General features: G+C 43.8%; 2 protein-coding genes across 2 annotated transcripts in view; one reads left to right on the top strand and one right to left on the bottom strand.

Annotated features, from left to right (window-relative positions):
* The window catches only part of LOC8078272 (thioredoxin reductase NTRA), a 3,477-nt gene extending 2,871 nt beyond the window's left edge, over positions 1-606 (bottom strand). Inside the window, exon 1 of the mRNA XM_002438298.2 lies at positions 1-606. This exon is cut by the window's left edge and continues 590 nt beyond it. Coding sequence (XP_002438343.1) covers positions 1-455 — 455 coding nt within the window. The 5' untranslated portion in view covers positions 456-606.
* On the top strand, positions 30,153-31,007 carry LOC110431113. Its single transcript, XM_021449818.1, has one exon. The coding sequence runs from the start codon at positions 30,153-30,155 to the stop codon at positions 31,005-31,007; it is 855 nt and encodes a 284-aa protein (XP_021305493.1).

Consider the following 72,089-nt stretch of genomic DNA (forward strand, 5'->3'; position numbering starts at 1 on the left):
ACGGTGTCGTCGGATGCGACCCGGAACGGGCGGGCGGAGAAGTCGACGGAGGTGACGGTCTCGGTGAGGATCTTGGTCCCGAACCTGAGCGACTGAGCGCGGCAGCGGTCCATGAGTTCGGCGCCGAGGACGCCGTCGGGGAAGCCCGGGAAGTTCTCGACGTCGGTGGTGGTGGTGAGCTGTCCCCCCGCGGCGATGTCGTTGGCGAGCCAGCCCTCGAAGAGGACGGGCTTGAGCTCGGCGCGCGCGGCGTAGACGGCCGCCGTGTGCGCGGCCGGGCCGCTGCCGATGATGCAGACGCGCGTGCGCAGCGGGCCCGCCGCGGCGACAGCCTCCTCCATCCCGTTGGCCGACGCCGTCGCGGAGGCCGTCGCAGCGGCTGCGGCGGCGGTGCTGGTGGTGGTGAGGGCGCGGGACTTCCGGAGCAACGCGAGGAGCTTGGAGCACAGGCTCATCAAGCCCGACGGAGCGACGGCGGCGGCGGACGCCGAAGGCGGAGCCGCTCTCTTTGCTCTGCTCGGTGGCTGCAGGCCGGGCCGAAGAATGGGCTGGAGCGGGCCGGCGTGCGTGTGGTTGGTGTGGCTGGCCGGCTGGCCCTGACCGCCCCGGAGTCGGAGGATTTTATGCGCGGTGTGAATGAGTGTGGACACTCAACGCTACTAGCCGAGAGAGACACGGTTGTGCGGCCATTCTGAATGCAAGTTAAGGATTCAGACACATTAAAATATATCACATCAGTAAAATTAGAGCGGACTTGTTTTGGATGTTGTCGGATTCACTTCAATTCATATGTGTTGGTGTAGATTGGGATAGAATTTAGTTTAAATTTCACTCCAATCCATCTCAACACATGTGGATTAATGTGAATCCGACTACATTTAAATAAGGCCTTATGTGTATTAAAGAGGAGAAAGACTTCCATGAGTGTTGGAGTGAGCGTGAAATAGTCAAGTTTGTCGAAGACCGTCTTGGGCATAACGCGGACGCTTGCTCTCCAAGATCACATAAGGCGTTCTCAAACATCTGATTGCCTATAGAGCAATCTATAGTGGGACATCCTGGGTCATTCTTCTTATGGGGGGAGAATGTAGGATTGCTTCACTACATGCCTCTGTTAGCTTGATGACTTCGGTTGACGGAAGTGGTCCCTTGTTGTTGAGGATGGCCCGAAGGTATTTTGCGTATATAGGTACCTGTATAGCATCTAACAACGGAATGTTGACATATAATTTCCAAATAACATTTACCAACTTACTGAACCGCTCGTCAGTGGTGGTACTCCTTCACATTTGTGGGAAAGGTAGGAGGATAGTATCATAGAAGTCTTTCATTAATTCGGGCTCTTGTGTATCAACTCGTGGTGAAGGTACTTCACCTTCTTTTTCTCCAGCTTCTTTGTCTACCTGCACTGAATGTGAAGGTCTACGTGACCCTTCTGGGTAGGGTGGATCACGTGTAACCTTATTCTCCTCTAGTAGATATTCCTTTAATCTGTTCATGGTTAGTGGCAGACAAAATAGAGGATAGATGTGTAATCTGTGATTCTATCTTTTTATTCAACATCATTTGTTCTTTAACTGCTAAAGAGAAATTGTCTAATTTTGAATTAATTCCCTCTAACATTTCATCATTAAAAACAAGCTTCTTATAAATACTCTCATTAATTCTAGCTTGTTCTAATATTAATTCTCTCAAGGGTGGTTGTCTTTGATTTGAATTGTAATCACTTTGATGCTTGGCTTGTTGCCTGAGGTTGACTCCGTCCTTGCTTCTTAGTGATTGCACTGATATCTTCTTCTTGTTGATCTTGAGAATTGAATGCATCTTGAATGGCTTGACGATTTCTTTTATAATTATCCCTCCGCTCTAGCCAGCTCAATAATACATCCATCTTAGTTGATAGTGCACACAACTCCTCTAGAACTTCTTCACTTTTATGGCATGTCTGGGTGTTGAATGTCTAATTCTGATTTTCTTCCATCTTTGCCATAATAGCTTCAGCTCTTCCAGAGGTGAGTGACATAAATGATCCTTCAGCAGTGGCATCCAATTGCTCACATGACCTTTGAGTTAGTCCATAATAGAATGTCTGCATGAGCAACCACTTCTTCATTCCATGATGCGGGCAGTATGATTTGTATCCTTGAAAACGCTCCCATGCTTCTAGAATAGGTTCACCTTTCTGCTACTGGAATTCTAAAATCTTCCCTCATAAGATATTCGTTCAGCCTATTGGGTAAAATTCTCTAGGAAAGCCTTCGAACATTCTCTCCATATCTTGAATTGATCTTTACTATGATAAAACCACTGATTTGCTCTTCCTTCTAATGAGAAAGGAAACAAACAAAGTAGCACGACATCCTGAGAAATGCTTGGAGTGTCAATGATATTGTCAATCTCTAGGAAATTCTGCAAATGTGCAATGGCATCTTCATCCTTCTTTCCACTAAATACGATAAGTTGCACCATCTTGATGAGGCTTGGCTTGATCTTATAATCATATTCTCCAAGGTCAAACATTGGACCTACGCGAAAATTCTCAGTGCTTGGAACAGAGAATTCACGCAGAGTCTTCTCAGCCATCGCTTCTCAAAATGGTGTAAGACCCTTCTTCCTATGGTTGTTCCTGATAAGAGTTAAAATTCTACAACCAATCCTACACTTACCCTATAAAGTATTATTACATAAAACATGGGTAAGTCTGCTAAAGCAAAAGACTATGTCCTAAAGATATTTAAATGTTGATTTTCTATGGATGGTTCTACGAAAGATTTACTTGTATGAAATTCTAAAAAGTATATAAATTCTGGCTAATTAATAAATCCTTTTAAAATTATCCTAATAAATAAAATTGCGATCCCCAGCAACGGCGCCAGAAATGCTTGTAGGCATTTTTAGCATCACTTCATATTAAGTTGTCATCCCTAACATGATGCCAAAGCCAAGGATAAAAATAATCTACACGCAATAACTCTAAATAAATTCTCCCATTGCAGCATTTCACCCAAAAAGTATTTCGAGTATTGTTGATTTATTTTATGCCAAAAGGATAAAGCAACATTCTATTTATTAGGCTTAGGTGATCTTATATAAGCTAAGGAAATTATAATTATGTAAATCATAACCAATAGTACTAATGCTTTAGCGATAAATAATAAAATATGATAAATGATAAATGATAACCGAGTAACGAAGTAAATGGTATTCCAGAGATAGAAAATAAAGACTTACTAATGTAGGAAGACAATTTTGATATTCAAATAAAAGAAATCTATGTAATTACTAATATAAAGTCTACAGCCTACGCCATGCTACACATTTTCATCTATAGTGTGATAAACACAGAAAACATCATAAGAAGCATCAACTAATGAGGGTTTTAAGATGCAATCGTCACCTCCTTCGCAACCGCGCTCGGCTAATCCTATGTACGGAGGTGGACTACAGAGAAACCAACGCAACTGTCATCTACGCGGACTACCACACGACCCGACATGTCAGGGTGCCTCCGTAGGTACACTAAATATCTAGACACCACGTCTACATAATGTGCACCACCTGACTCACTCGAGTACTGAATCAGGCGCTTTACAATCATATAACAATAATCATCATAAACCACATCTATATCGAATGTGCAACTAGAATAAACTAAGAACTGAATAAATAGCAATATATTGAAGTAGAGCAAAGTCATAATGAAATATAAGATAATATTACCAATTTCTAGAAGATAGATCTGGAATCCCGAGCGGAGCGCCCGTTCTCTACTTTAACCTCGCTAGACGCCTATACTAAGAACTTGAAGAACTAGAGCTCTACTTCTAATCTTTGGAAACTTTAACTTTTGGCTACTCTTGACAAATGAAGCAGGAGGAATAAATTGAATCTGTAGTGTCTCCTGGGAGGGGGGGTCTGCCCCTCTATTTTATAGCCTGGTGGAGTGCACACATGCCGTTGGATCAAACCGACTTAACAAGCGGCCGAGATGACTCCTCAGAGGCGATGGAAGAAGCTTCCGGAAGGGGGGCGAACCCTAGCTGCAGGGGGGCGGCCGGCACCACCTGGCGGCTGCTCGCTCCCTGTTGTGCCAGGTGTCTTCTGGAGTCTTCCTGAATCCTCTGGTGTCGTCCTTCCGTCGCGGATAAGTTTCATGGCTGATTAGCACTTAAATCTCTCTTTTCACCAATTTCTGAAATAATCCCTTAAAATCACAGAATATGCAAAACTCGTGAAAATTGTCAATTTAAACCATAGACTAGTGTGTTTTCATATTTTCTTTTGAGTCTAAAGTTCTAATAAAAGTTGACGTTATCAACCGTCAACAAATGGTAACCGACTAGGATTACTTTCTAAATTTATAACCCTACCCTCTAGACTATATAAAGAGAGGCAAGGGACCCCCTCAGGACAATTGACCACATCTTATATCAATACAATCAGACGTATGACGTAGATATTACGCCATCACGACGGCCGAACTTAGATAAAACCATTGTCTGTGTCTTGCGTCACCATCTAGTTCGTGCCTTGTGCACCTGTGTGCCGATAATCTACTACCGTGAGTATACCCCAAGGTAGACTGTCGACTAGCTTTCGTCGACAAATACGGATAATGCAAACCATGTCGGATAAGATACGATTGGATGTCGATATTATAAATATATGATTTAAGTATTTGTATACGGATATGGTATCGGATGTTAAATATTCAAACTCGCGAATATGGACAGATCTAAACTTCTTTAAACGAATTTAATCTCGAATACGATAAGAAAATATCCATACTATTTTTATGCCAGCTCTCAACCTACGAACTCAATAGTGTGACTCACTGTTTAACACCATTTCCTTTATTATTGCAAAGTTCACATTCCCCTTTTACTGTTCACACAAAATACAACCGGAAATGGGAAGGGGGTGTAGTAGTATAATTACATTTCTTTTTTTAACCAAAAGTAGTAGTATAATTACATGCCAAAAACATCACGGTCCATATAGTACGTGTCTAAGTGTCTACTAAGGAATAAATAGACATCGTTTTGCAAAAAAAGAAAAAATAAAAGAATAAACATGCATCAACTGGTAGCGATATATAGGCTAGTTCGGCCCGGTGTTCATTCGCTACATGTCAACCGGAGAAATCTTCTGGTTTGAATGTTCGGATGGGAGACACCATTGGATGATTCCCGCCGCGCATGTATGACGGTTCCCATGTATGTTTCCTTTTATTTTCTTTTGTTTTTCTTTCCTTTTTTTTCTTCTTATTTTCTTTCTTTTCTATATTTCTTTTCTTTCCCCTCCCGCTCGGTGTTGTTTTTTCCTTTTTCGTTTATTTTTGCTTTTCTTACTATATTTTATTTTCTTTAATTTGTTTTGTTTCTTTTTTATTATTTTCTATACGTTAATTTTTCCTTTTTGTTTTGTATTCCTTTTTTATTTTCCTATCTTTCTTTTCTTACTCGGACTTTATTTTTCATTTTTATATTTTTAATTATTCTCTTATTTTGTAACTTTTATTTTTTTTCTTATTGTTTTCTTTGATGTTTGCATGTTGTACTTGTGATGTTTTATTTTTTCTCTTTTATTTATTTATTTTTATTTTTTCTAATTATGTTTTTTTATTCATGTTTTTATTTTTTAGTCTTTTTTGTTGTTTATCTTTTGCTTTTTTTCTTTTTTTTTCTTTTTGTGCGTTATTTCTTTTTCTTTTTTTAATGTTTTGTGTTTATTATTCACCATTCTAAATTCATAGTAAACATGTTATGTTCTAAAACATATTTAGTGTTGTTCACATAATATATATGTGATGTACTATAATATACTTAGTGTTGTTCTATGACATATCTAGGGATGTTCACTTAATATATATGTGATGTTGTAGGATGTATTTAGTGTTGTTCACTTACTATATATGCAATGTTCAAGGATGTATTTTGTGTTGTTCTATGGTGTATCTGGAGATGTTTACTGAGTATATATATTGTTTTATAGTTTGTCTAGGAATGTTCACTTAGTATACATGTGATGTTCTACTTGTTCACGTACTATATATGCGATGTTTTATAATTTATTTAGTGTTGTTCTATGGTGTATCTAGGGTTGTTCACTTATTATATATGTGATGTTCTAGGATATATTTAATGTTGTTCACGTACTATATAGGCGATTTTCAATAATATATGTGAATGTTCACTTAGTATACATGTAATGTTTTAAGATGTATTTAATGTTGTTCACGTGCTATATATGCAATGTTGTACAATATATTTAATGTTGTTCTATGGTGTATTATATTTATAAGATAAATATTTATTAATAAAATTTTATGTAAATATATTTATATGGGATCTTATTTTGAAAAAATTATTGCAACAAATCTGATAATGTAATCGAAATTTAATTTGAATCTTTAGTTTAGCAGTTATTACCTTTTTTTAGTTTATTAAAAATCATTTACATGTGGGATGGATGAGTGGAGTGTGGACCAGTCTGGCAACGTCTTTTCATGAGCAGTAGGCGGGAGCACGCACGCTAAAAGTAAAGCAGGAAACTGTGGACGGAAGCTACCATCCTTGAGCGGACGGTAGCACCCCTGTCAACGGGAAGTCGGTGGCCTCGCCGCTCGGCTCAACCCTGGCAGCAGAGCTGACTGGTAGTGCACGCGCACCCGCGGAGTGTTCGGCCGCGCCAGCCCTTGCCGCGCCCCGCGACCACGCATCGGCGTTCTTGCTTGCTGCAGAGCCGTGCGCGCGTTTGTTGATTTCTCCTGTACGTGTACGACCACCTGTACATGACAGTATTCCGGTACATGACAATTCATAAAATAAAACATGCGAGGCGGCTCCCGATCGAATGGGTTAATTAGCTAGTCAGCCAGGACAATCCAAATAGATTGATCATCTTGGCCTTTCGAAGTTTCGAGTATAAGGGCCCTCCGGACTCGCAGTGGCTAAACCACGCCAGAAGCGCTTCTTAGTCCTTGAACATTTCATGCTGTATACAGCTCAGTGGCAATCTCTACTTAATTGAACGTATTAAGTAGGTTGGTAGGCTAGCCTACACTCATTGCGGTATACGTACTGAAATGGATCACAAGTTGTCACGTAGTCGTTTATCAAGGTGATAGGATCGTATTGTCGTCATGAATTACTATTCACTAAATTCAACTCTAGTCCTCCACTGCGGTCACGATCTTATAATATAGAGAATTAATTAATAAAACTCTAAGGTCATCGAGCTTTGTTCAAAAGTGATTGTTAGAGCACTATAGTCAGTGTACAACTCTCGCTTAAGCTTATCAGCTAAAATCAGCTAACATGGAGTAATATTTTTCTCTTATAACAAATCAGCATCAATCAGTTAAACATGCACATAGGCACTAAACAACCAGCATTAGTTGTAGCCACTATACATCAATCACTACCAAACACACTAGTAGAAGATAGTGGTGGCCATAGGTTGGCCATGGCCACGAATCGAAAATATCGATTTAGAGGGTGTTTAGATGCTTTTGGAATGGTAAAACCTTTTTCCTTAATCTTTTGCTATGAAACTTTTGCCCATTCAAACTTTATATCTTGGTGTTTAGATGCATGGTAAAACTTTTACTATATAGACGCAGCACATGCCCCCATGACATTTTTGCCCGGTTGTGAGCCTCTTAGGTCCCAAATGATAAAAGTTTAGTAGCCTAAGTTTTGCTCTTTTTTGCCTATGTTGTTCAGATTTATTTTGTCAAAAGATAAGATAAAACAAAAGTTTTAGCAAAAGAGGTACTTTTGTTTTATTCTTGGTTTTCTTTTATTTTATTTCTCTCCTAGTCATGCTCTGGTAAAAGCATTAGTTGTAGCCACTATACATCAATCACTACCCAACACATTAGTACAAGATTTTTTTTTTGAAAGGCACTAGTACAAGATATTGGTGGCCTTAGGTCATAGATTTGCTAAGAAATCCAAATAAATGCGGATTCGCTATTAGAAGATAGTGGTTGCCATAGGTTGGCCGCGAAATCCGAATAAATACGGATTGGAACTACTTTTAGAATTTAATAGATATAGAAACTACATGTAGTTTCTAGTAGGTTGCCATAGGTTGGCCGCGAAATCCGAATAAATACGGATTAGAACTGTTCTTACTATACAGTTGATTCTATTATTTTAAAAACATAATTTTGAATCTTATATTGTATTTTTTATTTCTTTTTGTTGAGTACTATAACTCAAATGATGTTGATTTTATTTTCATTCGACATTAATTGTTAAACATATCAAATTGAAAATTTATCAACTATATATTAAATTTTAGATCTTTTTGAACTCTATAATTTTGATGTACTCATTATCTTGACCTGACCTCATTTGAAAGTATTATAATTTTTTTGTGCAACAGGCTATTAGTGACGGTTTTTGTGGTCACAAACGAACCGGTAGTGATAATCCGGCATTGTGAACGAAACAAGCCCTCTGGTGTCAAATTCAAGCATCAACCATGGACTACTTTTGGACACAAAAATATACTATGTGATTGCCGTGTCATGGATTCGTAGCTTGCTTCTTTGACGACGAACATTCTCTTTGCATAACCGCTAGGACTTGGATAGGATGGATGCCTTTATACCGGGGACGAACGTGGAGTCCTTCTGCCCTGGCCGAACGGTGAAGCGACGAATGGAATGGAACCTTCCATGGCGAAGAGTAGGTTTGGCACATGTCCCCGTCGCCATCAAAGTCGTTGCCGGGTTTATGCATTGTCGCCGGCCGGACTGCACGCGACAGGTGGCCATGTCATTGTTTAGGCCTTGTTTAGTGCGTCAAAAATTTTAGTTTTGACTACCGTAGCAATTTTATTTGTATTTGATAAATATTATCCAATCAAGGACTAACTAGCTCAAAAGATTCATCTCGCAAATTACAGCTAAACTGTATAATTAGTTTTTATTTTTTTCTACATTTAGTACTCCATGCATGTGCCACAAGATTCGATGTGATAGAAAATTTTGAAAAGTTTTGTGTTTTTGGCAAAACTAATGTAACACCCAAAATTTGGCTCCTCTAAAAATAGATGAATTTGGCTTTATTAAATAATTTTGTGAGCATTTTCAATATAGGAAAATAAATAAATTTGGAGAAAATAAAATTAAATATAAGTTAGGCTAATATTTTGTTGCATACATGCTGGTGCATTTCTTTTATGTGATGAGTGGTTTTGATGAAAAGAATTTGAATTCAAAAACTCATTTGGAAAAGAGTTTGGAAAATTTGTTTGGAAAATAAAAACAAAGCTTTTCTCTCTAGCGGCTGACGGGTGGGGCCCACCCGCCAGGACCACCTCCTTCCTCCAACCGCCCGGCCCCCGAGTCTCTCTCGGTTGGAAACTGCCCAGACCGAAGCTCCCGCGCCCACGATCCCCTCCTTCCCCCGCGCTTCGGTCACTTGAAGAACCCCCGCGTGCGAGCCGCCTCACTTCTCCCCATTTTCCCCTCTCTCCCCTCGGCTTGCTCCCAATCGCGAGTGCGCAGAAAACCGTCGCCGGAGTTCTTCGCCCGCCGCGTGAAGCTTCCTTCCAGAGCCGGTTTCGCTCCGATTTAGCGCCGTGGTGAGCTTCCTCTCCCTTCCCTCTTTCTCCCCATCCATTTCCGGAGCAAAACGGGGTCTTCTATCGCTCCGGCCGCGCTCGCCGGCCATGGCGCAGCAGCTCGGGTGCTTCCCAGAGCGTTCCAAGGCCGGGGACGCACTCCCCTCGCCCTCCTCTACCTCCCTGTGCAAACCGATTTGAAAACCGTGGACCGTAGCCCTCTCGCGCCCAACTCCGGCGAGCCTCGGGCCGGCCGGCAATGGCGCCCGCCGCCTCCTCTCCCCTCTCCGGCCGGCGCGCCACCCCCTTCCCCATCTCTGTTTTCTTTTGTTTAATCCCGCGCGTCCGTTTCTAATCGGACGGCTGAGAAGAGCCGATACCCCTTCGGGGGCGATTTTGATTAAGAGACCCCCGGAAATCTCAATTTTGCGCGCGCAGTCCTCGGCCTGAGGAATTTCCAGGATTTATTCCATTTATTTAAATTCGTTTGGACTCTGCTCTATTTACAGATTTGCCACCATATTGTTTTAGCTATAAAATCGTCGTTTGAACTCCGAATCAATCCGTTCAAGTTGCGTTAGTTTCGTAATTTCGTAAGCTTCGCGTTGGTACCACTGTTGTTTAGGTTTACCACTGTTAGATTTCTTAGTTAATTACAAGTCCGTAGATTGCTGTTCAAATCCCGTTAAGAGCGTAACTTTCGCGTCGTAAGTCCGTTTTTCGTGAATTTCGCGTTGACGTGATCGTAGCAGCACGTAGATGATTTTGGAAAACTTTTATTTAATTTATTTACTGCTGGTGTACTGTTCTAACTTTAGGAATTGTTCTCTTGCATGTTTGTCTTGGTATGCGTGATGATTGTGATGTATTGATCGAGCCCAGACGGTGAGGAGTATTCCGGGAGTCCGGAACTCTTTTGGGATCAGCAGGACCAGCAAGACCAGCAGGAGTACGTGAACCAAGGCAAGTATAGCATGGGCCTACCTTGTTGTCCTACTCATTTTTAAGCATTTCACCCTGCATGTGTATAATATTGCAAACTATAAGGACATCCTACCTGTTGATGACAAATACCTTGTTCCTAAGGGTTTTTATTGCATATGGGTAGAAGTGCTAGTGCTCTAACTCCAATTATATATGATCTGAAATCAGTGATGGAACCATGGTTAATTGATTAAACATGATTATGATAAATGGAACATAGGGCTATGGTACAAATGACTGATGGTCATGTTGTCCTAGACCCTCCGTAAGGACTTATCTGTCGGCAAAAGCTGGGACTTACAGTGCAACCGGGAGAGTCACATGGCCCTGACTTTAGCTCAGTAATAGGACATTTTCTAACTCGTTAGAGGTTACCCGAAAGGGCGCAAGAGGCGCTTGCCACTTTGGGTGTAGGGCTGCCCCTGTTTCTATGAGTATAGCCGCGATGGAAATGTGCCATAGAAAAGGGGGGTTTTCTACATCTGCCTGCCGAGGAAACCTCGCGGCCCTAACTGGTTAGAATAGGCCTATGGAAGGCTTCATAGTGTACCCTACCCGCTCACCTTGGTAGTGTTTGGGGGTCGACGGATCCCGGGCATATGGGCAACACGACTCACGGTGAAAGTGCACAACCTCTGCAGAGTGTATAACAGCCGTGCTCACGGTCACGAGCGGCCCGGAAAATCACAGAATAACTGGTTACTGATAGCTTTATGGTACATGATGATGTATAATTATGCTTTAATGTGACTTAATGACTTACTATGGTTCTTATAACTGATCATATGGGATATTTGGGAGCTTAAGCATAAACTATAATAATTAATGATAAAACACTGACCTACTAAAAGCTGATGCAGTGAACCTAGTTTAGCCTGTTTGAGCCTCATAAATCCTCATGCTATACTTGTGGAGTACGAGATGTACTCACGCTTGTATATTTCTTTTCTTTGGATAAAAATCCCGGATGGGTAACAGATGGTGGTGGCTATGAGGACTACCCTGAGGACTATTAGGCTTGTGATTCACCAGTCGACCTTCCCTGTGTGAGGGCCATGAGATAGTTATCTTAGATTATCATATTTATATTTCCGCTGTTATGCCAGACTTTGTGATGTAATAACTACGTTTGTTGTAAACACTGCGATGATGGTATTTAATTTGTGACTTATGTGTGTGATTGATCTCTGGGCGCACATAAGTTTATGCATTCAATTTCTTCCTTGAAATTGGGTGTGACAAATTGGTATCAAAGCCGTGTTGACTGTAGGACGCAAGCCTAGGTAGCAATAGTCGATATAGAGTTTTTGTTTTATTTATTTAATGCTCTCTACCTTACTTTTTGTTATTTTATAAAATTTATTATGCTTATATCACTTATTCTATTGCCAAAATGTTGATCTAATCTTAAAATAAAATTTATAGATGCCGCCTGTCACGAGGTCTCGCCGTGCCAGCACCAGGAGCTACATCTCTCAGTTCACGCCCCAGTCGTCCCAGCCAGTGGTGGACATCTCTGACAATGAGACCGTCCCCATGGAGGAAGAGGACCCAGCGATGGTGACAGAGGTGGATGATGATGATGAGAACTGGATGGACTCCCCTGTAGCAGCTGCACCTGTTCCACCTCCACCCACAGCACCTGTTCCACCTGCTGCACCTGCACCACCAGCTCCACCAGTTGCACCTGCTGCCCCTGCTATACCAGAGGTGGTGCCTCCAGCCGGTCCTGAGGAAGAAAACCCAGGATGGACTACCACCATCCACTACAAGTATCCTTCAATGACAGCCTACTACCACAACTTGCTTAGGGAGATGTTGGATACTTACTATGCCGATAAGGAGATTGGCATTAGGTACTGCTGTGCGGAGTACACACACCCCTATGAGGCCACCTACTGGAGGTCGGATCTTACCATCACTGTGGGGAATGAGGCACATGACAGCTATATGGTGGAGAGCATCCATGGACACGTTGCTAGGCGAGCTGAGGCACAGGACAGCATGGAGGATGCCGCCCAGATGGCTTACACTCACTACCATGGCCTTCGCTACGAGGCCATGAGAGCTGACCAGTATAAGTTTCTCCCTCGCCATGATTCTACTATTGGTACTTGGTCTATCGAGAACTCGCAGGAGGTTGACACGCCATTGGATGCAACTGTTAGGCATATGCATGTCCTGCAGATGGCCAATGATGACCTACAGGAGGAGCTACGTGATCAGCAGGATTCCATAGATCGCTTCCAGGAGATGGTGGACAGCCTTAGAGAGCAGCTTGAGTTGCCACCGCTCTACAAGAAGAAGACCGCACCTCCTAGCATCTCCGGCGACGCACCATAGGCCTAGGATGCCATAGTTGTTTTATTTCGTAGTCCCGTTATGTCAGTTGAGTTTGGAGTGCTTGTGAACAATTGATGTGTCCGTTGAATTTGTTTGTGTTTTTGCATGATTCGAATCTTTGTAATGACTGCTGGAAGGTTGTGGATTTATCTACAAACTTCCGTTACCTTAAGTTTAATTATCGAATGCTTAGTTGGGTTGGTATTTTCTGCTGTCGCTGTGCTGTTTTTCTGGAGCAGCCTGTGATGTTTAACTTTTATCTCTGAAGTGGTACGTCCAAAAATTCTGAAACTTTTGTGGAGGAAACTAGACTGCTGTACCTCTCATTTGCAACTGGAACCACGTTAAAACCTGCTCGGATCTGGGAGATATCCTTGTTACAATCTGGGACTATTGCGCAGACTAGAGCACAGAACAGATTCACTTTACCCCTGTTTTTGATCAAGATAATGTCAGAATCTGTAAAAGTGGTCTGAACAAAAGTTGTAAAAAATTTTATAAGCTTTCCAAACATATATGGCACGCCTCTGTTGGATCTCAGAAACTCGAGTTATGAGTTAAATACTGCACTGCTGATTTTGCATCCTGTCCAGAAAAATTTCAGCAAAGTCTATTTGATATTATAATCAGTTATTAATTATGGAAAGGTCTCTAAAAGCTTATTTCTTTGTTGGAAACAGACGGCTGATGAAGGAGGAAGAGGCCGTGGTCGAGGTCGAGGCCGTGGCCGAGGACGAGGCCGTGGCGCACCGATGGACCCACCGCCACCACCACAGCCTGTGACAATGGAGCAGCTCACGTTGATGCAAACTCCATTGATGCAAACTATGATGGATCGCCTGGATCACCAGCCCGCCGTCGTACCACCACCGGTCCAGGTTCGAGATAAGAGGGGAGAGTTCATGAAGGGACGTCCCCCTATTTTTACACATGCTAGTGACCCTTTAGAAGATGATGATTGGTTAAGAGCTGTGGAGAAGCAGCTGAACATTGCTCAGTGCAATGACATGGAGAAGGTGTTGTATGCCTCCGGACAACTGTAAGGGGCTGCACAGGAGTGGTGGGAGTCCTACCAATATGGACGCCCAGACAACGCACCGCCTGTCACTTGGAGGGAATTCACCGAGAGTTTCCGGTCTTACCACATTCCAGAGGGGCTCATCGAGCTCAAACAAGAGGAGTTCCGTGCTCTCAAGCAAGGCTCCATGACTGTCACTGAGTACCGTGACAAGTTCGCTCAATTGTCACGTTACGCTCCGAGTGAAGTAGCCAAGGATTCTGACAAGCAACGTCGGTTCCTGAAAGGACTGTATGATGGCCTGCAACTGCAGTTGATGTCCAATGTTTACCCCAGCTTCCAGGAACTTGTGAACCGTGCTATTGTGATTGACAATAAGCGCAAAGAGATGGATGCTAAGAAGAGGAAGATTCAGGGGCAGGCATCTAGCAGCAACACTCGTCCGCGCGTGTTTCCTCAGCAGGGCTTTCCTCCCAGGAACCAGAGGCCCCCTAGTCAGTGGAATCAGGGCCAGTACCCTCCGCGCAACCAAAACCAGAACCAGCAGCGTCCCCAGTACCAGCAGCAGTTTGGTAATCAACGCCCTCAGCAGCAAGCTAACCCCCAGGCACCACGTCCAGGTGTGCCCAACAATGCTCCAGTGAAGACAGCAGTGGCAAACAACCCCAATGCTTGCTACCGTTGTGGTGAAGTGGGTCACTATGCCTATCAGTGCCCGAAGAAGCAGAACCCCTCAGCTCCACAGAATCAGAGCAACAATCAGAGGCCCAATGCTCGACCACCCCACACTGGAAGTCTGAACCATGTGTCTACTGAATCAGCTCAGGAGGCACCCGAGGTCATGCTGGGTACGTTCAGTATCAACTCCATCCCTGCTACTGTACTTTTTGATTCCGGAGCTTCGCATTCTTTCATCTCGCAAGCTTTTGTTAGAGTACATATCATAGCTTTATGTGCCATGAAAAACTCAATGCTAGTGAATTCACCGGGGGGTACTATGCCAGCGAACTATTGGAGTCCCTCCACTAGTGTTTCTCTAAGGGGGGTAGAGTTCAAAGTAAACCCCATTGTGCAAAGAACTTCTGGTATTGACCTTATCCTTGGGATGGATTGGATGAAGCAACATCAGGCAGTGATTCAATGCCAGGAGAAGTCTGTGGTAGTAACATCACCTAAAGGGGATAGAATTTGTGTAGAAGTGGCAGTGCAAGCACCTCCAACTGCTACTGTGAACCAGTTGACTGATGAAGTCAATGAGGAGAACTGAGTGGTGGATGACTTCCCTGATGTGTTCCCTGATGAATTGCCAGGTATGCCACCTGACCGAGACATCGAATTCCTTATTGAACTTTTACCTGGAACTGCACCTATAGCTAAAAGACCTTATAGAATGGGAGTGAATGAACTAGAGGAACTTAAGAAGCAAATTAAGGAGTTGCTAGAGAAGGGTTTTATTCGTCCTAGTTCATCACCTTGGGGAGCACCCGTTATCTTTGTCGATAAGAAAGATGGTACCAGGAGAATGTGTGTGGATTACCGGTCACTAAATGAAGTAACCATCAAAAAACAAGTACCCTTTGCCTAGAATTGATGACCTATTTGATCAGTTAAAAGGTGCTTGTGTGTTCTCAAAAATAGACCTTTGATCCGGTTATCACCAACTGAAAATCCGTGCCTCGGATGTACCTAAGACAGCCTTCACTACTAGGTATGGCCTGTATGAGTACACAGTTATGTCTTTTGGGCTAACCAATGCACCCGCATATTTCATGTATCTCATGAACAAGGTGTTCATGGAGTTCTTGGATAAGTTTGTAGTGGTGTTCATTGATGACATACTCATCTTTTCCAAAACTAAAGAGGAACATGCAGAGCATCTGAGGCTAGTCTTGCAGAAGCTTAGAGAATATAAGCTATATGCCAAAAGAAGCAAGTGTGAGTTTTGGCTAAAGGAGGTCTCCTTTCTGGGACACGTGGTCTCCAATGGAGGGATAGCCGTGGACCCCAGCAAGGTGCAAGATGTGTTGAATTGGAAACCCCCGACCAATGTGAGTGAAATCCGTAGTTTTCTGGGATTGGCCGGATATTATAGGAGATTCATTGATGGATTCTCTAAACTTGCTAAGCCCATGACGGCCTTATTAGAGAAGAGTGCTAAGTTTGTTTGGTCAGACAAATGCCAGGCTAACTTTGAGGAGTTAAAGAAGAGGTTGACCACAGCTCCAGTGTTGACCTTACCTGACTTAAGCAAGAGCTTCTCCATCTATTGTGATGCTTCTCGCTTAGGTTTAGGTTGTGTGCTCATGCAAGAAGAAAGAGTAGTGGCCTATGCATCTAGGCAGCTGAGAAAACATGAGTTGAATTACCCTACTCATGATCTGGAACTAGCCGCAGTGGTCCATGCTTTAAAAATTTGGAGGCATTACTTGATTGGTCACAAGTGTGATATTTACACAGACCATAAGAGCCTAAAGTATATCTTCACCTAGTCAGACCTGAATCTAAGGCAACGTCGTTGGTTAGAGTTGATAAAGGATTATGACCTGGAAGTGCATTATCACCCTGGGAAAGCAAATGTAGTTGCAGATGCACTTAGTAGGAAAAGCTATGTCAACAGACTACAGCTGACATTTATTCCAGCTGAGTTGCGAGCCGAAATAGAGCACCTTAACATAGGCTTTGTGAATCATACCATGGGTCTAGAGGTAGAGCCAACATTGGAACAAGAGATACATAAGAGTCAGTTGGAGGATGAGAAATTAAAAGAGATAGCAGATAATGTAGTGCTTGGAAAGGCACCAGGCTTCAGGATAGATGAGAATGGTACCCTATGGTTTGGGAAAAGGATATGTGTGCCTGAAGTGAAGGCTATCCGAGATACAATTCTACGTGAGGCGCATGACTCTGCTTATTCAATACACCCTGGGAGTACCAAGATGTATTTGGACTTAAAGGAGAGATATTGGTGGTATGGATTAAAAAGGGATGTAGCAGAGTATGTTGCTTTGTGTGACACCTGTCAGAGGGTGAAAGCTGAGCACCAACGACCTGCAGGGTTGCTGCAACCAATGCAGATACCTGAATGGAAATGGGAAGAAGTCGGTATGGACTTTATTACCGGGTTGCCACGTACTCAACGTGGGTATGACTCGATTTGGGTAATAGTAGACCGACTCACTAAGGTTGCACATTTCTTACCAGTCAAAACCAACTACAAAGGGGCAAGGTTAGCCGAGCTGTACATGGAAAGGATTGTGTGCTTACATGGAGTTCCAAAGAAGATCGTGTCCGACCGAGGAACTCAGTTTACGTCGCACTTTTGGCACAAAGTACATAGATCCTTGGGAACTAAGCTGAACTTCAGTTCTGCTTATCATCCCCAGACTGATGGACAGACAGAGAGAATTAATCAAATCTTGGAGGACATGCTGAGAGCTTGTGCCCTGCAGTATGGCACTAGTTGGGACAAAAGTCTGCCGTATGCTGAGTTTTCCTATAACAACAGCTACCAGAAGAGTCTCAAGATGGCACCATTTGAAGCTTTGTATGGTCGCAAGTGTAGGACACCTTTATTCTGGAATCAAACTGGTGAAACACAGGTGTTTGGACCAGACATCCTAAGAAGTGCTGAAGAACAGGTGAGGATGATTAGGGACAATCTAAGAGTGGCACAGTCAAGGCAGAAAAGTTATGCCGACACCCGAAGAAGGGACTTGAGCTTCAAAGAGGGTGATTTTGTATATCTGAAGGTATCTCCTATGAGGAGTGTGAAGAGATTCAATGTGAAGGGTAAGCTAGCACCAAGATACGTCGGACCTTTCAGGATTCTTGCAAGACGTGGAGAAGTAGCCTATCAGTTAGAACTTCCTGAGAGTTTGTCAGGTGTACATGATGTATTCCATGTTTCTCAGTTGAAGAAGTGTTTGCGGGTACTCGAAGAGCAGATTCCTATAGAAGAGTTGACCGTTAAAGAAGATCTCACTTATGAAGAGTACCCGATAAAGATCTTGGAAACTGCAGACAGAGTCACAAGAAGCAGAACTATAAAGATGTGTAAAGTACAATGGAACCGTTATACCGAAGATGAAGCCACCTGGGAAAGAGAAGAGGATTTGAGGAAGTCGTATCCACAACTGTTTGAGTAAGCATCACCCAATCTCGAGGACGAGATTATTTTTTTAAGGGGGGTAGAATTGTAACACCCAAAATTTGGCTCCTCTAAAAATAGATGAATTTGGCTTTATTAAATAATTTTGTGAGCATTTTCAATATAGGAAAATAAATAAATTTGGAGAAAATAAAATTAAATATAAGTTAGGCTAATATTTTGTTGCATACATGCTGTGCATTTCTTTTATGTGATGAGTGGTTTTGATGAAAAGAATTTGAATTCAAAAACTCATTTGGAAAAGAGTTTGGAAAATTTGTTTGGAAAATAAAAAAAAAGCTTTTCTCTCTGGCGGCTGACGGGTGGGGCCCACCCGTTAGGACCACCTCCTTCCTCCAACCGCCCGGCCCCCGAGTCTCTCTCGGTTGGAAACTGCCCAGACCGAAGCTCCCGCGCCCACGATCCCCTCCTTCCCCCGCGCTTCGGTCACTTGAAGAACCCCCGCGTGCGAGCCGCCTCACTTCTCCCCATTTTCCCCTCTCTCCCCTCGGCTTGCTCCCAATCGCGAGTGCGCAGAAAACCGTCGCCGGAGTTCTTCGCCCGCCGCGTGAAGCTTCCTTCCAGAGCCGGTTTCGCTCCGATTTAGCGCCGTGGTGAGCTTCCTCTCCCTTCCCTCTTTCTCCCCATCCATTTCCGGAGCAAAACGGGGTCTTCTATCGCTCCGGCCGCGCTCGCCGGAGAAGTTTTCCGCCGCCGGCCATAGCGCAGCAGCTCGGGTGCTTCCCAGAGCGTTCCAAGGCCGGGGACGCACTCCCCTCGCCCTCCTCTACCTCCCTGTGCAAACCGATTTGAAAACCGTGGACCGTAGCCCCCTCGCGCCCAACTCCGGCGAGCCTCGGGCCGGCCGGCAATGGCGCCCGCCGCCTCCTCTCCCCTCTCCGGCCGGCGCGCCACCCCCTTCCCCATCTCTGTTTTCTTTTGTTTAATCCCGCGCGTCCGTTTCTAATCGGACGGCTGAGAAGAGCCGATACCCCTTCGGGGGCGATTTTGATTAAGAGACCCTCGGAAATCTCAATTTTGCGCGCGCAGTCCTCGGCCTGAGGAATTTCCAGGATTTATTCCATTTATTTAAATTTGTTTGGACTCTGCTCTATTTACAGATTTGCCACCATATTGTTTTAGCTATAAAATCGTCGTTTGAACTCCGAATCAATCCGTTCAAGTTGCGTTAGTTTCGTAATTTCGTAAGCTTCGCGTTGGTACCACTGTTGTTTAGGTTTACCACTATTAGATTTCTTAGTTAATTACAAGTTCGTAGATTGCTGTTGAAATCCCGTTAAGAGCGTAACTTTCGCGTCGTAAGTCCGTTTTTCGTGAATTTCGCGTTGACGTGATCGTAGCAGCACGTAGATGATTTTGGAAAACTTTTATTTAATTTATTTACTGCTGGTGTACTGTTCTAACTTTAGAAATTGTTCTCTTGCATGTTTGTCTTGGTATGCGTGATGATTGTGATGTATTGATCGAGCCCAGACGGTGAGGAGTATTTCGGGAGTCCGGAGCTCTTTGGGGATCAGCAGGACCAGCAAGACCAGCAGGAGTACGTGAACCAAGGCAAGTATAGCATGGCCCTACCTTGTTGTCCTACTCATTTTTAAGCATTTCACCCTGCATGTGTATAATATTGCAAACTATAAGGACATCCTACCTGTTGATGACAAATACCTTGTTCCCAAGGGTTTTTATTGCATATGGGTAGAAGTGCTAGTGCTCTAACTCCAATTATATATGATCTGAAATCAGTGATGGAACCATGGTTAATTGATTAAACATGATTATGATAAATGGAACATAGGGCTATGGTACAAATGACTGATGGTCATGTTGTCCTAGACCCTCCGTAAGGACTTATCTGTCGGCAAAAGCTGGGACTTACAGTGCAACCGGGAGAGTCACATGGCTCTGACTTTAGCTCAGTAATAGGACATTTTCTAACTCGTTAGAGGTTACCCGAAAGGGCGCAAGAGGCGCTTGCCACTTTGGGTGTAGGGCTGCCCCTGTTTCTATGAGTATAGCCGCGATGGAAATGTGCCATAGAAAAGGGGGGTTTTCTACATCTGCCTGCCGAGGAAACCTCGCGGCCCTAACTGGTTAGAATAGGCCTATGGAAGGCTTCATAGTGTACCCTACCCGCTCACCTTGGTAGTGTTTGGGGGTCGACGGATCCCGGGCATATGGGCAACACGACTCACGGTGAAAGTGCACAACCTCTGCAGAGTGTATAACAGCCGTGCTCACGGTCACGAGCGGCCCGGAAAACTCACAGAATAACTGGTTACTGATAGCTTTATGGTACATGATGATGTATGATTATGCTTTAATGTGACTTAATGATTTACTATGGTTCTAATAACTGATCATATGGGATATTTGGGAGCTTAAGCTTAATCTATAATAATTAATGATAAAACACTGACCTACTAAAAGCTGATGCAGTGAACCTAGTTTAGCCTGTTTGAGCCTCATAAATCCTCATGCTATGCTTGTGGAGTACGAGATGTACTCACGCTTGTATATTTCTTTTCTTTGGATAAAAATCCCGGATGGGTAACAGATGGTGGTGGCTATGAGGACTACCCTGAGGACTTTTAGGCTTGTGCTTCACCAGTCGACCTTTCCTGTGTGAGGGTCTTGAGATAGTTATCTTAGATTATCATATTTATATTTCCGCTGTTATGTCAGACTTTGTGATGTAATAACTACGTATGTTGTAAACGCTGCGATGATGGTATTTAATTTGTGACTTATATGTGTGATTGATCTCTGGGCGCACATAAGTTTATGCATTCAATTTCTTCCTTGAAATTGGGTGTGACAACTAAACAAGGCCTTATTGGGATATAGTGTCGTCGTCGTTGTATCATTGCTATCATTGCTCAGTGCTAGTACCGATTCGAATCCCATCCTCTTTTCCTCCTGCGATTTCTTTTGCATTCTTTGGAACCTGCTTCTACGTCGATCCATTCAGCGGTCAGTGTCTGGCAGCCACATCGCTATCTCCTGTTTATCTGTTCCTAGTTGAGCTAGCGGGAAACAGGGAGCCACCAATTAAAGCAGATCACAGCGGCCGGACCACTGAATTTCCTAGGCTTCTTTCTTGGTTTGTGCAAGCCCACTTTTGTTCAGGGATGTTGTTTTCTAGCGAGATTTGGGATCCTATAGCATCTTATTCAAATGTACCAAAGGTCTGTATGCAGATGTTTACCTTGGCCCAGTGTAGATTTGTGCCTGCAATGCAAGTCCATGGTACTACGGAAAGATATTGCAAAGCAGCATTTTTTTTCAATTGCTTTTGTGGGTTTGGATAAATTTATGACCCAATTCTGCGTGGAAGACGGTCAACTCCCATTGTCCATCACTATGAGAACACTTAAGGGCAGCTCGAGTGTACGATTCGATTTAAGGCCTTGATTAGTTTCAAAAAAAATTCGCAAAATTTTGCAGCTGGTCACATCGAATCTTGCCTCACATATATAGAGCACTAAATATAGATAAAAAGAATAACTAATTGCATAGTTTATCTATAACTTAGGAGATAAATGTTTTGAGCATAGTTAATTTATGATTGAATAATATTTATTAAATACAAACGAAATTGCTACAGTGTTCATTTTTTTTAAAAAAATTGGAACTAAACAATGCCTAAGTGTTGATGTGGATTTCAAAGTTCGCATGCTGGTTACGGCTCTAGTGTTGTAGTGTGGAATTAGCTAGTGGAGACTACAACGGAATAGAAAAAGAGAAGAGTATGTGCTATTCTCTCCTCGCACTCCTGCTGGAAGGACAGAAATAGTTCTTCTGTAGCTGCATTAGCTGACTTTTTAGTCGCTCGGTTTGAACCGTAGCGAAGCGTTAGCTAGAGTCGATTTGTTTGGTTCGGTTGCTCTAGTGTTGAAATCAAACATACTTCCCCTAAAAAAATAAATGAGTAAAATCCACCGCTAGTCCTTGAACTTAGCAAGCGGTATCATCCCTATCCAAACGTAGTCTAATCTAGTCTATAAGCTAACGTGAACCAAACATATATCAATTAATCAATCATTATTTATCTCATATTTATCATGAAAATAAAAATTATATAAAACAATTTACATCATCAAAAAAATTTAAAGTATTAAAATAATGTACAATAATAAATATATTAGGTTTAAACTAAACTATAAAAATAGTAAAATTAATTAAATATTTATGTATCATTGATAGTATTACAAAATAATATTAAAATTTCTATACTACTAATACTTTTCTCTATTAAAAGTTACTTCTAATTTTAGTATTATTTTAAAACTTTTAATAATGTTATTATAGAAGTAACCTTTAATAGTAGTATTATAATATTAAAACTTTAATAGTCGTATTACAATATTTAATAATAATGTGATAGTATTAATAACATAGAAAAGTTATTTCTATAATAATAGTATTAGAATTTTAAAAATAATACTAAAATTAGAAGTAACTTTTAATAGAGAAAACATTTAATGCTATATATAGGAATTTTAATATTATTTTATAATACTATCAATGATACATAAATATTTAATTAATTTTACTATCTTTATACTTTAGTTTAAACCTAATATATTTGTTGGTGTAAATTATTTTAACACTTTAATTTATTTTTTATTGTTGTAAATTATTTTATATAATTTATATTTTCATGATAAATAATACTTGATTAATTGACACACGTTGGATTATGACAACTTATAGAGTAGGTTAGACCATATTTGGGCAAGGATGATATCACTTGCCAAATTTAGGAACCTGTAGTAATCACCTTGAAAGTTTAGGGACTAGAATGACACTACTGACCAAGTTTAGGAACATGTGGTGATTATCTTGAAAATTCAGGATCTAGATGATACTGTCTGCCAAGTTTTACGAACTTACACGTATCACTTTAGAAATTTAGCCAAGTTCAAGGACCTACGGTGAATTTTGCATAAAAGAAATCAAACCATTTGATTTTCTCTTTCCTCACGGTTTGGTTTTAAAACACGCTGGAGCTGGTCTTATCGCTTCTGGCAGTATACTCCACAACTTCCACAATTTGCCTGCCAGCAGTGAACCCTGTTCGGCTGATCGAAAAATTTAGACCTTGTTTAGTTCACCTCGAAAACCAAAAAGTTTTCAAGATTCTCCGTCACATCGAATCTTGTGGCACATACATGAAGCGTTAAATATAGACGAAAACAAAAACTAATTACACAGTTTGCTTCTAAATCATGAGACGAATCTTTTGACTCTAGTTAGTCTATGATTGGACAATATTTGCCACAAACAAACAAAAGTGCTACAGTAGCGAAATCGAAAAAATTTTCGCATCTAAACAAGACCTTATTGTAAAGAAAAAAACTGCTGGCTAGCCGTAAAATTTTGACAGATCGTCTACCCTAAATTATGCAACTTGTGCACTACAGTCTCATGATTCTTGAGTCTTGACATAAACGAGATCATATCTATAGACCTCATTTAGGCATAAAACGTTTCCATCAGCACAAGGGGAATGATTATGTCAAGGGCCCGGTGATCTAGGGTAGGCGGCCCTCGACTACGGAGTTCGCAGTCTCCTGCCGTGGTTCTTCCGATCGCGGAGGTTATGCCCCTCACGACGACTCGGGCTTGAGAGTAGTAGGGAGAGAGAGAGAGAGTTAGGGTTTAATCATTGCTTGCCTGTTCTTGATCTCTGGTTACAGCATATAAGGCCGGCGGCCTTGGCTACGGGAGTAACAAATCTCCCTATTCTTAGGAATAGAAATAGCAACTAACTTGAAATAGAAACTAATCTTATCATGCCTAATTCTAGCCACTGCTATTGGGTGGGCCTAGTGGCTCCCCGGGCGCGCGCGCGGCGCACGTCCCTGGCGCGTCGAGTACGCGCGTATGTACTGCCGTACATGACATCTATCCCTCCCTCGAGAGTCAGCTCGTCCTCGAGCTGGAATTGAGGAAAGCGCGCGGTGAAGGAGTCCAAATCTTCCCATGTAGCTGAGGCTGCCGGTTCGTTCTTCTAGTGGACCAGCACCTGGCGCATGCCGCGGGCGAGACGGGCTTTGGTGACGCGCTCGGGCTCTGGCACCGTTTCCCCATGGTGGATGACGGGCAAAGTCGGTGGCGCAGCCGGAGGGGTGCCCACCCATGGCTTGAGGAGACCCACGTGGAACACGTCATGGAGACGGGCACGAGGGGGCAGCTCCAAGCGGACGACGACGTCGTTGATCACCTCGATGATGCGGTAGGGGCCGTAGAAACGCGGCTTGAGCTTCCCGGTCGCGGCGACGTCGAGCGAGGCGACTGGGCGGTGGCGAAGTCGGAGAAGCACCCAGTCGCCCAGCTTGTAGGAGACGGCGCGGTGCGTCTTGTCGTAGTGGCGTTTCTGGGTGGCTTGCGCTTGCTCGAGGCGGTAGCGCACGTCCTGCAGGAGCTCCTCCCGTTCCGCCATGGATTTGGCGACCGCCGCGACGCGCGTCTCGCCAGGGTCATAAGACCGGATGGTGGGGGGGTCGCGGCCATAGACGACGCGAAACGGCGTGTCGCGCAAGGACGACTGGTACGCCGTGTTGTAGATGAACTCCGCCCACGGTAGCCACCGGAGCCATTCACGGGGACGATCTCCTGTAAAACATCGCAAATACATGGTGATAACGCGGTTAGCGGCCTCCGTCTGACCGTCGGACTGGGGGTGGAAAGCCGTGCATCCTAGTCCCCATCAGTCGCATCAGTTCGGTCCAGAATTTGGAGGTGGACACCGGATCCCGATCCGAGACCATGGATTGAGGCATGCCATGGAGGCGAACAATCTCGGCGAAGAATGCTTGGGCCACCGATTCCGCGGAATATGGATGAGCAAGCGGAATGAAATGGGCATATTTGCTCAAACGGTCGACCACGGTGAGTATGATGGATTTGCCTTTCACCTTGGGGAGTGCCTCCACGAAGTCGAGGCCGATGTCACTCCACACTGCCCAGGGGACCGGAAGGTGAAGCAGCAACCCGACAGGGTGGAGGTGCTCTGCCTTGTTGCGCTGGCACGTGCCGCACGTGCGCACGAAGTCCTGGACCATGGTGCGCATGCCTGGAAAGTGCACATCCCGGCGGAGCCGATGCAAGGTGCGCTGAACTCCCTCGTGGCCGTCATTGTGCACCGCAGCGAGAAGCTCCTGGATCAGTGGTGAAGACGAGTCGAGGTAGACGCGCCCGCCGTATTTGAGGAGGCCGTCCCGCACAGCCCACGGCGCGCCGCGCGTGCCGCTGGTGACCTTGTCCCGGAGCGCCACGAGGGCGGGCGTGGTCTGCTGGGCATGCCGCAGCCTGTCGAAGAAGTCGAAGCGCGGGGCGGAAAGAGCGAGCACCACACTGGCTTCCACGTCGCAGTCCGTGTCCCGGCGGGATAGGGCGTCGGCGACGGTGTTCTGGGCGCCCGGCTTGTATTCCACCACGAAGTCAAACCCGAGAAGCTTGCCAACCCAGTGATGCTGCGGAATCGTCGCGAGGCGTTGGTCAAGCAGATACTTGAGGATAGTGGTCGGTCTTCACCGTGAAACGCCGGCCCCCGAGGTACGGCCGCCAGTGGCGGACGGCGTGCACCAGGCCTATCAGTTCCCGCTCATACGCGGCGAGGGACCGGTGTCGGGGCGCCATGGTCTTGCTGAAGTACGCCAAGGGGTGCTTGTCCTAGAGTAGCACAGCGCCGAAACCGAGGGTCGAGGCGTCGCACTCGACGATGAAGGGTTTGTTGAAGTCGGGCAGCGCGAGCACCGGCGCCGTTGTCACGGCGGTCTTGAGGGCGGCGAACGCCGCGGCGGCCTCCTCCGACCTGGAGAACCCGTCCTTCTTCAGGAGTGCCGTCAGTGGGGCGGCGATGGCGCCGTAGTGGAGGACGAAGCGGCGGTAGTAGCCCGCGAGGCCGAGGAAGCCACGGACCGCCCGCGCCGAGCGAGGGACCGACCAGTCCAGGACGGCCTGCACCTTGGCCGGGTCCATGGCCACGCCGTGCTCGGAGATGATGTGGCCGAGGTAGGTGACGGAGCCCACGCCGAAAGCACACTTGGAGCGCTTGATGAATAGGCGATGGCGGCGAAGCTCGGTCAAGACGGCGCGTAGATGTCGCAGGTGATCCGCCCAAGTGCTGCTGTAAATGAGTATGTCATCAAAGAAAACGAGCACGAACCGGCGGAGGAAGGGGCGCAGCACGTCGTTCATGAGCGATTGGAATGTCGCCGGCGCGTTGCATAAGCCGAATGGCATCACGTGGAATTCGTATAGGCCGTCATGCGTGCGGAACGCTGTCTTGTGGACGTCCTCTGGCTTCATGCGTATCTGATGGTAGCCGGATTGAAGGTCCAATTTGGTGAAGAAGCGAGCCCCTTTGAGCTCGTCAAGTAGCTCCTCGACCACCGGAATTGGGAACGCGTCTTTGACGGTGAGCGCATTCAACGCGCGGTAGTCGATGCAGAAGCGCCACGTCCCGTCTGCTTTCTTGACAAGGAGGGCCGGAGACGAAAACGCGGAGTCGCTGCGGCGGATGATGCCTTGCTCAATCATGGAAGCGCACTAGCGTTCGAGCTCGTCCTTGTGAGCCGCTGGAAAGCGGTAGGGGCGGACCGCCACCGGGGCCGCGCCGGGTTTGAGGACGATGGAGTGGTCGCGGCTGCGCGGAGGGGGCAATCTCGATGGCTCCGCGAAGACGTCGCCGAACGAATCCAGAAGGCCCGCCATGAGCGACGCGTCGCTGGTCACGGTGTGGGAGATTGGCGTCTCGGTGCACGCCACGCCGGGACAGCACACGGTCCGCCCGTCGTACTGGAAGGACAGGGTTGGAAGGACAGGGTGTGGGTGACGACATCCCAGGAGATGGTCCCCAGGGCTGCCATCCACTGGGTGCCCAACACCATGTCGTAGCCGGCGAGGGGCATGACGTATAAGTCGACGTCGAACGTCATGCCCTCGATGGAGATCGCTGCCTGGTTGAGGACGCCGGGGCAGGCCACCTTCTCTCCGTTGGCGACGGTGGCCGTGAGACGTGGTCGAGGGTGGATGGGCAGCCCCGTTCAGCGCGCCGCCTTGTCGCCAATGAAGTTATGGGTGGACCCCGTGTCGACCAAGGCGACGAGCGTGGTGTCGCCCAGGGCGACTTTCAACAGAATGGGAGCGCCCACAGCCACGCCCGCGACTGCATGAAGGGAGAACAGGGGAGCCTCTTGGTCAGCCGCGCCGTCCGCGACGGCGTCGTCGGGCTCGTCGATCTCGACGCCATTCACGAAGAAGATGCGCTTGCAAAAACGGTTGTGGCCTCGAGTGAACGGTTCATTGCAGTTGAAACAAAGACCGAGGCGACGGCGTTAGGCGACGCTGGGGACGGTTCTCGGCGCGAGCTTGCGGAGCCGCTGCGGCGGGCGTTGTCGGTAGTGCCAGCACTGGTGGGGGCGCCGGAAGTGCTGCCCGGGGTGCTGGTGGCGGTGGCCCGCGCGGCTGGACACGATGGGGCGGTGGTGCAGGCCGTTCAGCCTCCATCAACTCCACCAGGCGGGCGAGGCTCATGGCTTCCGCGAGAGTCGCCGGGTGATGGAGGCGAACGGCGTTGCTGAGCGGTGGCAGCAGACCCCTGGTGAAGAGTTAGACCCGCTGCGCCTCCTCGAGACGACCGGCGCGGGGTAGGAGCGCCTGGAACCTGTTGGCGTACTCCTCCACTGACCCGGTGCGTCGGCACTCGGCGAGCTCAAACATTGGAGCGGAGCGGAGGGGTGGCCCAAACCGGACATTGAGGAGCTCTTTGAAGTGGGCCCAGTTCGGAGTCCCGTCATCGTCCTGGAGCTGGGTGAACCACAGCTGCGCGACCTCATCAAGGTGATACGAGGCGATGCGCACCTTCTCATCTGGTGTGTTGCGATGCTGCCGGAAGTAGGCGTCGCACTTGTTGAGGAACAGCATGGGGTCGGTGGTGCCGTCGTAGTGGGGAAAGTCCCACTTCTTGTGCTTGGGGTGGAATTCCTGACCGCGCCCGCCATCTTGACGTCGCTCGTCGTTACCGCCCGCGGAGGACTCGGACTTGTCCTTCATGGCAGCCATGTCGGACTCCATGGAGTTCATCTTGGTGTCCATGGCCCTGAGTTGCTCCATGACTTCCGCGAGAGTGGGTTCGGCCCTGGTGGTCGGAGTGTGCGTGGTGGAGGTAGCGGGGGAAGGCGGCGCGACGGTCGATGAAGAAGAGGACCGAGTGGATCGCGATACCAGGTTGTCAAGGGCCTGGTGATCTAGGGTAGGCGGCCCTCGACTACAGAGTTCGTAGTCTTCTGCCGTGGTTCTTCCGACCGCGGAGGTTATGCCCCTCACGACGACTCGGGCTTGAGAGTAGTAGGGAGAGAGAGAGAGAGTTAGGGTTTAATCATTGCTTGCCTGTTCTTGATCTCTGGTTATAGCATATAAGGCCGGCGGCCTTGGCTACGGGAGTAACAAATCTCTCTATTCTTAGGAATAGAAATAGCAACTAACTTGAAATAGAAACTAATCTTATCATGCCTAATTCTAGCCACTGCTGTTGGGTGGGCCTAGTGGCTCCCCGGGCGCGCTCTGCGCGCGTGCCGCGGCGCGTTCGTCCGCGCGGCGCACGTCCCTGGCGCGTCGAGTACGCGCGTATGTACTGCCGTACATGACAGATTATCTTCTCAATGTGCAACAGGTAAGCTGTCTTGCTTCGGATGACACTTGACGTCAAGAAGATCGAGCATTGTTTTTCCACAGATCGAGTGGCTGCATTTAGTAATGTTTCAACTAACATCTACTTACTGCTAGATGACATTGTTTGGGATAGCATATACGCTCTGATAGCATCAAATGAACGACCGACGATAGGCGATATATAGCACAGCATGCACAAATCACAGGAACCAGGATGCAGGAGGCCCGAGGCCTGAGGCAGAAGCTTCGTCGATTGACCGAACATAGCTCTGGCTGACAATCGCTAGAGATAATCTCCAGGCCAACATTAACAACAATACATGCTCCCCCAAAATCACTCGAATTTAATTGGCCTTGTTACCCTTCACTTATTATTTATTGTGTTCCTATATATTTGAATAAATCTATTTAAGACTAACCCCAGCTGTGAAACCAGCTTGTAGTCGAACCATTTTTTATTTATTAATGAAATGATACATAGCTCCCTTGCGCTTTCAAGAAAAAACTCCTGTTAATGATCGATGTTAGAGCATCTCCAACAATTAACAAATTTTGTTTGCCAAATTTCGATTTATAGCAACTTGCTAAATAATTTGACAAGTAGGAAAAAATGCTTATCTCTAATTGTTTGCCATTTGGGCTTGCCAAATTAAAAAAAAGGCCCACATCCAACTAACCGCCGCCGCCTGGTCCCTTCGTCCCTCTCCTACCGTAACGCGAGTCTCTCCTCTCAACTGGTCTTGACCCGCCGCCGTTTCTTTCGTGGATTGCGGCAAGGGTGCAACCCCATCGCGTCCAGCATCATCCTGCAGGGTGATCAAGGTAAAATCTGCACTTCTTCCCCTCCTTGGTCTATCGAGTATGTAGCAACACCTTTCGTCCCTAGGTCAGCATGTCATTCGTGCATTTGTTCCTGACTATGGAGTTTTTTTATAAACCTTGTCCATTAGGAATCATGCCTAGAAAGAGATCTCGTGTGCAAAGACAGTTGGATGATTCATCATCCGATGATGATGCTAGTCTTATAGTATCGGCTGCTCAAATTCTCCTGACTGCTAGCAATGAAAAAGGACCACATGGTGGCTTTGTCAAAGGTCATCGAGTTGTTTTTCGTGACAAACAAGGCGGTCATGATAGGGCTGAGAATCCAATATACGGTCCCGAATTATTCCGTAGAAGGTTCTTGCACTTCAATTTCAGATTAAGTTGTTTTTTAATCAAATATTATTTGTGTTGCCAAACTTTTATTTTTTTGGTTCAGGTACAGGATGTCTAGGGATATTTTCTTACGCATAATGAACGCTGTTTGAGTATTTTGTCCAAAAACGGAATGCTGCAAATGTACTTGGCTTGAGTTGCTTCCAAAAAGTCACTGCCGCAATGCGTATGCTGAGTTATAGAATGGCTGCTAATATGACAGATGAGTATGTACGTATTGCTGAAAGTACAACACTCGATAGCGTGCGTCACTTTGTTCATGCAGTTGTTGAAGTGTTTGGAGATGAATACCTCCGACATCCCAATGAGGCGGACATAGCACGCTTGCTTGCAATGGGTGCGAAAAAAAGATTTCCAGGAATGCTAGGGTCCATTGATTGTATGCATTGGGCGTGGAAGAATTGTCCATATGACAAACAGGGTCAGTACAAGGGTCATGTGGATAAGCGCACTATCATTTTGGAAGCTGTAGCTTTAGATGACCTTTGGATATGGCATGCTTTCTTTAGAATGCCCAGCTCTCATAACGACATTAATGTTCTTCATAGATCTCCTTTGTTTGACAATCTCGCGGAAGGTAGAGCTCCAGCAGTGAACTTTTCTGTAAATAGCCACGACTACAACATGGGTTATTATATTTCAGATGGCATCTACCCCCCTTGGGCTACTTTAATCCAGTCTATCAGTCGGCCTGTGGGCAACAAGAGGCAATACTTTGCCAAAGCGCAAGAAGCAGCACGGAAGATGGTGGAGAGGGCTTTCAGCGTTCTACAATCTAGGTTCGCCATTGTTCGTGGTGGGGCACGGTTTTGGGACATTGATACATTAGCAGTAATTATGAGAGCTTGTGTTATCATGCATAATATGATCATCGAAGATGAAGGATTCGTGGTAGACCATAACGAGGAATTTGAAAATCAGGGTGACAATGTGGAGATAGGTCGTGGACTCGCACGCTTGATGAATATATTCAAGCACATCAACAGATCAGAAACAAAGACACACATATGCAGTTGAAAGAAGATCTCATCGAACACCTTTAGAACCATCACCCAAATTTATATTTGTACAATATTTGAATATTATTATGATTTTATTTGCTGTCAATTTATTTTGGAACCATAGCCTGAGAAACACATTTGATTTTATTGTATTAAACTGGGTTATATTTGCAGTCAACTAAATGAGTGTCATTTTATTCCCTGAAAATATTTTCCCATGAACGAAAACAAAGGATTCAGTGCACACGTCCATGCTGAGTTCTGAAATAAAATGACGACATTTAAGCAAAGGTTCTACTGAATGAATTTTTCAAAAACTAAATATTGAAGCTCAAATGACATGAAGTAGATTTAATTTCCACAGCGCCTAGCGACAATGTCCTTCTGCATAATGTCAAGCCATTCACGCTGAAGCATGTTGAGGGAGGTCATGTCTGCAAGCATAATTTCTTTCTCTTGTTTCATCAACTCGGCTTCAGCTCTTTTGTCCTCCGATTCAGCTCTTTTCTTCTCTAGCTACAGAGATTGCTCGTCTAGCTCATGTGATAGCATAAACCTCTCATTCTTTGCCTTCTCCTTCTCATTGTCGGCCACCTCTTTCTTAGGCCACATGTTGTCAATAGCCTCTTTGCAAGCTTCAGTACCCCAAAACCTGAGGTTTGCTTTAGCCTTCTTCACTCCTTCACTCCTTTTCCTTGCTCCGGTCTCTGCAGTAGCACCACCATCATCGGTGGCCTCATTGTCATGTGCATTGTTGATTTCTTCCTCTTCCCTTGGTCGAGACACCTTCGTAGCTTTTTTTGGACTTGTTTCCACCTGATGCTTCTTTCTCCAACTGTAGAAGTTCAATCCTCTTGGCTTTCCACTTGTCCTCCTCCTTAAGTATGTTCCAACAAGATACAACACTGCACTTCTTTCCCTCCTTGGTTTCTACCCCCGAGAACATCTTGAGGGCACTTGCAATCTGCAATAGTAGTATGTCAATATGTATTGCTGAAACAATTGGAGATCGAACAAAAATTAAAAAATTAAAAAAAATACCTTGTCTTGTATAGTTGTACCACTTTGATTTCTACGATCAATCGCTTCATAACACGAACAAAACTTGTTCACTACAGTCTGAATTGTGAGCCATCTATGCAGAAGTGAACTCTCTGTCCTTGGAGTTGTCTGTTTATTGTGGGTCTCAAAGTGAGCACAAACCTTACCCCAAAACCCAGTAAGGTTTTGATTGGCCCCGTGGATAGGATCTTTGCTAGCAATCAACCATCCTTCACAAATAAGTTCGTCTTCCTCAACATTAAAATTTTTAGACCTCTTGGTTCCCCTGTTACCACGAGTACCAACAACTTGCACCTCTGGACTATACTGTGTTTCTTGTTGAGTCATTGGACTGGTCAAGTCATTCAAACTTGGAACATGGTCATCTTCTCCATTGAAAAGAATCCCCGACAGGAACTCCTCTCCCTGATTCTCCATGAGTCTAACAAAAAGGGAAAACCACAGCTCAACATGTCAACGATGTCATGAGGGTACAATGGTATTGTGAACAATGAATAAAATTCTGAACTATATGAACAACATGCAATCCAAAAGTAATTGAATAGCAAGGCCAAACTACTAACCAACACACTAAAAATAAGCTGACATTCTAAATTTTCTGCACTAGCAAGGATCTAGAACAAACAGAAGCATCTTCCCACCAATGCAAAGTATTTCTTTTGCATTTTAATGTCCTGGATTCATAGATTCATTAAATTTTTTTACCAGTCCCTACAAGTTGTGATCTGAAATTCTGAATTTGGTCTTGGTCACATATTTGTTATCAGTATATGTATCTTCAATTCGTGCTGCCTGTGCATCAAAGATCATAGAATTTAGTTGTAACTAGGAATCTAGGATACATGCCAAATTCAACAAGGATTTGGCCTTCTTTTTCCATTGAGAAGCTCACAAGAAATTGGAGCAGGCAAAGGTACTACACTCATGCACTCGCTGATTAAGATTGAGGCATGGATGATTAAGGTACTACACTCATGCACTAGAAGTTGAAGATCGACAAAAACTGCTGTAAGTAAAATATCAATTCAGTGGACAGCACAAACTTGAAGATAAATATGTGCAGCTACTGTTCGGTTGAAACTGAACTGGTTTTACCTACTTGAATTGCTGCAAAATCAAAGCTCAGCTAAAGGGCATCACATACCTAATATAAATATGTAAGCCCCGCTGGTTTGTACACCAATTCAAAGAGAAAGCTTGAACGGCACTACCGAACACAATAGCTGATTACCTCAGCAGCATGAAAACGACTGTAGAGCAGTGTTCATATTACCAGTTGTGACAGAAATATCGGAGGCGGTAGGACAAAAAACCGACCAAAGTTCAACCAAAATTTTTTGACTAAAATTGTAAACTTGGTGTCAAGGGCGATATATCTTGGTCGCTCATCTAGTATTGTAGTGAGAAGCTCACAAGAAATTGGAGCAGGCAAAGGTACTACACTCATGCACTCGCTGATTCAGATTGAGGCATGGATGATTATAAGTTAACTCAAATGATAAAAACTTCTGGAAAAAAAAAGAAAATTAACTCAAATGATAAACTCAAATGTAGTTTGTCACTCTGAAACCACATGGAGATCGACCTCCATCTTTGGATTTAGAACTGATGAGAACACATGCCACACCTCGCCTGAAACCAACTCCATCCCGACCTCGACGAAGCCACCGCATCCGTCGATCTCGTCAGAGGCGGCAACGGCAAAGAAGGCGAGCAGGAGGGAGAAGAGGATGGGAAGACGGCGGGGATGCATAAATCGAGATGTGCGATTCCACCCCCTGCCCCCTCCCCAACTCCATCCGGACAGCGCCTCCTGCCCCACCCCCCTCCTCCCACGATTCCGCTCCCCTAGCTAGGCACCGGGAAACCATCCCGTCGCTGCCCGTTGGCTTCTGGAGCCCCAGCATCCAGGACCGTGGCGTACACGTACGGGCGTTGGAGCCCCGCCATCCAGGTCCGTGGCGTACACGCGTGGCCGGTGGAAGCAAAACGAAGGCACATACATGGGGCATGGAAGATTTAGACAAACCTGAAAGGAAACGTCGAAGAGGACCTGAAGATCGACGGAGACCTGCGCGACCTTGGCGACCTGAAGATCTGCGAGCGAGCCAGGGAAATTTCCGTCCGACGCGGGAACAGAAACGAGAATGCCACGAGCCCGATGGCGAACGCTTTCCGCGCGCGGAAAGCTACACGCGCGGCTCCACAATTTGGCAAACGCCCAGATTTGGCAAATACATAGAGCAAACTGTTGGAGATTGTTTTGTTGCATTTTTTACCAAATTTTTAGGATGGCAAGTCATTTGGCCAATTGTTGGAGATGCTCTTAACAAGCCAACAACAAACGTAACAGTGGCAACGAGCTCAGATATTCTTACTACTACAGTCAGGCACAACAGGGGTGACTAAAAAAGCTATGCAAACGCTCTTACAGTGAAATTCACTGTAAGGGTGGTTCAACACCAGCCGCCCTTACAGTGGGCCACTGTAAGGGCGGTTGGAAACAACAACCGCCCTTACTAGTGACCACTGTAAGGACGGCTGGTGTTTCCAGCCGCTCTTACAGTGAGCATTAGTAAGGGCGGCTGATGTCTCAGCCACCCCTATTGTCTGCATTTGCAAGGGCGGTTCAATCTAGAACCGCCCCTACAGTTATTTTTCTAAAAAAAATAAAAATTACAATAATCAAATTGACAGCACAACACAACATATATATATATATACATATATAATCAGATTCACAACATCACAGATCCATACATATACACAGCACCACATTTGTAGTCCAACACATTTCAAGTCCGAAATGTTTCCAACTCCATTACAAATCTGTCCAAAGAGTCTGAAATTTTTTCAAGTCCATTACAAATCGATCACAGTCCATTATCACAAGTTCACATGTTATCAACGACCTAGACATAGCCTATCCCACTGACGGAGGTGCTGGTCAAGAGGATTGCTACCTAAGTCAGAAAGTAGGTTATGGTAATCACCTTTGTAATAAACAACATAGTCCATTATAAAGTTGCAAAGGTCACCGACAATCTCTAAGAGGTCATCATCCCTGTAGACATCCTTTTTAGTCCTTTTTCTTCTTTCCATTACAAGAACGTAAAAGACAAGTTTAGATCTAGTGTAAAGAAGAGATTGCAAAGCTAAGTGAGAAATACTATGTTTTCATACTACAACCCACTAAGAGATTCAAACTTACCAATTCAGAGTGTCTCTTGTAGCCTTTTGTGTTACTGATGAAAGCACATGCATAGTATCCACAATGCAGACTCCCTAGCCTTTGCTTGGGGAACTTTGTTTCAATTTGCAAATAGAGATGTCAAGTATAAGTACTGAAAGCATTAGTAATTTTGTGCCAAACTAAGTCGCACTTACCGAACATAGAGATTTAAAACGCAAGTAGTTCCCCACAACTGGACCATGCCTTCCTTTGTGATTCTTGACATAGGCCCTGAATGCCCTGTTTGAATGAGAATCGATGTGACTTATAGTATGCAGAAGTCAATATTAAAGTGAATCATATAAGGTTACTAGGATTACTAATTTGCTTACGTAATGAGAATTGACATGAAGTCTTTATATGTGTGAGGGTCAAAATCTGCAGAATCATAGATCCATACCATGTTCATCCCGACATCGACGCTTATGACTATCCAGTGATTGCTATAACAATTTTAAATAAACACAAAAGTATATTTGCATCAAAATAAGATATACCGAACAATCGTTAAGTATACAATCAAACTTACTTGAAGTGGTATGGTATCCATATTGTTTCAAAGTGTTGGAGATTCTTTAAACATACGGCAATCCACGCCACAACCTTAAGGAACTCTTCTCTTATTTTGGCCGCACAGATCTTTTCTTTCTCCGCCAACGTCCCTCCAGCAGCTAGCTGTGGCGCATCCAATTCCCATCTCGATGGGTAATTAAAATTTATTTATGCTATAGGTATAGGGTCTACATACCCGGCTTTCGTTGAGCGTGTACATTTCATAAAGTGTGCTTGCATTCTAAAATCACGACGTAAGTTAGTTTTAGCAAAATCCAACTAGGTTACTTTCAGATCATATCAAGAGGAAGAGGACTTACAGGCACCAAGTGCGAATCAGATTCATCGACATTGAACTAAGGTGAAAGCATAATTGGATGTCGCTGAAGTCAAAGGCAATACCCGAAGCAGGGCCTCCAAATGTGCGAGCAGATATTACTGCTTCCAACACATTCAGTTCTGTACGTGAAACTTGCAAGTATTAGGGAGGTGCCCACCAAAGGATTTAAGTTCAAAACCTCCCCCCTTACTAGAGTGATTTTAGGGAGGTGCCCAAAGCCTTCCAAGTCTTTTTTTTACGAGTGGAAGTGAGTGGCTCGGGGAGAAAGAAGAGTGGGCTGGCCACTTATGCTAAAGACCAACATCAGCCACCCCTACAGAGAACACTGCAAGGGCGGCTCACTTCCTGGTTGCCGGCCCAACCACTATAAGAGCGGTTCAAATGCTAGCCGCCCCTATAGTGTGGGGGGCGTTCTCTTAGTAAGTTTTTCATGTAGTGTCTTGTAGCATTAGGGATCAGATAACAATAGTCTTGCAACTCCATCCACTTATAATTTGCGTGGACAAGCTCAAATAAGTCTATAGCATTAGGGATCAGAATATTAGCAAGACAGATATACATTGTTATTATTTTTGCTGAATTGTTGGCAGGATCTGCGATTCGACCGAAATACTCCGAATTTTAGCAAATTTCGTCCATTTCGGTTAGGTCCAAAACGAATTTTGTGCTTCAACTTCTGAAAATTCACCGAATTGAGCGCGAAATTGGACCGAATTTTTCCGAATTTCGTCCATTTCAGTTGGGGCTGCATTTTTTTTTTCAAAATAAATCCCAGAACCTTCTGCAAACTACCAGTCCAGGGCCTGGAAATGACCTGGAATGCAGTCTGGCACAGACTGAAATATTCTCACACCGAAAACTATATCATGATCAATCAAGATAAAGTAAGCTGCATCCTTGACAAACTATATATGTGGCACTCACATGTTTCGTCATTCGGCAACCATCTCCATTCTCAATTCTCAATTTTTCATCACCATTTTTGACATCTTTTTGTCACTAAACAATCTAACTAATACGTACGTACATGTGAAGTCTTCCCCAGAAGCAAAACTAACAAGAACACGCTAGGATTGCAACGAAGAACGTACACAAAACAACACACCATGAAATCCGACGATGCGTGCATGCGAGCGTACGTATGCTGCTATCTACAAGTACAAGCTGATTGATTCATCTGCACCACCCATCGACTCGCGTGGTAAACTCACGTCGTCGTCGTCGTCGTCGTCGCCTTGTCAGCACCTGCTGCCGCGGCGCGGTGTGCTGTGGGCCGCCAGCGGCGATGGTGACGCAGGCGGGGCGTTGCTGCCCTTGATGAACTCGAGGCACTCGGCGACGGCGCGGGCGTAGAACGAGTTGGACCGCATGCACGGCGGCCGCCGCTGTGGCTTGCTGCTGCCGCCACCGTCCCCGGCGGCCGCCTGTCCGGTCTTTCCTCCGGCGAGGGCGGCGCGTTTCTGACCGCCCACAAGAAACCTCCTGCTGCCGGTGGCAGCGGCAGGGGGCGAGCTGCTACCTGCCGCCGCCGCTGCCACAGCCACCCGGCCCCTCGTGAGTAGCCGCAGGTTGCGCACGCAGCGGCCCAGGATCCCCAGCAGCGTCCACAGCTTGGCACGCAGCCGGCGCACGGAGATGCGCGTCGGGCTCAGCCGGAACCCTCTCGCCGGCCGTCGCCACCGCCGCAGGCCCAGCCTCGTGTAGGATGAGTACTTCAGATCACTCATGATTATTAAGCTCCTCTCTCTCTCTCTCTCTCTCTCTCTCTCTCTCTTTCTTAATTGACGATATAATTGCCGTGGCACTGGTTGTACCTTAGCTAGCTAAGACTACCTGCAACAATCTAACCCTGCTATGATTGTAGTAGCACCAGCCTCTACCTGTGACTGAACTCAATTGCGTTTGGTGTGTGCTCGTCAAGTCAAGTGGCTGCATTTATAGGGGGGAGCAGGAGGTGGAAGAAGATGGCAGGAAGGTTGGTGCCCCTTTGACGATCGATCGAGAGCAATGGAGTGTGATGGCAGATTCGGGGACACGGGAGAATTAATTAATTGGCTTAATGGAGCGTATGATCACCGAGTATGGACAAAAGCGAAAAGCATCACTTGGTCAGTGCGTGCTAATGATCGTGCTAGTTTAATCCCTTTTTTTAAGATTTTTTAAGGTGGTCGTGTAAAATGTGAAAGGGGCGCGCCATCTGTTCACGCGTAATTGTGTCACCTTACTGTGTAGTAATCAGTAATATAATGACTGCTCTCGCCTTTTGGTGTTCCTGCGGTGCAGACTCCACATGCTCGCTACGAGTATAATCTGAAGAACTACTGAACGACACAATTCTTTACGCATTTTTTCGATAGACATTCTCACAACAAGTCATTCTAGCACTTACTACTATATATACGTAATAAATTAAATAAAATCAACCCATCGCCTCCTTAGCCCTGAAACAATCCCTAGTTAATAGGATATCCATGGTCATTTCACATGATGGTCATTTTTATAGAGGCAGCTAAAAAATTGTGCATCTATCAAAACGGAATTATGAAGAAATTCAAAAATTGTCATTCTCTCAAAATCAATTTACAGTCATTACCAGCTTTATTTGTGGCCCATCTCAGCCTAATATATAACAATAGAGAGGAAATCCTAGCCAAAAAAAAATCCATCTCACTATATATAATGCCAGTTCATTAAGTGTTATCTATTTGACAGTCTAGGACTACTTGTGCAGCAAGGGCATCCGCAGGGGTTTCTGTTACGGATATTTTATCTGGGTGATCTCATCTACTCGGATCCTCTTACGGGAGATCTATCCTAACTACGACGTCCTCCACGACTGCCTACGGGATATCACCCACGACTACGCACGTACCCGTGGAGACCGGTTCCACCTCCGTGATATCACCCACGACTCATCGTGGGCTTGAGCTTACTTGGGGGGAGAGTTTCCTCTCCCCCTCCGACTTGTATAAATACCCGTGATCAATAAATAAAGAAACACCGAGTTCATTATATTCCTCTCTATTCTCGTACTTTGCCATTCACTACTAGAAACCTAAATACTTCTGTGTGTGCAAAAACGCACAGAAAAATACGAATACCGTCAGAAAAATACACACAGAAATATAATGAATTTTTCTGTGGGTTCACTGTCAGAAATAATTTTTCTGTCGGTCTTGCACGCACAAAAAATTTTTGTTTGCTCAAACAAAAAATAATTTCTCTGTGTGGAAATCCACACAGAAAAAAGAAATAAACACACAGAAAAAATTATTTTGCTCAGACTAAAAACAATATTTCTGTGTAGCCATACTCACAGAAAAAAGAGTTAAACACACCAAAAAAAATATTTTTGAAATAGTAGCAAAAACATATTAAAATATATATTGTCCACATAGTAATTTATGTGCGTGACCAACAAGGCTTCATCCAAATAATACATAATCAGTAGTCCATCATGAATGGAGTCAACACTTACGTCAAAAATTGAATCACGGTATGATCTATCAGCACATATATCATATATATAGATATGATATCAAGTCATCTATATGATCAACATGAATACTACAATGAATTCACAAATATGAATATGGAAAAAGAAACCAAACTATTTTTTCTTGTTCAACCAATACTAAACTGCTTCTCCTTGCACTCGAATTTTTTTTCTCTTGTTCAACTAATAGTAAAACTGATTCACCTTGCACTCCATCTCTACCTGTGTAAGAATAATCAAATGAAATTATGGTGACAAATTCAATGGAAATAGTAAGGCTATTTGGTTAATCAGATTCCACTCAGTACATGACAAATTCAATGCAATATATGATCTATTAACAAATATTTATCAGTTTCAAATATTTTTATTTTGGAGGAAAACCTATAGAGCAAGGAAACACATGGATTATCCTGCATACAAGGAGCTCCTCCTACACACAACGGCAAAGGGAGAGAAAGGGGTGCATACCTCGTTGGTGTTCGTCGACGAACAGGCACCAAAGCAGAAGGGCTCCCACCACCTCCAGCTAGCACACTTGATATAACCATGCATCATGCTAAAGAATGTAGATCTGGGGCTTGGAAAAGAAAGTCAAAAGAAAAGAAGAATAACATATTTCGATCCGGATAGTATCGCAACCCTAACCCTAAAGGGGAAAAGAGACCCACCTGCAACCCAACGACCTTTTATTCGGAGCCACCATCGACGGACTGGCTGGGGCTTAGGGCACGGCCCCACGGCCGCTCGACGGTGGCGTGCTCAGCCGGGGGCGAGCACGCGCACCAGCGAGAGGCCTCATGGCCGCACCGTCATCCATTCTTCGGCCTCGGGCCACTAGCACAACAGGGAAGCGATAGAGAAAGGATAGGGGCGAGAGCCTGGCCTGCGCCGTCGCCATGAGCAGCGCCGCTGTTGAGTGGAGAGAGAAAGGGGAAGAAGAGAAATGAAGTTAGGGTTTGGGTGCCGGCTGCCTGAGGATTTTATTCCACCCAAAATTTGTTCATAGCCGTCGGATTGAGATGGACGGCCGAGATCAACTAGGACAGCGTTGGGCTCCTTTATGCCCAGGTGGGCGAGAAGTTTCCCAGCCCAGGCCCAGGTTACGGCCTGGGTGCGGTGGGGGGGGGGGGGCGACCGGGCCTCGGGCCATTTTTCGCTGCTGGGCTGTTCTTTTTTATATGAGTTAATTTGAGCAATTGAAAAATGTAAATTTTAAAATATGAGAACTATGATATAATTTTTAGATACCAAATGACTTCAAATGAAAAAGTCACAAACAACAAATTTGTAAAACTCATCAAGATCTATAACTTTTATTTTGGTCATTTTTCCATCGGACTTTGTTTCAACAATTCAATTTTTGAATTTCAAAAATTAACAACTTGAAATGAGAATTTGAAATAGCAAATGATTCCACCTGAAAAAGTTATCACCAACAAAGTTATACAACTCACTAAGATCTACATTTTTTATTTTAGCTATTTCTTCATTTGACAAAGTAGTAGTATACATTATTCAAAAATCCATAAATCCCTCACATAGTTTATGTAACTATATGAGACATGTGTCAATTTATGAATAATATTACTAAAACTTTGTTGGATAAAGTAATCACCAAGAAAAATTTTGTAGATCTTGATGAGCTCAACAACTTTTATGTTCACAATTTTTTCAGCTAAAATCATTTACTATTTCGAAACATTGGTTGAAGTTGTTATTTTTGAAAATTCAAATGTTGAATTGACAAAACAAAGTTACTTGAAAAGATTACTAAACGAATAGTTGTAAGAGTACAATAGCTCGATAGAGCATGATTTTAGAAAAAATTAGGAAAAAAAATCATCAAAATTGAAGTTAGTATGAGAACGAAAGACTAGATACAAGTTTTAGAGAGAGATTAAAAAGAAAAATTGCTTGTTCATATCAAGTTAGTATGAGAGTGTGTGTTTCTTTTATTCTGTGTGTGTTTCTTTTTTCTGTGCGTTTTATATAAACCCACAGAATAATTGTAATTTTTCCGTGCTTGCATAGTATTTTTCCGTGAGTTTTAGAAAAACCGTCAGAAAATTAACATTTTTCTGTGAGTATATAGTTTTTCCGTGTGTAAGTTGTCACGCATAGAAAAATCATCTAATTTTTCTGTGCGTTTTTGTATTTGTCTGTCGGTATATAGTGAAACTCACAGAAAAATGGTATTTTTCTGTGTGTACCGAGAAAAACGCACAGAAAAATTAATTACTCACAGAAGTATTCGAGTTTCCAGTAGTGATTCTACTCGTAACACGTTATCAGCACATCGCTCTTCCCTGCCCCAGAGTATAACTCGGTTGGAGAGAACATCATCGAAGGATCGATCTTCACCCCAGGGCCTCACCCCAAGGTAGAATCATGTCGTTCCCTCGCCGTAATCCTGCCTCAATGGCTTCTCTCATCCTACAAGTCGTCTGGATGGCGATGAACCATGCCCGGACATTGGGCACACACTTCGGCAACAACCGCCTTCAGGCGGAACTACTGGAGGACATCCGGGAACTCCTTGGAGAGGCTCGCGGCTATCGCTTTCGGGGCGAATGCCGTGATCTCAACAGGAACCCTAGGCGTTTTCCAATACGACGTCGTTTCGGGGGACACCGACGTGCAAACGTCGCCCCTCCGTCACGGCGTTCGGTGGTGTCGTCCACGGCTTCGCCCGCGGCGCCATCCGCGGCTCCGCCCGCGGCGCCACCGTTGAGGGCACCGACTCCACGAGTGCCTCCAGCGCTGGTCCTTGCCTTGCCGGCTCCACCCCGGCCTCGGTGCCCACTCCATGGCGACGGCCCGTGCCCACCACCGCCACCATCCATGGTGGCCAGCCAATGGCTGTCACTGGGCATAGAGCCGCAGTCGCCGATCCGGTACCCGACGCCGGCGCCGTCTCCTGAGCGGGCTGCGCACAACCAACCTCCGTGCCGTCCATCTCCACCAACCATCGCAGCGTGGATGTCGGCGTCGACTCGGCTGCCGGCGTACTTCGTCGACCCAGCGCTCCCTGCACCACCAGCACCACCGCCACCTCCTCCTTCGCTTCTTCGCCGCACATGGATCAGCGTCCCCCACGGGCCTTCAGCTCGGGGACGCGCTCCTCCGGTTTGAGAACGTCACGGGGGGAGAGGGGGAGGAGGAGGCACCTCCGCTCAGCTCGGCCGTTTTCCACGCAGCCGCGGCCTCGGCTTCTGGGCGAGCGGGCGAATGCGGCCTCGGCCCCGGGCTTGCGGCCCTGACCGCGGTCTCGACAGCGCCCTCGCGCGGCCAAGGCGCCACTCGAGCCGACCTGCACGCCGCTCCCCTCGAGGCGGCTTCGGCGCGGCACCGCCTGGGCCCCTGCGCGCCCTCCTCGGCATGGCTCGCCTCGACGGCGGGCGCCCGCACGCACCCTGACCGCGCGGCCACGACGTGCGACCGCGGGCTCGACGGCGGCTCGCCCCGACGCGTGGCTCAGCGACCTCCTCGGCGCGGCGCCTCCTGCCTATAGACGGCGGCGAGGCCTCGGCACCGCTCGCCCGCACACGTGGCGCGGCCGCGGCCACCCGCCCGCGCGGCTTCAGCCGCCCCCGATGCGTTGGGTCGACACGCGTGCCGACCGGCGCGGCCGCTCTGCGCTCCGGCCGCGCGGCCTAGCCACTCCTCTACCGCGGCCCCATGCGCGCGGATCGAGGAGGCCCCATGGGCCCACGCGCAGGAGGCGCACCTCCCCGTTGGCTCCTGGCGACGGCGGCCTGGAGCCGCCAGGACCCCTGGCGGCGGCGGCTGTTGGGGCTGGGGGTTAGGGTTTGGAAACCCTAGCCCCTGGCTTATATATGGCCCACTCCCCCCTCCCCAATTGGGCCAAATTGGTGGCCCAGGCCTAGGTTGGGGCCTGCGAGCTTTCAGCCTGGGCCAGTTATCATTGACCTTTTCATTTTATGAATTAGCTAATTTGTTTTTATTTCTTTATTTACATAGCATTTTTCATTCCCTAAATTACATCAGCTTGTTAGTGTAATTTTCTTGTAAATTTAGACACTGATGTATATATTGCATTGTAAATATCTCTATATTTCGCAATCATATTATGAATGAAAATTTTGTTACATGTCGAACGCGTTTTGTCTTTACAATTCCCTATCACATGTACATATATAAATATTTTTATGGTCAATTTTTCTCCATATTTGGAATATTATTTTTCGCTAGATGTCATCTTAGTTTATTATTATTTTGGCGACCACAAGGTAGTACTCATACTACTCCCGGATTTATTCCTCAAAGTGCTCTCCCAAATTTAATAATAAACATACAAGGACTACATCCCAAAGTGAAAAATATAAAATGGTCTACACCTCTACGGTGACTACCTATGTTCCACAAAATGAGAAATCAATATACCATAAAACATATGCAAGTTTACCTTGCTACACATAAACAAGTCTACCTTGTTATTTACATACGCAATTTTACATTGCTTTACATACGTAATTTTACATTGTCTTACATACACAATTTTACATTGCTTTACATATGCAATTTTACATTGTTTTTTTATACGCAATTTACATTGTTATATAAATATGCAATTATGTTGTTGTTAATTTTACAACCCCACAATTAATTAAATTTATGCAAATAAACATGTAGGCAATGGCCACCAAAGAGTCTGATCCCCAAGTTTCTTCTAAGAAGGAATTTGCCGAGCTAACTCTTGATGGACACAACTTCCCTACATGGGCGATGGATCTCAAAGTGATACTATGGTTACGCGGAATGTATAGGGCAATTGACACTCCCAAACAGGGAGATGCTCTGTTGACACTAGCTAACACCACTTAAATACTAGGTTGTCATCCCTAGCATGGCGCCAGAGTGTACAAAGGTATTTATAAATGTAAAGGCTCTCTAGAAAATAATCTATTCTATCCGCAAGCGCACAGATAAAACACCTCATTGTAGCATTTCACCAGGATAAGTATTCCAGGTATCGTTATTTATAATTTTGCTTAGGGGATCTTAAGAAGATGGAATTAAAATAAAAGGGGGCAAAATCTATCAAGGCATAGACTAAAGGTAAACTTGCAAGAACATGATTACTAATGAGAAACTCGTCACACAGTCACTTACTTTAGCAGGGGGTAAACCATAAAGATAATTGATAATAAAGTATAAGTTCATGGGATAAAGAGCACAGCGATTAGAAAATAGACTACTCCTCATATATGTAGGTGATGTCGGATTAGCTAGAGAATGGATTCTAAGTCATCTACTAACTACTAAGTCATAATCTACTCTAGTTATCTACAAGATCATATATAGCATAAAAGACTCTTCATTCATGTATAAGGAACATTGATAAAGTAAATCAGAACATCGCATGACTTACTCCACAATACCGGTTCTGCCTGTACTATCAACGGAGGGTGGACTATATAAGAATCAACGAAGCTGTCACTATCGCGAACTACCACACGACTCGGCCAATAAGATACATTTGCAGATAAATAACATCTAAGCACCACGCTCACATGTGATCTATCACCTAACTCCCTCGCGTCAAGAGCTAAGCGCTTTGCAAACTTATACATAAACTCATTATCAATTAGAACTATATCAAATATAGAACTAGAGCAAACTAAGAACATAATAATTAGAGACATAATGCAATTAGAACAATAGAATTAGAGAAAGATATGAATAATACCAATCTTTATTACCGAAGATCCGAATCCAGAGCGTAGTGCTCTACTTCTCTAATTGCTATCTAATCAAACCTCTAAACTTGAAGGATTAGGGAGTAGCTAATTCTAATTCTCTGTGGGAGAGAGATCTAAACCCTAACTTTGATGGCTACCTCTGAATAATGATTTCTCCTCCTCTCCTCATGGTTCCAGGGGGTCTGGTTTTATAGTCCCCTCAAGTGAACGTGAGCCATTGGATCAAACCGACATAGATTGTATGGTTTAGATTGATCCTTTAGGTCGGTGGAGAGTTGTCCCGAAGCAGAGTCCTGATTGGCTTCCTGGCCAGGGCGGGCGCCCAAGGGGGGTGGGCGGCCGCCCAGCTCCCGAGCCCGATTCGCGTCCCGTTCGTTCCCGTGGCTTCTGGATCCTTCTAGATTGAGGAAAATTGCGCGGCACGTAATTATCTCGTTGTAAACATGACATGTGGACCTTCTCTCCATATTTTCTGATAAACCCCTGTAGAAATAGATAAACACCAAAGCTCGTGGAATTCTGTCAGATAAAACCCTAATTCTAGATGTTTGTTTCATATTGATCCTTTTTCATGTTTATTTGATTATTAATTTAAGTACTTAAGGACCGTCAACAAACTCCCCCAAGCTTACCCTTTGCTCGTCCCTGAGCAAATAGCTAAACTTAGACGGATCAGGAGTTGCTTCGATGTTTTCTTTCCTGACAGGCACACATGCTTCTACATAAAAATTCTTCCAGATTAAAGTGAAGTGTTATGAAGTTTAGTACCTGCACTTAAGTCTTAAGTAATCGAAAGACAAAATAGTTAAGTCAAGCACTATCCCTCCTGTCTATACTTCACCTTTGTTCTAGAGTTTTTCATAAGTTTTCAAAATAAAACTCAGAGTTCCTAGCAATGATTCTCTCAAGTCTCTCTATATGTGGTATTTGTGGATCCTTACCATAATGTCACTTACCTATAGCTAATAGAATATTTAAGTGGAGCTCATAGGAGTGGAAAACAGCTCATACATATGTTGTCTAATCGAGCCATGGATCCAAAGGAACTTAGCATATAATTAAATCAAGATGTGCATGTGTGATGGAGTAAATGATAGTGATGGTGAAAATGCATAAGTGATAATAAAACTTAGTTCTCATTGCTCCTCATATTGCTATCTCTCCTCCTCTTTGATCTTTGCTTTGGGAGAACATGGGCTATCTTTTTTTTTCTTTCAGGTGGGTAATAGATACCCCTAATTCTACTGTCGGACACTTGTCCAATTTTTCCGCTCAAGTGGGCATCTTTGTACCCCTAATTCTACTTCGGACACTTGTCCATTTTTACCTCTCGTCTCACTCTTTTTCTTTCTTTTTCGAGGTTCCCGGGCACTTGCCCCTTTTTATTTCCTCGTATATATTTTTGCATAACCCATGCCTCTTCTACATTGAATCTTTTTAGAGAGAGAGAGTATAACAATATTCGGGACAGTGAGTGATAATATTTTTTAGCAATTTTAATGATTGATGATAAATGTTGTGGTAGATGCGTGCAAGTGAATATCTTAATTTAACCACATGAAAAGCTCCTAAGGGTCTACACAGCTCGATCAAACTCAATGTAAATATAGTAAAAGATGTTATAGCAAGTATGGCTGTGGTAGGTAGTTTGTTATGCTAGGAACTCATCATGTGCTTCGTAAGTTTTCAAAATAAATCTCCAGAACTTAGTGTAGTAGGAACAAGATAAACAGTAGCTCAACTTTATATCATGTCTTTCTCTTACCTAGACTTTAGTTTTATGCTTTCCAAAGATAGTAATTTTAGTTTTAGTAATTCCTGGAAGAATTCTAATATAAAAGCTAGGTACTTGTAAGTAAGCAAACAGAGCAACTGTTCATCATTTCCATCATGCATATTTTTGGTCTTTTTATTTTTTTAGAGATTAAACTTAGCAGAAAAATAAAGCACACTTATCTACACACTCATTTTATTTTGTTTTCATGTTTATAGAATGCAGTAAATTAAGAAAATATTTATTTGGTTTTCTAAGTTTTTTTTTTCTTTTAAGATAAATAAAATACTAAGACAGAATAGAATAAATAAGAACAGCAAATAAAAACTTACTTGATAAATTTGGGAGGAACTCCCCCAAGCTGGATGTTGACGTCGGTCTTACCCGATGTTCCAGAACCGCATCATGGTTGTGATGTTATCGTTCATTGTTGTTGTATCTTGTCTTAGCTCTTCTACTGCAGCGGCATGGTCCTGGTTCCATTTTTTGTTGCTCTTCCAGGAGTCTTCCATGTTCTGCTTGCGTATTCTGGATGTCGAGGAGGGTGTTGTCGGTACGAGTGAAGAAAGCACCGCCCTCTTGATAGTAGTCATTCGTGAAGGCGTAGGAGGCGTCGGAGTATCGTCCTGCATCAAATTGGGGTGGAGGTCTGGATCCTGAAGCTCCATATGGATCAGTGGAGTACCTGCCCGTATGAAAAGGCGGGTTTGTCCACTGGTGATCTTGGCTCTCCGGCCATGTCTCCTCTGTTGGCTCTTGTGGTTGCGCATGACGAGCCCATGGGTCTCGAAGGACTCGTGGATTATAATCGCAATAATGCAGGTGCGCTGCTTCTTCTGGTCCAGGGTCAGCTCCATACCAAGTGCGTTCTCTGTGAGTGGTTATCCTTTCAGATGCCACTCGCTGTGGAGTTCTCTGGTTCACTGGTGTTGCTGCAATCTCAATCAAAAAGTTTTGCACAGTGTAGAGGCCAAGGTTCGGGTTAGGTAACCGAATCTTGCCTTTATCATCATACAGCATATACATTATATTCCCCTCTTTCTTTAACATCCGAGCTTGTCTAAATGTGTCATAGCCATGATAAATTCTTAATTCTTCTATGAAGTCCAACGATGAGTTTTCTAGTAAGTGAAGATTAGTGGCTAGACGAGTGATAAGTGAAGTACATCCTACTGGTCCCTGAAGACTAGGTATACTAAGCCAATGTGAAACTAATAATGTAACAGGTGAAGTAGGTACTTTACTAATAGCAGCATATAAAAGTTGTAAATCTCCTACTCTTACTTTCCTAATATCGTCACGATAGAAAAGATTGTACCCAAGCCATTTGTGAAACATCCTAAGAGTGGGGTGTTCCATGTCACTGGTTCTGTAACAGAACCGCCCAATTTACAAGAGATCAACTACGAAAAACTCCCGCCAAAGCAGTTGCTTTACCGTAATCGAACTCTCATAAACCCGGTAGTCCATGAAATCACGAGGGATTTCAAACCAACCAACATACCAGCCAAGATCGTAGTGATTCAACATAACAAGTCACATGTTACATCCATTTTACAAATAGTTTGACATACATCTGAGTTCAATATAGTTATTACAACTTAAGTTGAAAAGTAGCAGAAGCAAAGTAATTTGAAACTAATATTGCCCTCATTCCAAATACATGCCAGTATCCAGGTCAATTCCAACAAAAGCAACATAGATGAGGTAACTAAGAAGGATCATGCCCATGATCTTACTCCTCTAATATGGTAAGAGTCATCCAACTCTTGCAGTAGCCATGATACATCACAACCTGCAACAAGTGGGAATAAACCCTGAGTACGAGAAGGTACTCAGCTAGACTTACCCGTCATAAACCAGAAATAATATGACACCAAGGAGTATGCAAGGCTTTATTGGTGGAGCTAGCTTGACAACACTTTTTGCATAAAAAGCTTAAGTTGCAACTAAGTAATCCTTTCAGGTATTTAGCTCAAGTTAATAATCATTAACCTATCATCTAGATTAGCACCTGTACTAAAGCAATCACTTGATTAAGATTCAACAATAGTACCCATATTTGATGTGGCATTTCCAACATCATCATACCATAACCATCCAAGTGTTCCATAAACATTACTACGATGACAAAGCTCAATTCAAGTGCTCACTGTCCAGGAGCGATGGCGATTCGAATTGATTTCTGACCAGCTGGCGAGTTTATTCCCCACACAAACCACACTCACTGATCAAGTGAGCTACAGATCACCGTATTGCACTATCCAGGACCAATTCGCGGGTTCGACAGGCACCGCCCGTATCCGAGGACCGTTCCGGCGACCGAGGTATCCAAGGTATACCAAGGTTGCGCGCCGCGCCCTCGTCGTTCTCCTCAACCATCACCAATACAGCGCATACATCGGGCCGATTCCCGGCCCGGATAGTGCTCAAGCTTCGCGGTCGGAACGACTTATCCTTCCAGCTAAGTGTGGGGCATGCGTTCAACATGACAAGAGGGCCGTCAACGATCGGTCCTTAATCGACACAGGCGGGGATAGATAGGCACCCAAGACCTCCATGTCTTGTTACTTCTCTATCATCGTCCCGCCCGGTCTCCAATTATTCATCCTCATCACTTGGTTATTTCCATGATAGCATATATAGCCGACCTTTTCAGGTATCCACCTATCTCGCTCAGGTGGCAGGACATCACCTGGCTTCTACCGATCTAAGCATAGCTAAGCATTTAGATTCGATCCTGAATCTACATAGGGTCATAGGTATATTTACTGGACAAGGAGTGATATATGCAGCAAGGGTTTCACCCAACTCCTATACTTAATGCAACAATACATATATAACATATATTCTCAATTGCATTCAAAAGTAGTGGGAGACTTATAATGCTCCGGGGCTTGTCTGGGATCAACAAGGAGTCAGTTCAATTAGTTGCTCCATCTTGGTGACATCTTAGGTCGCAACACTTGCTTAGTCCTTCCACCTTCGCGATGGGTCCACCCAACACCGTCTTCGGGTTTGTTCCCACACCAAGACCTTCACGTGATTCATCTAGCGCACCTAGATGAGATGCAAGATGCAAGTGCATGAATATAAAGAATAATAACACAACATGCATCACATAAAAGGATGCAAGACACAAGCATCTAAAGTTATTTAGCTAACATCACACAACCAATTATATAGAGCAAACAAATCAATCATGACACAAGTTTAACAAGTTTACAAGTGTATTACTTAATCACCATTAAAGACATGAATCACAGTTTGCACACACCAAGTAAAGCAATCAAGCATTCATGCATTTTCAGCAATTTTGGACATACATGCAGCAACTCAGTAAATAAATCATAACTTGAGATACACAGCTCCAAAAGCTATGAAACAAGACATTCTGGAAATATTATAAAATTATCTACAATTCATATTTAATCATATTAGCATGATTAGCAAGTTAACCAAGTCAAACATGCATGACCATATAATCTGGTCCAGGAATTTCCAGAGAACAAGCATTTTAAAGGATGAAATTCATACTACTGTAACTCATAAACCACTTAGCCAAATGATATGCAACTTTACCACAAGATATATTAATAAATTATCTACATCTTTTATATAGACAAGTTGCACATCAAACATCATTTACATCATTGAATTAATTGCATAAATAAAACTGCTCATGCTGCCAAACAGTAGAGGTACAATTACAAACAGAAAACTAATAGGCAATTCAAAGCAGCCTAACTGGAGTTGTAGACCTCCAGCAAACATAATTCTTATATTTGTGGAAAGCTTATAAAGTTACCCACAACTTTCTTATTATCATCTAAATATGATTCTACAGTTAACAAGGTCAATTAACCCCATAAAGACATCTCTGTCCAAAACATAGACAGAATCTGTCATGCTAAATTAAACACCCATAACCTGAGTTTCACATGTCCATAAATTATGGTTATATACTTTCTAGAAATCTTAATTAATTGTGAACAACTTTGTTATAAACATGTACAGCTAAATCTAAAACTAAAAAGGTCTTACATTACAAAAAAATGCAACCCTGTCTGGGTTCAGACAGAAACTGGAACAGTACTTTAAACCACTATAACTAAACATGTGCTTAACCAAAAATTGTGATATTTACCTCTATGGAAAGCTTATGAAAATTACTAAAACTTATATATTTTCATTAAGGCATGATTCACAACTGAACTGAGCCAAACAATACAAACATGCAGATCCACTCAGAATAGGAGCAAAGGAACACAGGGTACTTGTTATTTTTATAACTCTTAATCTATTGTTCCTAAATTCATGAAACTTTTACCAGTCATCAAATATCATATGAAAAGCATGTCACAATATTTTCACATTTATTTCGGCAACAACACAGCAGTGATGAAAAAGACAAATATAACAAGGAATTAAAACCTAACTGCATAAATCTATTTTTACGACTAAAACTTCAAACTAAACCATGCCATATTATAGATCTACTGCATAGGTAATTTCATGACGATTCCAAAAAGTCCATATTTGCTATTTTTTGATTTATCTACAATTTATTATAATTTTCCAAACTTCAGCCATATGAAAGAAAAACAGATTTGCATAGAGGCCCTTGAACTTTGCTCGAACTGAAACCCAGCGGATAGGTTCCTGCAGTCACTATTCATATGAGTCACAGGTTCGCAGATAACCCCTCCCATTTTGTCGAATTGTAGCCCGAAGTCCCTGACGCGAATCAGAACAGAGGAGGCGCTCGGACTCGCGTTTTCCGGCTGTTTGGTTGCACGCCGGCGACGAAGAAGTGGCGGGGGAGGACCAGGGGGTCTGCACGCGCCCGCTGATGGTCGCGGAAGTCCGGGACATGAGCCGTGGCACCCTGGCCACGCACGCCGGCGGCCTCCAGAGACGGCGGCAGCGGTTCTGTAGCTTGTGACCACGGATGGAGCCGGGAAAAGGACGCACAAGGGGCGGTGCGAGGAGAGGAAGATGGTGGAGGGGTTAGCTTGGCGCAAGGGCATCGGGGGCGGTAGGAACGGTGCAGCACGAAGCTCGGTCCGGCGTCCATGGCGGCTTCATGCTGCTGGGCTCTAGAGTGATGGAGAGGAGAGGAAGCTACTGGGGAGTGGAGGGGGAACGACGAGGGCGCTCTGGTGCTTCTCCAAGATGGCAGCTGAGTGCAGAGGGGCAGCAGGGGAAGCTGGGCGCGTGTCCACAATGGTGGGGCGTGAACTCGCGCATGACGACCACGTCGGCAAATCGTCGAGCATGTGGCGCGCGTCGGAGTAGGCAAGGTGGGAGGCGATTTTGGGCTTGCTCCAGGCCGAATTGGACCTTGGGCCTAAAACGAAGTTTGCTCATCCCGTCGTGCACTACAACTTTGATTAAGACACCAAGATCATTAGACCAACAGATTAAGAGATAACTAGATGCCAAGTTACGAGTGTCAACGTATTGACGGTAATTAGCAAAACCAAGAATTGATAATCCAAACCATGTCAAACTTGATGCAACTTTTTACAGGACCTTCCCCAAGTAATTGTCCACCACTTTTATTCTTGGACCAACTTTAGTTGCTTAACAAAAATATGAGAACGCGGCATGCCAACGGGTATACGTCCGTTTAGCGATAAAATAACTTTTTGCTGTTTTCGGAGCTACTTTTAGATATCCAAATGAACTCCAAATTTGATGATACTTAATCCATTGCTTTCGTCAAGAAGAGTACTCCAACTCATATTAAGGAATCTAATTGAGTTACCATATGAATTTGGATAGTAAAACGTCACCAAGTATCTAACGCACTGCTGTCACTTTCAGGGACTTAGCCAAAAATATGGAGGTAGCGAATCAGCACTGAATTGATTCTTGAGAGCTCAATTTTTTTAGGATAGGAACCAAACTAGCTCTTGATCCTTAAACAAAGTTTGTTCTACAGAAGCAATACTACAACTTTCATTTAGGGTCAAACCTCATAACTGCAATAGAAGTCAATCTTTCACTTTGGTCAAAGCAGTAACCCTATAAAGCTCCAAATAGGATTTTTAGGCCAATTGAAGCATTTTCTTGACATAAGCTCAACATGAACCCTTCATGACTTTTGTTGTATAATTCATCTAGAGTCCTATGAGCAAGTTTGGAAGGGTTGGTTCATGACCCATGATTCTATTTCCTTAATAGAGCCATTCCAACAATGATATAACTTATCATTTCATGTGACTTCTTGATTCCAAACTTAACCAAACCTTTCCAGAGACCAACATAGATTGGGATGGATATAAGACACATAAAAAAAGTTCCATTAGCATCAGCAAAGCATACCTTTTAAAAAGGCATATATGCAAGCAAGGTTGCATCCACCAAGCCCAAGTTGGGGTTTACTTTCATAGATTGACTTTGACCTCTTTATTACCATTGAACTTGTCATGTTTGAGCTCAAACCTAGTACTTAGCAAGTGACAAACAGCTAGGGTGTTACAGGTTCGGGCTTGACTGTAAAAATTATCTCTAGATATTTCTCTCCAAAACTGGTGTCTCTCAAAATTGGGTAAATCGGAGTCAATGTTTAGGATGCATCTTGAAGAGAAACCAAGATGGTCGCTCAGCTCTCTCCAAGATAACATAATTTCCTGTTTAAACATCCGAAAAACAATTCCCCCCTCATAGTATTGTAAAGTGCAAAGAAATTCGAGGGTGAGAAGACGAGAACCCAGCTCAGTTATATTCCAAAAATATGTCCAACCCATCATTTGAAAAATTAAGTCAAATTCAGTGTCCATACCTGTTTCTCGTAGTAGGATTGGATCGATAGTAGGGGTGTGAATGAAATCCTTGTTCTTCAATTGCTGATAAACTTCCTTCTCTCTTCGGGTCTTCAGTCCAAGATCTCCTATCTTGAAAAGGATCTTAACTTGCTGACCTGATGAAGATGACGGAGCTTGTGTAGGTGTCAGGTCGACGCTCATCTCTGATGGTTGTGAGGAGTGTCGGGATGAACTCCTTGTACCAATGTTCTTGATAGCCTTCCCTGCATTCTTTACCTTCTTAAACATCCTGCAAACAAAAGTTGGCAAAAACACGACTGGTGGAAAATGTGAGATAAAATGTTAGTGGTCAGCTGTCCGGAGTGTTAGTAGTCCAGGGGTTAATCGTTCAAGACAAGTTTCTATTTTGGTAGAGCCTCCCCCTAAACAACTTTTACTTCCGCTTAGACAACGGAATCACTATTTGCTAGGTGACAATCACTTTCTCAAAAGAACTCCAACCTTCCCTTCCACTCTCCTCTTTCTCTCTACTCTCTTCTCTTCACTACAAAAGCTCCTTCTCGGGAAACTGAGATTTGTGTGGTTTTTTGAAGTGTTTGTGTGAAGAGAAGGGGAGCTGGAGGTGGCCTTTTATAGGCTGAGCAGGGGACAGGGCGGGCGCCCAAGGTAGGTGGGCGGGCGCCCACCCCTGGTGTCCATCCTGGGTGTGCTTCCTCCACTTGCTTCCTTGCTTTGATCTCACGCAGAATAATATTGTGTTGGTAGTGGTTGGACGGTGGAAGATGTCAGGTGAGTGGAAATATATTGGTGGATGAAATTATGTGATGGGATGTATGTGAGGTGAAGTGTATGACATGTGGGACCCAAAGAGTGTGGGTCATGCTTCTAGAAGATTAATATGATTAAATATAATGCAGGAAAAATCTATGAAAATTTTAATTAAAAATGATAATGGGAAATATTTTTGTGCCTCCACAATAATTAATAAATATGGGTTGTTACACACCACGAATATTATTTATATGGGGCTTTTTGATTATTATAATTATGCTATGAATGTATATGACTAATGCAAGAATTAATTATGCAAGAATTTAAATATGAGAAAATTAATAATGCGGGTAAATACCGATTTACCTCCTGGTGAGGGTTTGGGATTTTTAGGTCCCCCAAGCTGGACCTCCAAATCTTTTAATCTTCTGAGTTACCTTCCTCCGGAGATGGTGTCTCCAGTGGTTCTTCATGAACTTCCTTCACTGTAGAGTCTCTCTCTGGTCTGGGTTTGAATGTGAAGTGTTCTTCTTGACCGTTTATGTTGAACTTGATTTCTCCTTTTCCGACATCAATGTGGGCATTGGCAGTGCTCAGAAATGGCCTTCCAAGGATGATAGACACTTTTGAGTCAGGACTCATGTCCAGTACTACGAAGTCTACTAGTACCAGGAAATCTCTGATCTTGACTGGAATGTTCTCGGCGATGCCTAACGGGTGTCGAACCGATTGATCCGCTAGTTGTAGACACATTGATGTTGGTTCTAAGGTTGCATGCTCAAGCTTCTTGTAGACTGATGCTGGCATCACACTGACACTTGCTCCGAGATCACAAAGTGCATTGTTGAAGTGTTGGTTTCCGATCGAGCAGTCAATAGTGGGGCATCCTGGATCTTCCTTCTTCTTTGGTGATTTGTTGAGGATGGCCGCACTACATTCTTCTGTCAGCTTGATAACCTCGGTGGTGGGCAGTGGTCTCTTCTTGTTAAGAATATCTCTGATGTACTTTGCGTATGTAGGTACCTGTATGGCATCGAGCAGAGGTATGTTGACATATAATTTCTGAATGACCTCTACAAACTTACCAAACTGCTCATCCGACTGCAGTCCTCTGTTTCTTCTGGGAAATGGCAAATAGTTGGTGTCGTAAAAATCTTTCCTCATTTCTCTAGTTCTTGATGGTTGTAGCAGATCTTCTGCTTCAATTGGGCTTTCTTCTTCTATCACTGCTGGTTGCACTGGTGCTGATGATCTTTGTTTCTCTTTTGGGTATGGTGGATCTCTGGTAGCTTTACCTCCTCTAGTAGTTATATTCTTTACCTGCTCAAGGTTAGTAGCAACAGGTAGTGCAGCAGCTATCTTTATTAATTTAAGCTCTACCCTTTTATTAAGAGTGTTTTGCTCATCAAAGGCAGTTAGTAGAAAATCCATTTTATTGTGTATATCTTTTAGAGATGATTCATTTGTATCTAGCCTTTGTTTAACTTCATCATTAATTTTGGTTTGTTGAGCAATTATCTCTTTTAATGAAAGTTGTTTGATAGTATTACCTGAATTCATACCTTTGCTATTGGGTTGACTCAAAGTTGGTTGATATTTGTATGCTGTCTCAATGGCCCTTTGATCTTCTTTGAACTTGGCCCTCTGGTCAATCCAATGGAGCAAATTTTCCATCTTAGTTGATAATGCTTTTACTTCTTCTGGTATTTCTTCAGTTTGATGACAATGTTGAGCTTTATCTTGGAACCAGCTTTGGTTTTCTGCTATCTTATCCAAAAGTATCTCTGCTTTTCCAGTTGTAAGCTCCAAGAATGATCCTTTAGCAGATGCATCTAGGCACTCACGAGCCTTCTGGGTTAATCCATGGTAGAAGGTCTGCATAAGTAACCATGTGGCCATTCCATGGTGAGGACAATCTGATATGTATCCTTGAAAACGCTCCCATGCTTCTGAAATGGCTTCTGTCTTCTGCTGTTGGAAACTGACAATATTTCCTCTTAAGGTAGTTGTTTTGCCTATAGGGAAAAACTTTGATAGAAAGGCATCTGACAAGTTCGTCCAGTTGTTGATGTTATCTTGATGAGTGTAGAACCACTTCCTCGCTTTTCCTTCTAGTGAGAATGGAAAAAGGCGAAGCAGTATGACGTCTTTGTCAACTCCGTTGATGTGGATTGTGCTTCCAATCTCTAGGAAATTCTGCAAGTGTGCACTGGCATCTTCATGTGCCTTTCCACTGAATTGTGTAGCTTGTACCAAATTGATGAGGCTTGACTTGAGCTCAAACTCGGGTATTCCTTCTTCTACTGCAAATCTTGGACCGGTTGGAATGTTGTCAAGACTTGGAGCAGAGAATTCTTGCAAGGTCTTGTGTGCCATAGCTTCAGCAATTGGTAGCTAGCTTCTTCTTCTCTTGATTGCTTTGGTTCTGATGATGAAGAGTTGAATGTACCCAAAGTCAATCCTGTTATACCCTGTATAAAAATATAAACATAGAAAAATAACAGGGTGAACCTGCCAAAGCAGCGGTGCCTTGTTATGATTTCTCACATAGTAGATGTTTTATGCAATTATTTCTCTATAGTCTAGTCTAATATTTTATATGAATAATCCTTGATTGATTTTCTGGCTTTCCTTACCGTTCCTAAATATTACTCCTTTGTTCCCTTTTATGACTTATTCCTGAGACTCATATAATTATCCTATAACTCCCCGGCAACGGCGCCAGAAATGCTTGTTGACACTAGCTAACACCACTTAGATACTAGGTTGTCATCCCTAGCATGGCGCCAGAGTGTACAAAGGTATTTATAAATGTAAAGGCTCTCTATAAAATAATCTATTCTATCCGCAAGCGCACAGATAAAACACCTCATTGTAGCATTTCACCAGGATAAGTATTCCAGGTATCGTTATTTATAATTTTGCTTAGGGGATCTTAAGAAGATGGAATTAAAATAAAAGGGGGCAAAATCTATCAAGGCATAGACTAAAGGTAAACTTGCAAGAACATGATTACTAATGAGAAACTCGTCACACAGTCACTTACTTTAGCAGGGGGTAAACCATAAAGATAATTGATAATAAAGTATAAGTTCATGGGATAAAGAGCACAGCGATTAGAAAATAGACTACTCCTCATATATGTAGGTGATGTCGGATTAGCTAGAGAATGGATTCTAAGTCATCTACTAACTACTAAGTCATAATCTACTCTAGTTATCTACAAGATCATATATAGCATAAAAGACTCTTCATTCATGTATAAGGAACATTGATAAAGTAAATCAAAACATCGCATGACTTACTCCACAATACTGGTTCTGCCTGTCCTATCAACGGAGGGTGGACTATATAAGAATCAACGAAGCTGTCACTATCGCGAACTACCACACGACTCGGCCAATAAGATACATTTGCAGATAAATAACATCTAAGCACCACGCTCACATGTGATCTATCACCCAACTCCCTCGCGTCAAGAGCTAAGCACTTTGCAAAGTTATACATAAACTCATTATCAATTAGAACTATATCAAATATAGAACTAGAGCAAACTAAGAACATAATAATTAGAGACATAATGCAATTAGAACAATAGAATTAGAGAAAGATATGAATAATACCAATCTTTATTACCGAAGATCCGAATCCAGAGCGTAGTGCACTACTTCTCTAATTGCTATCTAATCAAACCTCTAAACTTGAAGGATTAGGGAGTAGCTAATTCTAATTCTCTGTGGGAGAGAGATCTAAACCCTAACTTTGATGGCTACCTCTGAATAATGATTTCTCCTCCTCTCCTCCAGGGGCCAGGGGGTCTGGTTTTATAGTCCCCTCAAGTGAACGTGAGCCATTGGATCAAACCGACATAGATTGTATGGTTTAGATTGATCCTTTAGGTCGGTGGAGAGTTGTCCCGAAGCAGAGTCCTGATTGGCTTCCTGGCCAGGGCGGGCGCCCAAGGGGGGTGGGCGGCCGCCCAGCTCCCGAGCCCGATTCGCGTCCCGTTTGTTCCCGTGGCTTCTGGATCCTTCTAGATTGAGGAAAATTGCGCGGCACGTAATTATCTCGTTGTAAACATGACATGTGGACCTTCTCTCCATATTTTCTGATAAACCCCTGCAGAAATAGATAAACACCAAAGCTCGTGGAATTCTGTCAGATAAAACCCTAATTCTAGATGTTTGTTTCATATTGATCCTTTTTCATGTTTATTTGATTATTAATTTAAGTACTTAAGGACCGTCAACATGCTCCATTGTCTAAACCATCCAAGTACCATGCCTTATACATAATAAGGAACCACATCCATTCAGACCTCAAAGCTGAATATCTGATGGAAGAGGACCCACGGGCCCTCTGGCTTGCTTTACAACAGCGGTATGAGCAACAAAAGGCAGTTATTCTCCCGGAGGCCACTTATGAGTGGAACCACCTCCGCATTCAAGATTTCAAATCTGTGAATGAATATAACCATGCCATGCACAAACTCAGTTCCAAACTGAAATTTTGTAAAAAGGAGCCATCTGACGCGGAGAAAATTGAAAAGACCTTGTCTACCATGCTTCCCGCTCAAATGATCCTCCAACAGCAATACCGTGAGAGCGGATTTACAGTCTATTCTGATCTCATTAAAACATTACTTCAGGCTGAGAGGCACAATGAGCTCCTCATATGGAACTCCAATCAAGGCCCTGTCAGAGCCAAGCCCTTGCCCGAAGTACATGCAAATGCTTAGAAACAGACACCAAAGGATGCCAACAAGAATGGCAATCCTAGATCCTCCAAAGGAAAAAACAAGCACAAGGGACCCCGTAAGCCTCGAGGTGCTAAGGGCAAAGGCAACAACTCTAAGTCAAAAGACAAGTCCTCAACTTGTATAAAGTGTGGTTGCAACAACCACCCGACTAAGAAATGCCGCACTCCTAAGAACCTTGTGGAACTATACTTGCATTCCGTGGGACGAGGACGCTCCAACCAAGGTGGACAACCGTCTGAAGCACACTTCAACGATCTGGTAGCCCTAGGATGTTCCAACCCCGCCCCAGCGGGACCGAGCAACACAATTGCGCCTCTTCCACCTGATGGCATGGCAAATGACTCCAACAACAACATGATCATCGAATACACTTCTGATGATCTGTTCGGCGACTACAACTAGATTGATAGTCATTTGAGATTTTAGTTTCATGATTTTCCTTCAGGATTGTAATAATTGACAATTTGTTTTTGCTGCACTCTGTTTGATGTTCATTGACTTATGCACAATTCAACATCAATAAATGTTTATATTTCATATATATTCATGTTGAGAATTTCATTCTCTTTTATATTCTCTATTTTCATAGATTGTACGGGAGTCAATCCGATGGATGAGGAAATGTGCCTAGTGGACAGTGGCACCACTAACTCTATACTCAGGGAAATAAAATATTTTCAAACTCTCACAAAGAGCAAAGGAAATGTTTTAACAATCACTGGACGCGATGCCGTAATAGCAGGTTCTGGAAGAGCCATTATTACGCTCACTATGGGTACAACGATTACAATCGAGGATGCACTCTTGTATCCCGATTCAACTCGTACCTTATTGAGTTATAGAGATATCCGCAAAAATGGGTATCATATCGAAACCCATCACCAAAATAATGAGGAGTTCCTCCTCATTACAAAGGATAACGGATATGGCAAAGATACTCTCGAAAGAATTCCCTCAACTTCGTCTGGATTGTACTATTCATACATAAAGCCCATACAACATGTTGCGTACAAAGTAATTTTTCAGAATGTCAATGCATTCCAAACTTGGCATGATCGCCTTGGTCACCCTGGCATAGGGATGATGAGAAAAATTACTAGCAATTCTGTTGGTCACTCGCTAACTAATACAAAATTTTCCCAATCCTCAGATTATACTTGGACCGCATGTGCAACAGGAAAATTAATTTTGAGTCCCTCTTCCATCAAAATAAAAGTTGAACCACTCAACTTCCTTGAACGCATTCAAGGGGACATATGTGGTCTAAATCCTTTATCGGGACCGTTCAGGTACTTCATGGTTCTAATAGACGCATCCACACGATGGTCTCATGTGTCTCTGCTATCGACATGAAACCATGCTTTTGCCAAAATAATTGCGCAAGTTATCAAACTCAAAGCGCAACATCCTGAACATCAAATAAAATCCATTAGGATGGATAACGCTGCTGAATTTTCCTCTCGTGCCTTCAATGACTATTGTATGGCCTTAGGAATACAAGCACAACATTCTGTCCCATATGTCCACACACAAAATGGGTTAGCCGAGTCTCTCATCAAGAGAATGAAGCTCATTGCTAGACCGCTATTACAGAATTGCAATCTACCAACCTCATGTTGGGGTTATGTAGTCTTACACGCTGCTAAACTAATTCAATTGCGACCAACTGCATACCATGCAACGTCCCCATTGCAACTAGTACATGGAAATCCCCCAAGCATTTCCCATATGTGAAAGTTCGGTTGCGCTACATACGTACCGATCTCACCACCAAAGCGTACAACAATGGGCCCCCATAGAAAACTGGGGATCTATGTGGGATACAAATCTCCGTCGATTATAAAGTATCTGGATCCCACCACAGGGGACCTCTTTACGGCCTGGTACGCTGATTGTATCTTCAATGAAGATGATTTTTCGGCATTAGGGGGAGACTTACCACATCACAAACAATGCCAGGAAATCAATTGGGATGCCCCAGACAAACCCAACTCAGATCCACGTACTTTAGAATCTGAACTCCAAGTTCAGAAAATCATAAATTTGCAACACATTGCAAACAACGTGCCAGACACATTTACTGATTCTAAGGGTGTTACAAAATCCTATAATCCAGCGAGAAATGTACCGGAAAGAGTAGAGGTACCAAACAAAACTACTCAACTCCCTAGTAAGAGGGGGAGAAGTACGGCTATCTCCACGGATACAGCTTCTAGCAAGGAAAGGAAACGAAAGACAAAACCTTCTGACCTAGTAAATGCAGCTCAACCTCATGTTGAGAAACACCTAGTGGAGGTTCAACCTTCACATCCCACATCAATAGTGCACTCAATTACTGATGCTGGGACATCGGAATACCCTGATGCGACCATCTTGGGAAATGATGATGCATCGGAAAGGGTCCATGAAATTTCCATCAACTATGCAGAAACTCGAGAGTCATTTGATAGAAAGACTACAATTGTCGACTCATATTTCTCCGCAATGATTGCCGAAATCCTTGAAAATGATCCAGATCCTAAGACCATGGCAGAGTGCAAAACGCGCTCGGACTGGAACCAATGGAAGGTTGCAATGCAAGGAGAAATATCCTCGCTCACGAAAAGACAGGTATTCTCACAAGTAATACCTACACCACCACAAGTATTCCCTGTGGGATTCAAGTGGGTTTTCGTCCGAAACTGGAACGAGAACAATGAGGTGGTGAGATACAAAGCGAGGATTGTAGCACAAGGGTTCACGCAGAGACCCGACATTGACTTCAATGAAACATACTCTCCAGTCATGGGTGGAATAACATTCCGATACTTAATCTCTCTGGCTGTACAAAATCATCTATCTATGCAGTTGATGGACGTAGTGACTGCATATCTCTATGGGTCATTCGATTTGGACATATACATGAAGGTTCCTAACGGAATCCCAATACCGAATCAAAACGCAAATCGCAACATGCATTGTGTAAAGCTACAAAATAACTCTATGGCTTCAAACAGTCGGGAAGAATGTGGTATAACTGACTCAGTGAGTACCTTCTGCAGAAGGGCTACTCTAACAGTGATGATTGCCCATGTGTCTTCATTAAGAAATCCCAAACTGGATTCTGCATCATATCGGTGTATGTTGATGATTTAAATATCATCGGCCACAAACAAGATATTGATGAGGCATGCAAACATCTTAAGACGGAGTTCGAGTTGAAGGATTTGGGTAAAACCAAATTTTGCTTAGCCTACAGCTTGAGCATCTTTCAACTGGAATCTTTGTGCATCAATCTGCATATGGCCAGAAAGTATTGGAGAGATTCAATATGGACAAAGCATATCCTTCCAAAACCCCTATGGTGGTTCGGTCTTTAGGACTAAACACTAATCCATTCAGACCACAAGATGAGGGGGAGGAAATCCTAGGACCTCATGTTCCATACCTTAGTGCTGTTGGAGCACTGATGTACCTTGCCAATAGCACTAGGCCTGACATCGCTTTCGCAGTGAACTTGCTAGCAAGGCACAGTGCCGCTCCTACCAAGAGACATTGGACAAGAGTAAAACAAATCCTCAGATATGTTAATGGCACATGGGATCTCAGATTATTCTTCCAAAGAGGAACAAATTCTAAGATGATAGGATACACCGATGCTGGATATCAATCAGACCCCCATAATGGCAGATCACAAACCGGTTTCGTATTCTTACAAAACCGAACTGCCATATCATGGACATCATCCAAGCAAACCTTGGCAACAACGTCCACGAATCATTCTGAAATAGTCGCACTATATGAGGCCTCACGTGAATGCGTTTGGCTTCGCAGAATGATCAACCACATACAGCAGTCGTGTGGTCTTAAAGCTATCACAGCTCCAACCATTATCTATGAAGATAATGCGGCTTGTGTTACACAGATGGAGACAGGCTATATCAAGAGCAATATTAACAAACACATCTCTCCAAAGTTGTTCTATCCTCATGAATTACAACAAAAAGGAGAGATTGATATCTTGAAAACCAAATCATGCGACAATCTCACTGATCTATTCACTAAGTCCCTACGAGCTTCCTCATTTGAAAAATGTGTCAAAGGAATTGGTATGCGACGACTTAGGGATTTGCAAAGTTCAGGGGGAGAAATCTCCTAGACATTGGTCTGCCTACACCATCATATTATACTCTTTTCTCTCTATGAGTTTTTCCTCACAAGGTTTCTCATAAGGAGTTTTTAATGAGATAATATTAACACAAGAGTGTCATATTCCTTGTTTTCCCCACAGGGGTTTTTAAAGGAGTATCAAAGACACATATTGTCCTCTAAACTACAACATGAGTTTCTCTCCTGCAAAGGTTTTCTCATATTAGTTTACAATGAGGCAATCATTAAGTGCTATAACTTTCTCCTTCTTTTCCCAAGCGGTTTTAAGGAGTTTTACTATAGCACATATACACACGTATTTTTTCTCGTTTTTATCCTACAGGAACTTTTGGAGGAGCAATATGATTCATTGATCTCAACAAGTGATTCGATCAAGGGGGAGTGTTACTGATACTTTATCCGGGGTGATCTCATCTCCTCAGATCCTCTTACGGGAGATCTATCCTAACTACGACGTCCCCCACGACCGCCTACCGGATATCACCCACGACTCATCGTGGGCTCGAGCTTACTTGGGGAGAGAGTTTCCTCTCCCCCTCTGACTTGTATAAATACCCGTGATCAATGAATAAAGAAACACCGAGTTCATTCTATTCCTATCTGTTCTCGTACTTTGACATTCTACTCGTAACAGTTTCAACTTGTTATAAGAGGGCTTCCTCTTGATCACGTGGGAAATCAGCAGCCAATCGAACTACAGCCACATTCATAACCCTTTGGTAGGTCGAGCATACCATGGGGTCTTGCGGTTCGGCCGGTAACCACGGTCCGACAATTTTTCAAGCGCTCAGTTTTTTTTCCCGCCTGTGTGCTTCTGGACTGTTCTTGCCTGTTTGTAGGGATGAAAATGGTTACATATATTTTTCGACCGTATTCGAGACCGAATTCGTTTAGAGGGATTTAGATTTGTCCGTACCCGAAACATTCGATACCGTATCCGTATCCGAATACTTAAATCGTATATTTATGATGTCGACATCCAATCGTATCTTATCCGACATGATTGACATTATCCATATTCGAATCCGAATCCGGCCAAAAATATGAAAATAAATATGATATCGATGATATCTATCCGATCCGTTTTCATCCCTACCTGTATGCTTGCTTATGGTCCAACTGGACTTCCTGCCCGCACACACCGGCCTGTTCCAGCTATAGATATTTGAGAAAATAAAAAAAGCAAAACAGTTCAAGGTAGGAATTGAACACAAGATCTAGAGCTTCAAAGTCATCACTCTGCACCACTATACCACAAACATGTATGTAATAATTGTGTAATAGTTTTGTTATTAAATAAAAGGTACCATTTAAAGTAAAAAATAAATTATCCAACCATCATAAGAAATATTATACTAGTTACGCATCAAAAAAAATATATCATAGGTATACTACACAAACGCCACATATATACAATGCTAATATCTCATTTATACAACATGAACATATGTGAACATTACAAAATTAATATTATAATATACATAAAATAAATACATATATAAATAAACAATAATATAATCTAGAGCAAAGCATAAGGAAAAAAAGTAAAAATATGTAAGAGGAAAAATCCATACAACATCACAGGAAAACATCCTAAACATAATTAAAACATCACATGAATATTATTGAATATAGCTAAATACACCATAAAACATCACTAAAACATTATAGAACATCACATATATATTATGTGGATATCACTAAATATATCATAAAACACCACATATGTGCTAAGTGACATCACTTACAAAAAAAGGAAAAAAAAGAAAAGAACAGAAAACAAAAAGGAAACAAAGATAAAATAAGGAAAAAAGAAAAGAACAGAAAACAAAAAGGAAACATACGCACTTAGAGCATCTCCAAGAGTTTGCTATTTTTAGCTTACCAAATTGTGATGTTTGGCAACTCCGTTAAATAAATGGCAAGTGAAATATTAGAGCATCTCCAAAAGTTTGCCAATTTAGACTTACCAAACCAAAAAAAAATGGGCCCAGCAGTAACCGTCGGAAGGCTTTCCAACCCCTTCGTGATCTGCTCGCGGGCACACTGCGTCGCGGCGTGGAGACCGTCGTACTCACGGCGTCTCCTCCAGAGCAGCAGGCCGTCATACTCGCGGCGCCCCGGCGAAGCTTCTGAGGCTGAAGAAAACTTTGTGGATGTAAGCAAGCTCTGGCTGATTCAGAGTCCAGAGGCTGATGCAGAACAGAGTCCAAAGGCTGATGCAGAAGAGAAGATTTATGACGAGAAGATAAAGGACATAGAGGGAACTAAGAATTTCTCTGATGAAGCGGCAATGAAAACTGAAGCACCAGGAGCAGCCCAGAAGGCACTTAAAAAACAAAGCCTATTGTCTGGTGTGGGATCAAAGGTAAAGCACCAACTTGCAAAAGTGAAGAAAGCCATCGTAGGCAAACCTGGGCGCACATGGACTTGGTGGCGAACTGGAATGGGCGCGGGACCGAGGGAGGACGAGCGTCGAGCAGGTGGTGGGCGTGCCGCGGTACATGCGAAGGCGTCATCCCGCGCGCCGCTGCCATCCGCCAGCACAGCCGTCGCCCTACCGTCCCCTCTCACCTCTCGAGCTTGGCGGCAGCAACCGGACAACAGGCCGTCGTACTCGCGGCGCCCCGGCGTCCCCCTCGAGCAACCCGGGCAGCGGCGGCGGCCACCATCGCGAGCACAGCAGACCACCACGCGGACGCGGACCGTAGCTGGCGTAGGCGGCCGCGGCGGCGCGCGGCGCGGCGCCGGCCGCGGAGGGCGAGGAGGAGGCGAAGGCGGAGGTGCTGCTGGCGGAGTGCGCCATCTGCCTGGCGGGCGGGAGGAGGTCACGCGTGATGCCGCAGTGCGGGCGACGTCCGCTTCCCAGGGAAGGCGCGAAGGAAAACTGAATGCCTCGCGCGTGATTTGGTGAAGGAATCCGCCGCACGGAGAACTGCACGCGCGGAGGAAGGTTTTGGCAAGTGAAGGATTTGTAAACTGTTTTGTTCCTTTCAATAAAATTCCAGTAGGGGGTTAAACCCCTCCTGTTTCATCAAAAAAAAGGATTTTGGCAAGTGCGAATAGCAAATTGTTGGAGAACAATTTTTGCAACTTTTGCCAAATTTTATAAGTGGAATAACAAACTCTTGGAGATGCTCTTACAGAGGGATGAAAACCGTCGCCCGTGCATTCAAGTCGTGGCTGCTCGCGTCCGCGCGTGGGAGGATGGCCATCGCACGGGAATCATCGGACAGAGCCTCCCGTCCGAGCGGGTTCCGACGGGAAGAATCCCGGCATACCACGGCCAACGGCAAGTAGACTCCCATGGGTAGCACCTCGGTGGCTCGGTGCACCAATGTCAAGAGCATAGGCTGAACGTCGAACATCCTCGAGTATCAGGACCATTGATTCGACCTCGTCAGCGTGACCTCACGGTTGTACACCACATTGATCTAACCTTGTTGGCATGTCCTCGCGATTGTACACCTTATTGTAGCCTAATAGGTAGCCGCACCTTTAGTGACATCGACAGTCCGCTTCACACACGGTTCTAGGATTCTTTTTTGAAATAATTTCGGTGCTCATCGAATCGGATGAGATTTGGAAAACTCGGACCGGTATCTAGCTATGTTAACCAGTCAAACAAACCAAATTTGAATGAAATTTGAGCAAATTTAAAAGAAATTTGGCCTAAACGGTGAACGCAAGCAACATGGAGCGGTGATGGCGTTGGGCACCGGCGACGGCACGGGAAGCAGCGGTGACGATGCAGCCGCCAACATTGAGGAGCGATGATGATGGAGCTAGGGAGCACACCGGCAATAGCACAAGCAGCAAAGGACGGAGACAGGGCTGGCTGCGACGGCAGGCCATCAGACTCTGGCGGCGGGGAGCAGCGGTAGAGGTGAGGAAGGGTTACGAGAGCAGCGATTCAACATTTCGTACGTGTACTAGTGTATGTGGGCAGCTTTTGACTCGTAGAATGAGCTATAAATTTAAAAGAAGCTGAAATATTTGGGCCAGTTTAATCTTTTCTTGTGCCAGGTCTAAATGGACGAATTTCATCGAAATTTGTTCCATTCGGACCGAATCCCATATCCTTGGCTGCAGGGCGCTAGCATGGTCTGGCATTGCTTAGATTAGCTCGTCAACAAACCAACACAATAGTTATCACATAATAACAGCCATTGTGTGAACAACTTTAGGTGGTGGGCACCTACTGAAAAGCCTATGTTTAGTTTTGGTAAATGAGACAACTAAGGGCATGTACAACGGTAATGCTACCTTACGGTCGTCCGACTCCTCGGACGGACGCGTGACCTACTACTCCACCGTCTATACAACACCGTTTCATCTTTATTTTCCTCTCTCGCCTCGCTGCTCTTTCTTATCGCTTTTGCTGTCCGCGTCGCGATGTACCTGCACGTTGCTACTCCTGCCGCTCGTCCCGTGTGCCTCCCTCTGCTGCGCACCCTCTACACTGAGACGGTTGGCGAGCCGCTCCTCCCTCCTCCCTCCTTCCTCCCCTCCCTCCCTCCCTTCCCCTCTGCGACCTCCATGCCGCCGGAGTTGGGGCGATGGTGGCGGCTTCCGGCGAGCAGCTCGCACTCCCTCCCTCATTGCTTTCTCCCTCACTCCACGACCTCCATAGGACAACGACACGAGGGTTCCGGCAAGGTAGGTAGGGTGCTCGTGTAGATCTCAGTCTTCTTCTTCTTCCTCCTCCTCCTCCTCCTCCCTCTAGACCGAGTCTTCTCTTCTCCTTATCCTCCTCCTCGTACTCCTCTGGGTCTAGATCTAATGGATGCGGCGGTGGCTAAGGTTCTGGCAAGGTCTCGAGGTCAGATCTCGTCGTTGTTGGAATAGTTCTTTTTCAATGTTGCAACAGATAATTTTGGAATGTTTGCAATGATGTTTTTTGTTGTTGCAGCAGACTCTTCCTGATGTTGCATTAGACGTTGTTTCAATGTTGAAGTAGGTTTTTTTCGTTGTTGCAATAGATTTTTTGGGTTGTTTCATTATTTTGATGTTGAAATATCTTTTTGTTGTTGTTTGCAGCAGATTTTTTTGTATTATTTTATTAGATGTTCTTTCGATGTTGAAATATCCTTTTTTCGTTGTTGTTTCGTTAGATGTTCTTTTGATGTTGAAATAACTTTTTGTTGTTGTTTGCAGCAGTTTTTTATGTTGTTTCATTAGATGTTCTTTCGATGTTGAAATAGCTTTTTTTCGTTGTTGCAGCCGGTGGACGGGCTATGGGGGGCGAGCTGGTGGCGGGGCGGAGATGCTGGAGGCCGATGAGGTGGGGGGCGAGTAGATCTGTGTGCGTGGGGGGTGGGGGTTGTTAGGTATTTTAAACGCAAACAGAGAAATCCACAAGCGCACGGATACCAATGTAGCTTTCACCGGGAGTATTCCAGAGTATCGATTTTCCACAAGGAACGCGAAGTGTACTAATTAAGATTCAAGATCGTCCAACGGTAAAGGTCAAAGTATTTTTAGTGGGTAGAGAGGATGTTTCTAAGGGTTCTCTAATGGATCTATAAATCGAATTGACTTTAAAGTCTATTTATTTTGGGACATCAGAACACTAGCCACAGACAGATGAGAAAGGGGACTAGGAAGCTCCGACTACGGTCCTACAACACCAATCCAAATGTGGTGGAATACGTCGGCCGTCAGAGCTGTCACCACCTGGGGCTACCACAACTATCCATAGAACTGGGTGTAATTCAAGGTAATATATAGACTAAGCACCACGCCTAACCTATTAATTACTACTCTAGCGTTGCAAAGCCTAGAGCACTTGATGCAAGCGAGAAACTAATAAATGAACTTAGAGTACTGAAATTAAGTAAATAAAGAACTTAGAATAGTAATTAAGGCACCTGAAGATTGCTGAATGATGAACCAGATATTGCAAAAGTACAATGTCGAGGAAGATCCGATAGATCAGGCTCCTCCTTCGCTCTCTCCTCTTCTCTCTCCCTCTTTTAATTACAACTAGATGAACTAGAACTAGAACTAGAAGAACTAGAACAAGATGAACTAGAACTAGAACTAGAACTAGAGGAACTAGAACTAGATGAACTAGAGGGACACTACTAACCCTACTTTGTGTAGAGAATATGAAGCACCAGGTGTCGAATGCCTCAAGGAGGGGGCCTTGGGCGTCCTTATATAGGCCGAGGTGGAGTTGGGGGCAAGGAAACGCCACGTCAGCAATCCGCGTCTTCATCTTGTGTGCACCGTCGGATCAAACTGACTTAAAATCGACGGAGGGATACTTTGCTTGGCTTCCAAGGAGGCGTAGGAGGAAGACTCCAGAAGGCGGCAGCCATCGGGCGAAATAGGGCGCCGACCGGCCCTAGCGTGAGGCCGGTCGGCTCCACCTTCTCTCCTGTGCAGGTCTCGTTCCTTCGGGTGACTTCTAGACCCTTCCTGAGCCTAATGACGATATTTGCCGATGCGGATAAGTTTCGTGATAATTAAGCACTCTAATCTCTCTTTTATGCTTTTTTGGAATAATCCCTAAAATACGGAACATGCAAAACTCATGAAAATTATCAGTTAAAACCCTAGACTAGTGTGTATTCATGTATCCCTTTATGTCTAAATTTCTAATAAAAGTTGACGTTATCCACCGTCAACAAGTTCCCCCACACTTGCTCTTTACTCGTCCTCGAGTAAAGGTTAAAGATAAAAGTAATCATGATCATAACATCCAGAAATATATAGCTAACATAAAAATTATTCCAAAGTATTACTCACACAAGTGGGATATGTGGCATTGGCTAATATATGTCCTTGGGCGGTTGAAAAGTGGAACAACTCTCAAAGTGAAGTCATCTTCCCAAATTCACATCTTAGCAACTTGAAGTTTTTTTTAAAGTTTTTACAAAAGGAAAGCATAGATCACTATTACTCCTCAAATGGTACTCTCGATCGCTCAACAGTGTATCTTATTATGCTCTTCTCTTCTTACAACTAATAGCTTATGTGGAGCTCAGGTAGAGATAAATGTTGTGGCATACTTGTGTTGCATATATTGTAAAGTCAAAATCTAAACCCGAGGAGCGAAATATCATACTCTTAGATCAAAATGTGCATGTGTGTGGATATTTAGTGGATATATGGTGGAATTGGAGAAACCTAATTCTACTATACTCCTTGAATATATCTCTCTTAAAAACTTGGCCAGAGAACATGAGCTATCTTTTTTTCTTAGGGAGGCGAGTATCTGAGTACTCATTGTTTTCATCTCTAGGACACTTGTCCTTTTTTTAACTCCCTCTATTTTTTTCTTTATAACTTTTGCATAGCTCATGACTCTTTTTGACAACAAAGACTTTTGAGAGATAGCAACAAGAATTGGAGCATTTATTTGGTGGATAAAAAAAAACTATTAGGGATATTTTTAGTGTTCACTCCCAGTGTAGGAGAGAAACATTTTGGGTGGATCTAAATGGAAGGCATGTTTTGCGCCTACTCCCAATGTAAGAGCAGTGCATATATATGTGGGTGCAAGTGAATCTTGATCTTGGGAATATGATAAATCTCTCAAAGGATCACAAAATTTGACCACACTCAACATAATAACAAGTAGCATATGTAGAGAGCTTCTATCCTATGTATATGGCTCTGGTAGGAATTTATCACCATTGAGGAGTATGTGACACTATGGTTTATAAAATTTTATTAAAATGAAATATCCAAGTGCCTTGAATAGAACTAGTAGGATTTCTTGCCAGAACTATGTCACACTCCACAACAACTTAGTCAATATGATTTTTGTATCAGAATATTTTTCCCACAAGCATAAGTGTATGTATATGAAACAATCTTCATGCAAGCTTATATTTCAAGAATGTCATCATCGTGTCACTCTTCAAATTTTTAATTCTAAATGTGGATCTTGGTTCTTTTTAATTTGCAAGGTAATGCAAGTGCATAACAAATGTAAAACTCAGTAAGCATATGAGTGAATCGAGAAAGATCAAACCGAGTTTTAGTACTTGTACGCAAACTCCCCCATCAGTCCACGATGTGCTCTGCATATTTGTTCACAATGGGGGTTGGCACCTCCCCCACACTTCTTCAAAATTGTACCTGGCTTTTCATTCATAGAAAGAAAATGGTGAAAATAAAAGGGACTCTCCGGTGTAGGACACTAGAAAGTCTAAATTCTAATCTTAGTGTTTCAATTATTATTATTATTATTATTATTATTATTATTATTATTATTATTATTATTATTATTATTATTATTATTATTATTATTATTATTATTATTATTATTATTATTATTATTATTATTATTATTATTATTATTATTATTATTATTATTATTATTATTATTATTATTATTATTATTATTATTATTATTATTATGAGGTATGAATTTAGTGAATGATTTCTAAGAACTCAATCACATCAAGTTCTTCAACCATGTTGATTTGTGGCTCAAGGTAAACTTTTAAGC

Source organism: Sorghum bicolor, chromosome 10, assembly GCF_000003195.3.
Source record: "Sorghum bicolor cultivar BTx623 chromosome 10, Sorghum_bicolor_NCBIv3, whole genome shotgun sequence".
NCBI lineage: Eukaryota > Viridiplantae > Streptophyta > Magnoliopsida > Poales > Poaceae > Sorghum > Sorghum bicolor.

Bases quoted from the DNA above. Each gene is read 5' to 3' on its own strand.
- LOC110431113 (XM_021449818.1), top strand. From the start codon at position 30,153: ATGCGTATGCTGAGTTATAGAATGGCTGCTAATATGACAGATGAGTAT.